Here is a 72089-nt window from a genome sequence, read left to right as displayed (position 1 = left end):
ATAATGAAAGAGAGAGTGATTGGAGCAGGGGAGCTGGACCCTGTGTCTCTCACCTTGTAGGTAGTAGTTTCTCTCTCATACACAAAATGAGAATGACTTCGTAGACCAGTGCTTAGGGAACCCATATGGGAGGTAGGAGATCCTGGATCCCATCCCCTGCTCTGGTCACTTTCATTTTTTAATCCACAGTGGCACAGCTTCAACAGGAGAGACTAAAGGAGGCCCACATCATAATATCCAACAGCTCAGTGGTCAGAACACCCTCCTGAGAGGTGGGAGACCCCAGTTCCAATTCTCTCTCCCTCTGTGGCAGGGAAGGAAGAAACTGAACCTGGCTCTCCCACATCCTAAGTAAGTGCTCTACTTACTGGGCTAAGGTTGTAAGGTGGCCCCCTCCTCCTTCTCCAGCCAGATTTTGAATGGGACTGGATATGATAGGCAGCCCCTGAGTGCACCTACTGGATCAGGACCCACACATGACTTAGGTAGGGCCAAGCACCTGCCTTACCTCAGGTTTTTGACTTGCTCTCTGGTTTTGGGGAGGCGATATGTGTCTAGGTGTGTAGAGGAAAGCAGCAATGCATATGCCGATAGGCACAAATATAGACATCAAAGGAACTTTTAGTCTGCAACCTTAGGAGTTCAGTGGGAGTTCAACCTGCAGAGTTCAGTGGGAGTTTTGTGGATTGCAGTAGAGCCAAAACTGGGACTTAGGCACCTAAAGCCAAGACTTCAGTGCCTAAGGACCTTAGTGGATCTGGGCCAGAGAGAGTGAGTTGCCCAAGATTAGAGGTGGCCAAACATTCATAATCAATTAAATTTAAAAAAAAAGTTAAGGGGCAAAATGTTACAAATCTGTTTTGACTAGCTCTACTGCCCAAGGACACACAAAGTCTGTGTCATAGCCAGGACCTCTTGAGTCCCCATCCACTGGCTTAACCTCAGAACCATCCTTCTGCCTTACGCCCATAAGTAAGTTAAACAGATGTGAAATTCACTCCTCTGCAGATGCTTAGCAGAATGCCCCAGCACCTCTATTAACCCTATGGGCTTAAGTGGCATATAGGTCTCTTTGCTGGCCCTTTGCATGGGGGTAGGAAGCAAATGACATGGTACCTGCTATGGATTTAGTTTTTCTTCATTTGAATCACTTTTCTGAGACCAGCCAATCCAAAGTCACATCACTTAGTTTCCATCTGTTACATTTTTGGTAAGAAAATATTGGTGTCGTCATGACTTTTCCCAACACCTAGTTAAGGACATGGTGAAGAACAGTTTTCCAGAGTTAAGGTGAAAAGGTTTTAAGGCATTTCACATGGCATGCATGGTATCTGTTGGCAACCTGCACCCAGAAGAGTTTATACACACACTGCAGGGGAAACAGGGTGTCTCTGTCCCCAGAGTCTTCCCAGAATGGTGGGGACCCTGCATCACCCTCTTTGAAAGGAACCAGGGAGGATATCCTGCTCCATTATATCTCCATCTCTCCCTCCTGACAACAAAATAAAAAGGGGTAGAGGCAGGCAGGTGACTACCACTCCACTCCCCAGTGGGAGTAGAGGAGGCAGCTGATTTCAACCCAGCCAGGCTGAGGCTGAGGGGTTTGAAGAGCAGGAGGGGGATCAGGGCTGTGGCAGGAAGTTGGGGCACAGGAGGGAGTACAGGGTTCAGGATCCGGGCAGCGCTTACGGCAGGTGTCTCTCAGAAGCAACAGCATGTCCCCACTCTGGCTGCTAAGCGGAGGTGTGGCCAGGTTGCTCTGCACGCTGCTCCAACTGCAAGCACCGCCTCCGCAGCTCCCATTGGCCACAGTTCCCAGCCAATGGGAACTGCAGAGCCGGTGCTTGGGCAGTGCATAGAGCCTCCTGGCTGCCCTAATACCTAGGAGTTGGAGGAGGGACATGCCACTGCTTCTGGCAGCCATGCAGAGCCTGCAGGGAGCCCGCAGGGAGCCTGCCTTAGCCTCACTCTGCTGCCGACCAGACTTTTAATGGCCCAGTCCATGGTGCTGACCAGGTCTTTTCAACCAGGCATTCCAGTCAAAACTGGATGCTTGGCAACCTTAGCCCCACTCGCACCAATCTGTCTGCCCAGGCTGGGAGGTTTGCTCTGAGTTGCAATATACTTGTGCTCTCAGGGGGTAGTACAGGTTGAAGCTCAAGTGCTGCTGACATTTGAGTTAGTAATGCTGTGGGGATGCAGCTATAGGCTACAGTTCAAACTAGGAAAACTCCTCATCTGCTAATCCAATCCAATCCAATCACTCTGTTGTTTTGCACTGTGGTCACTCTTACTTGTTCTAGGGTCACTTGAGTGGAGTAACTAAAATTAACAGTGTCAGTGAAAACCACCCCTTAGACTGCCACTGCTATTAGAAGCAGCAGTGGCCCAACTGTCTTCAATGTAAAAGGTAACTTCTGAAGACGTGAAAAAGGGAGAAAGTCCCATAAAAGCTCAAGTCGATACGCTTCAACCATTACTCTTTAACCGTGGACAGTCAATAAAGACAAAGCGTGAAGCCACTGTTACCAATCATACTGTGGATTATTTAAAAGAATTTAGGAGCCCAGATTTTCAAACTGGCCCAACTTTGTAACCCTGGTGAACGGTGTTTGTAATTTTATACCTGAAAAAAATTCATGACTAAACTTGGGCAGGCAACACTGTGCCCTCAAAGCTGGAGTTCTGGTTTGAAAAATCAGGCCTTAGAAATTTAATTTGCTTTTTTGCCATTTATCCCATTGGTTTACTTTGCTGGTAAATCCCTCATCATGGACAGGGAAAGTGGATGAGTTAGTTTTATCATCTATTTATGGTCAGTTTTAGTTTCTAGTCAGTTTCCCTTTGGGTGAAATTCATTCCTGTGCAGATGGCAGAACGAGGCCTGTGCACCAATTAACATGTATTTACGCCTTATTTTGATGAGTTAAGTGGTACACAGCGGTGCACAGGCTGCCTGCTGGCCATCGAGGGTGAATTTCACTCTAGATAGGAGATATAATCTAGAAAGAATAAAAAAAGCTTCATAAAGCAAAGTTACCTTTTTCCTTAACATATATGTGATGGGTTTATTTTTCCCATGTCATCTATGATCTTGAGCTATTTACTTATAAGATGTATAACTATTTATATATAAAGTTTTCCAATAAACATACATAAACGAACATCCAAAAATCATCAAGCCATGAAATCTGTTTCTGTCAATTGGCAGAAGGGTACACAGAGAGGGCTGACCTCCAACACTTGATGATCACATTATCCCTGGCTAAGAAAAACAATGAACCAACTTTATCTCTGACTGACACACACACACACACACACACACACACACACACACACACACACACACACAAATGGCATCACTATTCAAATGTGAGTAAATGTTTGTAGAACAATGTAGCAAAGCTGTCACTCCCTCCAAATGTCCACAAGGTGGTGCTATGTAATAAAATTTAGGAGCAGAGGCTCTTACACGGCTTGAGGATAGTCAGCAAACCGGATCCAGCCTTGCTTTTCAGTATCTATTGTATCCCTATGCCAAATAACTTAGTCGTACAAAAACTAATCCATCTTCTTTTTTCTTCTGCGAGTCACTCCTCCAGCAGCCTGTAGCAATTCTGTCCATCTTAGGACTCAGAGTTGGAAAAGACTGTAGTCCAGTCTCCTAGCCAATGAAAGATTGTTCCTTATTGAATGTCCCAAGCAATGGGGCTTCTACTACTTTCCTTATGATAGGATCCCACAGTTTAATAGATCTCAGTCTCAGCCTGGAGTCATCCAACACCAGGATATTGCTAAATTATATTTGTCAGAGATAACTTTTATCTCTGGGACTTATGAAATACTTCCAAAAAGCGACTTTGTTTACTTTGGAATGGACTAGATTGCATCAAATGGCAGGGATTTAATACAATGTTTTTCTGCCAATGATACCTCTCCTGCCGGCCCTCCCACCCCACCCCAACTTAATATGCAAGATGAACACTGGGCTCTTATCAATAGACTCAGGGATTAAGTCCATCTACACATTTCCAGCAAATGCACTTAATAAAGATTTGTTTGCCAGGGATGCGGCCTTTTTCCTTAGTTAAACAAATGAATCAGTTCTCTAGCAGAGGTGTAGTGATGCTGGGGAGATCTGGAGTGTCTCTCTGGCACCTGAAATACAGGGCAGTGGGTACTCCAGCACTTCAGAATTTCTCCCTCCCTGAGCTCACTGGCTCCCTCCATGGTTTGGGCTCCTCTCCAAAGCGTCCGTTGCTCAGTTGCCCTAGGAGATCCTGTGGGTGGGTGGGATCTGAGGAGCATAGGTGGTGGGTAAATAGGGCTAGAGGGGCTCAGCCCCTTCCCCAAATCTGAACCACCCTGCCACCCACATGCACAGCCCAGCTCGGCTGGCAAAGCCTCGCCTCTGGCCATGAAAGGCCCAGCCTCACACTGAGCTGCCTGACTGCCCAGCAGCAGGAAAGTCTATCTCTGAAAGCACATGTATACAGAGCAAAGAGGAGAGGGGAATTTTTGTGGGAGCCTCTACTTCAAATATTGTCTGGACATCACAGATTACGTTCCATTTTAATTTTCCCAGTAGAACCAAGACTATCAACTCACTTCGCAATATAACACTCCACTGGCCCAGTCGTGAACTCCTTGTGTCACTGCACCCCATATTCTTCACAGTAATATTATTAGGATCTGATTATGGCATAATTATGATGTATTTTATGCAAGATAAGTCATATGAGGTGTCATTGGAAAAGTTATGATTTACTGGATATGATTATCCTATTTGTATGCATGTATCATTTTTGTATTTGAAGTTAGGAATATTGACTATACATCTATATTACAAATGTGTTTACACCTGGGGAATGCCCACTAAGCAAAAGGCTCTCAGTCTAGATGGCTGGCTGGGAAGAGCTCATTTATGTTGAAGGGCCATTAGAGAAAACAATAGGCCTTAGAAGAACCTTATCTCCCACCTGGGGGCCTTCCTGAGGACACTGCAGACAGCCGACTGCTGTAACACTACAGGGACATGTGACCAGGTCACCTGGTGCTGGGCTCCATCTTAGGATATCAGTGTTTTCCACTGACTGGTGTGGGAACCAAGCTTTGAAACAAATGGTTCCCCTCATATGCAAAAGCTATTTAAGGCAGGGGAGTGACATCATCAATAATCTTCACTGACTCCCCACCCAAAGAGACTCCTGGAAACCCTGAGGAACAAAGGTTGAACTGGGGGAAGTGCTGGACCCAGGCTAAAGGGATATTTAGTCTGTGAATGGAACACCTGGGATTCCAAGCTGTAAACCAGTGCAGCTTGCCCTTTAAAAATCGGCAGCCCGCTTGTATTGTCAGTTTGGGTGAAGATTTGCTATTCATAGCCCATCTATGTAGTATATTAAGCTTACTTTGCCTGTTTTGTTTATTTGCTAGGTAATCTGCTTTGATCTGTTTGCTCTCACTTATAATCACTTAAAATCTATTTTGTGTAGTTAATACAATGATTTTATGTTTTAATCCAAACCAGTGTGCATTTGATTAAGAGATCTGGGGAAAATCTCAGCTTGGTTACCACAAGTGTGCATGGTCCTTTTCACATTGAGGGAGAGGCTGACTGGGTTAAACCCATATACTGGCCAGATTTGACCAGGTAGGATGGTACTGCTCTGGGGTCCTAGGCTGGGAGGCTGGTGGTTAGAGAGCCTGCATGTAACTGCAACTGGGTGTGTCCCTATCTGTGTGAATGCTGGTGAAAGTGCAAGCTTGGAGGGCTTTGCAACTTGGCACAGCAGCACAGTGTGAGAGGGAGCCCAGGCTGGTGGGTCAGAGGGCTCAGTGGTACCCCAGTTCCAGGTGGGAACCTGTCACACTCCTTACTCTGGCAAAGCCCTCACTGATGAGTTTTGCTAGAATTTGGTTGCGCTGATGGTTGTGGCCAGTCTCCAGAATCCTCCAATTCTCTTTAGGTTCTGTGCTCTATGGATCATGCTGCACAATGTCTACTAAATGCCAGATCATCTGTGAGACCAGTGACTCCTAAATCATGCAAATATCTCGTGTCAACAAGACATTAACAACATTAGGTAAGGATGCATGCTGTACTCATAAAAGAAAATGCTGCTCAGCAGAGCAAGGAGTCAAAGCCATCAGATAGAATTAAAGCTCTTTTATTAGTTTAAGTTGTTCTTCTCAGGCAACGCAATCTGGGGCACTCTTCATAGTTCTAATGAAATTCATAGAATAATCCAATTGGAACACTTAATGGCACCTGAGCCATTGGCAGTTCCTGACCTTGTGGCCTGGAGAAACACAGAGAAAAAATTGTGTTAACCTATCCTTTGGATACAATGGGCTCAATTTGCAAATGTCAGTGTCTAAATTGTATCTGTAAATCAGAAACTTGCCAACAGGCAATTGCATGCACAAAACAGCTAAATAAGCATGCAAATGGATACTTATAGCCCCATTTATTACTAATTACTATCTGTTGATGGAGTGCCAGCAATGTAGTAGGCAAGACAGACAAGAAGAAGAAAGTTCACTGCCTCAGGACTACAGCCTGCAGGCCTCATCCTGCAGGCTGTTCTGTGGAGGCAGAGCCCTGTGTCCATGTACAGCTCCAAGTGGCCTCATGCAGGCTGCACACAGGTTTGGGGGTCCATTTCTGCAGAACAGCTTGCAGGATCAGGGCCTAGCTGATCAACATTCCGATGAAGAGTAGGGACTGGGGTACAGCAGAGCGACAGAATGGTGGAGGCAGCCCTGGTCTTTTTGCTTCCACCTTTTTGTTGGGATTTTGTTTCGCATTCTTCGTCATCTCTTTTTATGAAGTCGTGTCTGAGAGAGATACACGGGGCTATCAACCCAATGGGAAAAGCCTCTTTAAGGAGGGACTCAGAGGAGGAGAGTGAGTGGAGGCTTGTCAAATGAGGGGAGTTCAGGCATAGCATGGCCAGGCAGAAAGAGCCAAGACCAGAGTGTTGACAAGGACAAAAGGGGGATCCATTTTCCTGGCTCAGCACTTTGATCTCCTTCCTTCCATCCCTCTCCGGGCTCCCCTTCTCCATAGCATCACTTTTAAGTCCCTTCCTGGCCTATCTCTATGCAACCTCTCCTATGCTATCAAGACATTATTATCAGGATACGTGCAATGAGCCCAGCCCTTTGATGGCGTTGTCATCAGCCAGGTGGTGAGCCAGTAGCTCGCCATCAAAATAAGTCAGTGGGCACTGGTCAAGGATGTGCAACAGTCTGAAGTTGACTGCAGCTGCACCATGGGTCATTAGAAAAACCCCATTTAAAGAGATTGGCTGCACAGCTGCCCTGTCCTGTTTGATACCGGTTCAGAGATGACCACAGGTGCCTTGGTCAATCAAAACCTGGTGGGCAGATGGTTGGTCAGTGACGAGCGAGTGATTAACGACTGCTTTCGCAGAGCACTCATTGTGCCAAGCAGATTCCACCGTTGTGTCCTGTGGTGGCATAAATGACCATAAAGAGTGTCTAAAAGGCAGGCAAGCTTCCGGGGATGGGGTGAGGGGGGTTGAAGAGGTCTGCATACAAAGGCAGGTCGCTATTCCCATGGATCATAGGCAACAGCATATGTTACCAAGTATTGGCAGCCATGGAAATGGAGTAGCCGATAAAGTCCCAGTAACAATAGGCATAACTTTGTTAAGCTCTACATCGACCAGCCTTGTGTGAGAGGACATGAATTCCTGTCTTTGCTCTGCAAATGATGCCAGGCTCCATTGCTCATTATTTAAATTTACCAATGAGCAGCTTCACTTTTTCTCATGCTGCCCCTTACGCATGTAAGAAGCATCTCATAAACATCCGCAAAGTCACCTCATTGGCCGCCTTCAAATCCCTCCTGAAAATACCTCTGCCACTGTGCCTACAAACATCAGTTAGACTGCTGGTGTGCTGAGACCACTGCCTGTCACACTGACCAATATTCTCACGGTTTCCTAGTACACCCTGTCGGTCAGTTGGTAGCCATCTGTCGTCTCTTGTTTTATACTTAGACTGTAAACTTTTTGGGTCAAAGACCTCTCTTTCTGTGTTTGTACAGCACCTAGCACAACGGGGACCTGGTCTGTAACTGGGGCTTCCAGTCCACAATGGGGATCCCAGCCACTACAGTAATACAAATAATAATGAAGGAGGGCAGTGAGACATGTGGCTTGGGTAGAGTGGAGAAGGAAAAGGAGTTTAAAAGCTCTTGAAGATTTGCTAGTATAATTTCAGTATTATTCTGTATGGAACAATTCTGCTTTGACCAAGGTGACTTACTAGATTCTCCCCCCCACTAGATCTATTTGGTGCGGAAACATCAACCAGGAAGGTTAAAGGGCTCAGTGCCTGAGATTTAAAGCATCCATTTGTTGGATATATAAATGAATGGGCTAAGCATTGGAGCATTTGTTGGGGGGCTATTATAGCTGTTGGCTAATAGGGTGGAATTTGATTTTTCACAGAAGTCTGTGCAGATGATTTTCTTGGAAGAGATTCTGAAGCGTCTGCCTGTCCAGCATATGGGACATGATGTCCCTGCAGTGTCTGATTAATCCCTTGCCAGGCAGCAGCATTGGGACTGAAAGTGGAAGCTTGTGGCTCTTCGATGAATGTTTTCAGTGCTAGCATGAAAGAGTCAGAATAAGAAGCAATGGCACATTCATATTAGAGACAGACTCAAACTGAAGCCCCCAGATGTGAATATCATTGAGCTTTGGAGTATTTGAAATCCAAACATGGATCCAGATCTAAAATTCAACAATGGTCGCTGTCATTAGGGTCAAATAAAAACTTCATAGCCAGAAACCATCAAGCTGAGTTGTTCAAATTTCAGGCCCAGACTTTCTGACCGAGGCACATCTGTATTAACAGCTGGGAATAATGTGATGAAACTGAGCAAAGGAAAACTTCCTCCCAGTGTTATCTGTGAAAACATGGAATAATCTCAAAAGGGAAATGATGGAAGCCAAACCACTTTAATTATATAAAACTTGTCTGGTCAAAGCACTGTGAGATAAACCACAGGTAAGAATCCAGCTTGTGTAGGGGCAGAAATGGGGCTGGGACTAGAAGATTAAGAAATATTCTCCATATCAAGTTTCTATGAATCTGTGAATAGCTCATTCTGAAGCAAGATGCTGACCCTTCCCATCTATTAACACTTCCTTTGCCCTCTCTCCATTCTCAGGCTATGAGAAAGGGGAGACTGCTGGGAAGTTGAAGGGATACAGTCTTTCATCTCTAGGTCAACACTGTTTGAGCTTGGCTCAGTTTGCCAGTGAAAAGCAACAGTTCCCACTTCCCATCTTGACAGATGGCCTCTGTGAAAATAATCTGTGGTCTCTCTCCAGTCATTAGTGGACAGGGGTCCACATTTTTAACAAAAAAAAAGCACACTGCCACCAGAATCAATATATATTGGCATTAATTAGCACCAGCAGTGAGGACAAGGACAGAACAGGCCATAAAAATGTATGGGCATTGAAGGGGCAGGGCAATGGGCCAACCTCCTATCCAATCAGAGTCCAGGGCCTGAAGGAGTTTGCTCTCATTGTGAAAAAAAGACTGGGGCAGTAGGGGGCACCTCAGTATCAGGGAACTCAACTAGTCTGTTAACACTGTGCAGGCAGAGGCTGGGGTGGCAGAGGTTCAGGACAGCCTATTCACTCTGTCCCAGAGAGATCTGAGACAGTGGGAGCCCCACTTCAACATCAGGGGTTCATTTCAAAGCCATCTGTTGCTCTGTGCCAGTGCCTGTTCTGCTGGAACAGTGTGCCTGGATCATTCCTGTTCAGATGCTAAGTAGAGAGCAGTGTCACCCTCGTGTCAATGAAACGGTTCATTTAATGAGCTGTATTAAAAATAGCCGGTCTCTCTGGAAACTGTGTCTGCACAGACACAGGAGGCCGTGAAAGGAGCAGCCATCCCCCTGCTGCCATGTAGCACTGTCTGGCTTTGTTTGGGCTGGGGTTCTCAGAATGGCCACAGAACCTTTCAGGCAATGGGAAAAGCACATTTTATTTTTCAAACCAAAACCATACAATGGCACTTATGGCTCAGACAAACCAGCTCTTCCACCTGAATACCGTGCTGTATCTAAAATGTTGCTTGGGCTCCAGAACCTCCTAAGAGGACAATAACTGACTTGCTAAGGCCATCCCAATCCCAATGATGTAACAAAGCAACAACAGCTAGCATTTGTGGTGGGTGTTCCCATCTGATGGCTGTTTGGAGATTTATGTGGAGTGAGTTGATGGTTCTCAGTCCAGTTGCTAGGGGACAATGTCCAGATTACATCTTTACATTGGCACCGTCACTGGCTGTTTTAGTATAAAGGACAAGGACTGAATAGGGATGGAGAATAACACTTTCTGTACCAGCCAACCCGCCATGTTCATGCAACAGCTCAGTGACACAACCAGGAACAAAATCCTTTTCTTTTGATCCTGCCCACTATGACACACTGCTTTCTGTTGCCAAATAACATGTAAGAAGTTACCATCACCTGGAAGCAAAAATAACTGAACCACTGGACAGTGACATATTCAAACACATTGAGGAAGTCAGACATATTATCTGGCAGAGGTCAGTAGTGCACATGCATACTGGCCAGCACATTACATTCACTGAGCCCTACTCATTGTTGCTGTAGAACTAATCAGACCAAATCCAGAAGGTATTCCAGATTTACTTCAGAATATCTGAGAGCAGAATTTGTCCCATAACTCTTAAAAAGGGATCTATTCAAGTAAAACGTCCTGTGTCATCATCAGGTCAATTAAAAAATGAACTGAATCTTAATAGCTTATGACATCTAAAGTCAAAGCATTTTTATCAGTCAGTTGCAAAGATTTGGGATCAGCCATTGGAACATAAAATGACCTCAGTAAAGCGTGGACTCACCTACATTTTGCAGACACATATCTACCTGGGGCAAACCACTACAGAAACAGATTTCTCAATCATTTATAGCTCAGTAGCACAGGCAAGCTGCATGCTGTTCCTCTCAGGACAGTCACTCCCTTTCAGGCTCACAGATTAGCTAGCAGTGACTTCCAGAATGCTAATATGCATTTGCTGAGAGATCATTTTCTGCAGCACATCACTGTTGATTGGTGTATAGCAGCCACACAGCCATTTGTCTATCAGGCCCATTTATCAGATGATGTAGTGCCAAATCCAAGAAGTGATAAAGATGTTTGTTTGGCAATCACAATTTTTTTGTTTGTTAAAATAATCCTTTTAAAGCAATTCTTTAAAATAGTTCGGGGCCAAAATATAAGTTTTGAGAAAAACATGGATTTAAATAAATCTCATGGTGACCCAAGACAAAATAGCTGTCTCTTCAGATAGAAGATTTCTTAGAGTACTAAAGATAATCAGATCTCACTTTTGAGGGTGCAGACTGATTTCCTTCCTGACAGGGGCGGCTCTAGACATTTCGCCGCCCCAAGCAGGGTGGCATGCCACGGGGGGCGCTCTGCCGGTCGCTGGTCCCGCGGCTCCGGTGGACCTCCAGCAGGCGTGCCTGCGGAGGGTCCGCTGGTCCTGCAGCTCCACCGAAGCTGCGCGGGACCAGCGGACCCTCTGCAGGCACGTCTGCGGGAGGTCCACCGGAGCTGCGGGACCAGCGGACCCTCCGCAGGGACGCCTGCGGAAAGTCCACCGGAGCCGCTTGCCGCCCTCCCGGCAACCGGCAGAGCACCCCCCGTGGCATGCCGCCCCAAGCACGCGCTTGGCGTGCTGGGGTCTGGAGCCACCCCTGCTTCCTGACCACTGCAGCAATTTTCCTCTTTATGTACAAATAGTACATGTGGACAGTGGTCTGATCTAGTATGTAAATCTTGTGTTCTTGCAGTATGAAGCACACGTTTTTTGGAAAAAATTAGTGCTCAGAATATTGCTGTATCCTTAGCTGTGCTGATGAAATGGGTCATAAATTTTAAGGCCAGAGGGACCATTATGATCCTATAGTCTGTCTTCCTACATGATACAAGCCATAGTCTCTCACCCAGTACTTTCTGCTTCAAACCCATCACTTCTGTTTGAGCCACGGCATCTTTAGGGTATGTCTACACTGCAATTAAAAACCCATGGTTGGCCATGCCAGCTGGCTCAGGCTTGCAGGGCTCAGGCTAAAGGGCTATTTAACTGCAGTGTAGATGTTTGGGCTTAGGCTGGACCTGGGCTCTAGGACCCTGTGAGAGGGGAGGGTCCCAGATCCCAGGCTCCAGCCAGAGTCTGAATGTCTACACTGCAACTGAACAACCCCTTATCCTGAGCCCTGCAAGCCCGAGTCAGCTGGCATGGCCAGCTGCAGGTGTTTTACTGAGATGTAGACACACCCCTTAAATATCAAGTGTCACTGTTTTGGGACAAAAGCTATGAAAAATACTTGATTGCCTCTTTAAAAGGAGACAACCTGGATCCCTCCTGATAAAACAATCCTGTTCTAACATCTTTCATTTTTAATACATTTCTCTGTGTTGTGAGAGTAGCAACTACGGACTCAAGTGTAACAGCAATGGTTCTCTACAGCCTGTTGTCTCTGTTTTGGTCTCAAAATGTGTGAAGGCACTGAGTAAAGCTCTGGGCCCTAAGGAATCATTGCAGTGATTGTGCCCTGTGCCAGCAGTGGTTACTGAGCTGCCCACCTCCATGAATAGCCAGCCACTCCACTCTGCTTCAGTTACACTAAGCAAATAAATGCTGGAGAACATACATCAACTGTACCAGGGCCAAGACTTTGTATTATGTGATGGCTGCTGCTATATACGTGCCAAGCACCAGAGCTGTTATAGTGATGCACATTAACCCTGCAAAACTACAGTGGATAGAAAGACAAATCTAAATGAATGGCTCACTCACTCACTGCTCTTACTCTACAGTGCACAATATGGGGGATGGTCCCAAGCTTCTACATTCAAATCCAGACCAGGATTTTGAACAACCCCAAATTTGTCTGGCTTTTGTTTACCTAATACAGAGAGCGATCCATATCTGGTTTGCATTCTGAAGCCCCATCCAAAGATCAGGGTGTTTGTATCTGGGATTTTGGGTTGGGCCTATCTCAGACTCTAGCACAAATTGAGGAGAATTTGGTTAGCCCTCTTCTGCAGATTAAAGCAGGATTCTTGTATCAATAGGATCCTGGCCCTATGAGTAGTCTATACTGCTCAGTGACTCAGAGGCAGCATAGCAGATAAGGGCAATTGCTTCTGGTCAGCTACCAGCTGAGTGGTTTCACTTGGGCTGCAAGGTCAAGTACTTGGGAATGGGAGAAAGACAGGTTTACTGATGGGGCAGAAAGGCTAGGAAAAGAGGTTGTCAAGGAACAGGAACATTGTTTTGGGCTGGGGGGTGTTGGTTGGTAGACTGACTTAATTCTGGTGGAGCTGGGCCCAAATTTAAGCTTAAACTATTCATAGTTCCTTTGCTGTAACCAAACAAAAAACATTTCAAAGGTGTTATGCCATGAAACCTTCTCTTTCTCAATAGCCCTTAAGAATAACTGCTTTCCTGTCTCTATACAATGTGCACTCTGCTCACCTAAAGCTTCCTACCTGAGCTCTGGAGGGATTATTAACTGACTGTACTTGGACTAGTCACTACAATTCATCTCTGACATTTCCAGAACAGACATACTAGTACTAACACTGGTACCTTCAAACTGAAGACACCTCAACTGCATGGTGGTCACATTTAGTCTCAGGTAGAGTGAGTCTAAATGGAGGCAATGAATGTATGGATAATACTGGCAAGGTCCTCCTCTAAAATGAAAGGGAGGAGTCTCCTGATCAGCTGAAGATGGAAGAAATCATTATTCACTAGAGTTTCACTCTTTGTATTGTGGAGGAATGCAAAGTCCATCATAACCCCGAGGAATGGACTACTTCACTGATCAGGAAGTCCTCACCTGATAATGGGCTTAGTGTAACAGGCAGCTCCTCAAAGTGTTTCCCTCTTCCATTCTGCCTTCCTTTAACATCCAACATCAGTTCAGACTGGAGTCTTTGGAGGTCCTCTGCATAGCTTTTGAGAGCTAAATAACTCATACAATGGGTGTAACTAGTGGCTGGAGACTAATCTGGTTGCACAATTGTTTGAGAACCAGACTCCTGTACAACCATGAAAAGTGTTTATTATCTGTTCTATAAGGCAGGGTAGAATCAAAAAACAAAACTACCTGGAGTTTTCTGGGACTGGAGGTCCCCACCCCCTTTGTTTAAATGACATTCACTCCCAATTTGTGCTCTTCCCTCTATCAGGCCTTAGTCAGGCTTCTCTTTTTCCCCTAGCTTACAGAATATTATGGTTTAATTGTTACTAGTCGTCCAACATGCTGGGCAGATGTGATGGAGGATGTCAATCTGTGTGTCGGCAAACAAGGCACTTTTACAACAAGTAGCCAGCTAAGGAGATCCACCAGTGTGTTTATTTTTCATGAGCCCCTGCTGAGCAATTTGTGCAGGCAACAACGGCCTGCTCTCCAGTTACCACGAGCAGCATGGACATTAATTACATACCTGTCTGCTGCAGCAATGTCACAAGCAAGATGTGAGGGAGGGCTTCTGGCATTATACTGTGCCTGAAGCTTTTATACTCCACCCCCAGCTCTTAACTGTAACCCACAAATTATCATATGCATCCATTGTGAAGGCATTATCAGCAGGGGCACTCTATCCTGACTGGATAAATTTTCAGTTAGGTCCAGATCCACCAAAGGGACTTAGCTGTTATGATGCTCAGCATTACAGCACCTAACTTTTAGGTGCCTAGAAAAAAAAATCACAGGAACAACACTGCTAGCCACAAAGCCTGCATTAGGCATCTAGGCTCCCTATACAATGAACGGGGAGAGATGGAGCTTTAGAATTCAATCCACAAATCCAGCATCAGAGCCACCTACATTAGCCAATGGGAGATGCTGGTGACATGGTTGTGCTACGTCCCACCCCTAAGTCCATGTTGCAGAGAGGCATCTATCTGCTCATGAGTCACAAGCCAAAGGAAGATAGGTGTTTGGCCTCCTAGGTTGCATGCAGGGGCCCAATCAGAAACTGCCAATGCCACACAAAATAGCTAGGAGGGGGAAAGAGGAGGAGGCCCACTTCCAAGGACACTTGAAAAGTGGGGGAAGGGCAGGGGCTCCCTCCCCCAGGCCCTACCCCTGTGTCCCACCCAAGGCCCTGTCCCCGGCCAAGCTGGAAGCCAGAGCTGCCTGTGTCCTCCCTCCCACCCAGGGCAGGTGGAGGGACCCAGGCTCTCCCACAGCTGCCCGCATGGCTCTCCCTGACCCGGCTTCAGCTGGGGGTGGGGCTTGGAGCTGCAGCCCGGCCATGGTAAGACCTGCGCAGGCAGCTGTGGGGAGTCATGGTGGACCCACCACCTGCCCACAGTTCTGGAGGCCCAAGCAGCCCCCGGCCCAAATCCCCAGCCCGTGGCCCCCTGCCCATGTGGTTCTTACCATTGCCGGACAGCGGGTCAGAGGCGCCCACCCCCAGCCAGAGCTGGGTCAGGGAGAGCTGCGCAGGCAACTGTGGGGAGCCAGTGCAGAGTCGCGGACCTTCCACCTCCACCTCCACCTAGCCAGAGAGCCCGGGGGCAGGGACGTGGGCCAGGGGCTACTCTCAGCCCCCGCAGCACTGCAGGCAGGTAGAGGGTCCACGCGGCTCCCTAGCCAGGCTCCAGTGCCATGCTGGCCTAGCTTGGGGCATGGGGCCTTTCAGGGGAAGAGAGAGAGAAGGTGGCAGGTCTGCCTGGGAAAAGTGGATGGGCTAGGCCCATTCACTTCCAAAAAGTGGGAGGGCAATGGCCCCTTGGTCCCCCCAGGTTCCGGCACCACTGTCCACTTCCTCATAACCTTTAGTCTACTGGCTCGAGTACTCACCCAGGATGTGGAAGACCCCTCAGTTCAAGTCCTTTCTCCTCTTCAGGAGAACTAAGATCTACCATCTCTCAGGTAAGTGCCTTAATCATTAAGCTATAGCATATTCTGAGGTAGGGCCATCCTGGTCTCTCCAATCAAAGTTGTTTCACTTTAAATAATTAAATATTAGTTGATTTAAATATTAAATTAATTAGTTTAATTAAATATTAGTTGATTTAAATATTAAATTAATTAGTTTAATTAAAAGAGAGTTGAACTCACTTTAGATACCTGTGTGAACCCCTTCTCCTCATCAAGCAGAAGGGGGCTTGAACCAGCAGTTTCCCACATCCTGGGTGAGCCTCCTAACCGCTGCATCTCAAACAGTCATTTACCCCATGCAAAATGAGTATGAAATGCTACTGGATCAGAGAGGTAGCATTTTACACTCATTTCACACCGTGATTGCACAAAGTGCAAAGCACTGGAGAATCAGGATATATAGTGAGGGTTCATCTTGCATAAAAACTCCCATACCTTGTTTGAGGTAGGGTGACCAGACAGCAAGTGTGAAAAATCAGGACGGGATGGAGGGTAATAGGAGCCTATACAAGAAAAAGCCCCAAATACCGGGACCGTCCCTACAAAATCGGGACATCTGGTCACCCTAGTTTGAGGGAACAAAGCCAATGGGCTATGATGCTATTTTATAGTGAAATCTGTACAAGAGATCTTTCTTATTAGGCAACCTCCTATCTTAGAAAAGTGTCCCAAATTACCTTCAAATGGACTAAGTACAGTTCTGCTTCATCTTTAGTAGGAGACCACCTTCATTAAGCAACCAAATATTGTCAATCCCTTGAGCAGTTGTGTAAGAAAAGTTTCTCTATATTTTATTGGCATACATATTTCCAAGGTGCATCCCTGCAGTACCTGGACCTGCTCTGTTAACAAACTAACTGAAGTTTGGAACACAAGACTGCTTGCACCTGAAGGTAGAATCATACATTATGCCAAAGAACCAAGAAAGAGATAGTACTAAGAAGTTGTGTAGGATTAGCCCAGGGCCACAAAATAGGCGGCTGGGGATGATTTATTCAAAAGTGTGATAATCAAGATGGAGAGAGTTATGCTACCCCAAAGAAAAATAGGAATAAGGGACCATAATTAAGGAAGCCCTATAACCTGAATTGATCTAGCAACACATACAGGCCATAACACAACTGCGTTTGCTGAATGTTTCCTCATGGGCATGTACAGTGAGTCACTGCACACAACTCCCTGCTGAGATCCACCCTAATAACTCGGCAGAGAGGCTGATGATAACTATTAGTAACAGGGATCTGTGTATGTGGGTTGCTTGTGGAGGATTGTATGGCAAGTTTCCATGACTTATGTATGCATCACTGTCCTAAAAGTTAGGTATGTAGGAAGTAATGTGATGCCTCATGTGTTATCAATAGGCTTTAATGGCACCCTCAAGTAACTGGGAGCTAATTAAAGACTCTGTGGAACTCACCTGCTTAATATATGGCCAGTCCCTACTTTCATTAACAGATGTGGTGCTGGATGGTGCACACTAGCACAGCTTTTTGATATGGTTTCAGAGAGGTTTGGGTTAGGAGGCATTTTTTAATCCATGCCATCTGTTGGTTCCAACACATCATGGTCTGTTCTGTTTGTTCCTTACTCTCCTGTTCTGCTGTGCACATCTGAGTTTAACCTACTTACTTGCTCTTTTAGGGGACAAGGGATTTGAATGAGATCAGTCAAACAAAATTCACTTGTTAGCCAACTCAGATATAAATCCAGGTTTCCTACAGCTGAAAAGCCAATGCATTTGCTCCCCTCACAGAACTCCCATTAAAATGGAATTAAATTACTATGGAGGAATTTCAATTTAAAGGCATATTCAATTCTTTGAGTACTTCACTGGGAAACATTCAATCCAAGCTCATCTACCTGTTAGTATAGTGATGCTATTTTAATTACATTGCTTCTTAAAGTTTGATTCAATCCTGGACATTAGCTTTGGCATTAACTTCTATACAAGTAGGATCTGACCTTATTTTGCTCTAAGTCCCCACTGTTGGTAAACCAACCACTATCGTTCAGTCAAGTTTCCAATGAATTAGGCTCCATTGCTCATCCCCTGTGAAGTACTGCGCAATTCTCCTTGCACTCCCAATTACTTCAGCGTGTTTTTTGTCATGTCAGGCTGATGTTCCAGAAGAGAGGCCTCCATGGAAATATCTCTGGGTAGTACCCAACACAAGTGCAAGATGTTCCCATGTCATTTCACTTCATGCTTGCCCATGTATGGTTATTTCCCCTGACCTTCGGAAATGGTTCCAATGGGTGAGTCAGTTCTTCATTTTAAGGCTAGGTTTGAGTGAGATTTGTTTCTTATCGGTTGTTGACTAAGATTTCTTTAGAGCCTTTCCAGGTACAGGTACAGGTGGGCTCTATCCTCATGGTGTTTGCTTTGAATTGCTGCTTGGTTAGTGGTCAAAGTTTGAATGGCACTTTGAACATGTAAGCACTACAGATGTGCTAAGTATTAGCACGATCTCTTCATGTGATGTGCAATGGCAGCTAATATCAACAGGTGGCTTGATCATTCTAATATACTGTGCCCCTATTGGCGCATGCAGGGCACAGTTCAAGCACCAGAGCTGTGCACTCAGGTTCCTCCAGTGCCATGCACTGGTAAATTATTCAGGGACTGGGGGAAAGGCTAGTGAAGTGGCTTGAGTAGCTTCTGCCAAGCCTGTGCACCCTATGCTGCTTCAGGAGGAGAGAATATGTGCAGTGGTGAATCCACTAGCTCTGACCTGCCACCAAAGACACAATGTGCAGAGGTGCCAGGAGGTCCACTCAGCACTGAGTTCTGTGATCTGCAGGAAGTGCATACCCCATCTAGGCAGGATCCCCACATCTGATCCCTCCACCTTGTGCAATGAAGTCACTCTGGTCCTGCTGCAGGTAGCCCCATCATGTGCAGGTTTAGCAGCTTCCTAATGATGCCTGTGTGCAATGCCTCTGAAATCGAGATTCTAATGATTAATGTTAACAAAATAACCTTTTCTTTGCATGTCTTTCATACCACATGTACTTCACAGTACATTGCTAATCTAACAATGCAGCGAGGTGGTTATAGTAAAAGAAGATCAAAAACTTATTTCTCCTCTAGAAAGGAATCTCTAATAAAGCAGACCTTGCTACCAAATAGCCTGATCCAGTTCAGCATCTAGCCACAAGCCGGCAACTACAGAAAAATATACACCTACTCTCTGCATGGGAAACCCCACTGCTGATCAGATAGGTCCTTCCCCACCAATCCCAGAAGGCACTGCTAGAGGTAAACTTTTCAAACACATATTGTGCCTGCTTAATATGGGTCTGATCTTGAGAGATGCTGAGCACCTGTATCTCTCATTGACTTGCTCTAGCCACTACAGTCAAGAATGGCTATCATGCTAATAAAGAATTAGAACTTTCTCCAATACTCTCAGTCAGAAGTGTATTCAAGGTACTCAGACTATGGAGTTATACTTTTCCATTAGATCAAATGCCTATAGATCTGTATTGGTATTTTCTTTTCTTGCAGCAATACACAATGTTGCAAAAGGGAGCATGGGGGGCACAGCATAACTTTGCCAGTATATTACTGTTTGTCTGTACAGATTGTAAATCCTTTGGTGTAGAGATCATCTCATATTCTGTGTGGCTTTGTCCAGACAAGGATTTAATGTGAAGGCTTAGATCCTGCTCACTCTAATTAACTCTCTTCAGACCACCCTAGATTTTAAGTGGACCAGTTTAGTACGGGCTAAAGTACAATTGCTTTGTTCTGACTAGAGGTTTGGAAGGTGTTAAATAGATCTAGCTAGGTAACTCCATCTAACATCACGTTTACATCCTAGTCTGGACAAGGTCTGTGTATAGAGTGCCTAGGCACAACAGGGCTCTGATTGTGACTTGGACCTATAGGCACTAACACAACACTATATTACTAATAAATAACTAGCAATTTTTTACGTCTGTTCACAACAACAGATGTCCAGGAAAGTGACTAACACTGATGTAATATCAGTAGTGACGGATTAGCTGTAGGGAAATATGATCAAAGGAATTCTTGTGCTGATTTTTTTTTTAATATTTATGTCCTCCTTCCTATCCCTACACCTCAGAGATAAAAAAATTTACCCTACTCCGGGATGGGGTAAATGGTGGCAGTGTAAATGCCAGTTACATAAGTTTCATTTATTACTGTATATTATATTTGTTAATTGATTTTATTCAACTGCCCCTGTGGATTTAAATTAGCAGTGACATTTAATCTTAGTCTATTATACCCTGTTTCTTTAAGTTGTTAAGTAAATGACAGTTAGCTCTAATTTAAGTATCTTGGGATGAATATTATTTATAATTGGTATGTCTGAGTTAGACCCATGCCGCACATTATTATTATTAGGTTTGTTCCCATCTTGGAGGTTCCTAAGGCACGCTATTGAGTGTGTACAGGGGCCAGCCAGGTGGAGGCACCACCAATTTTAACTTCCTTTAGGAGTAAAGGGACTGCAGCAGAGGGGTGGATAGAGGATTCCCACTTATCCAGCATCACCACTGGGATACTCAGGATCTCCTTTAATGTCAACAACATCGGGCGCCCAGGCACACAGGTGAGAATTGCCTGCTCCCGAGTAACCCAGGGAAGAAAGGGGGGTTACCTGAGCATCCTAGGCACAGAGCCACTGTGAAATAAGAGAAGTGAGTCAGCCCTAACATGAGCTCATGCTGTGCAAGCTCCTCACCACTACACCTCAATTTAAACCTGTAACGCTCCCTGCTATTCCGGTTCCAAGCTACCATGTGACTCAAACCTGGACTGCCACATCCATGCTAATCTAGTTCTGGGCCTGTCCTGAACATAGCCAGTCACACATGCTTAATGATGCTATGTCCTATTCTTTGTGCTACAGATACCTAAATACACTGGAGGTTAAACTGAACCCACCACATACATTTCCTTTGGCACATCTGCCAAATTTGAGCCTGGAGATCTCCATAAATGAAAGCAGCAAAGAGTCTTGTGGCACCTTATAGACTAACAGACGTTTTGGAGCATGAGCTTTCGTGGGTGAATACATCCGACGAAGTGGGTATTCACCCACGAAAGCTCACACTCCAAAACGTCTGTTAGTCTATAAGGTGCCACAAGACTCTTTGCTGCTTTTACAGATCCAGACTAACACAGCTACCCCTCTGACACTTGACATAAATGAAAGGTCCAGTATCAACCCTCTGACCCAGACATGTGATCCTAACTCTTCCACTGGCTCAGTGGTTGACTCATAAGCATAAGAGAGGCACTATGACTTGCCTAATTTCCTCATGAAGGTGGGGATAATGCTAACCCTGCTTTGTAAAGTGCTTTAAGATCTTCAAATGAAAAGTGCTATGTAAGTGCAAAGTACTATTATTATAACTCATTTCAGTTGGAGGAAGTTTGTCTGGTTTCAGCTTATCATACCCGGAAAAAATTCCTTCCAGATCCCTTGTGGTGATCAGCTTTTTGCAGTTTATTATCGCTATTACTTTGTCACATAGGCTGACAAATATTAGTGCTGCTCATACAGCCAGCCTCCGGCCTGCAAAAAGGTTTAAAATCACAGCAACCAAGTGCGTGTTAAACATTTTCTATCACTAGATGAAGACTTCTCACTGGATTTCTGCAGCCTCCATTTTGAAATTAATTACTATTTAAAGAAGATGGTCCCACTGGGATTTGATTGTGGCTGGTTAGCGATCAGAAGGGGGTGATGGGGGCTCGGGCTGCCAAGCTTTTTCATTCTATTGGTTGATTCTGATTATGGACACTAGCATTCCCGTGCCTTCCCTGCCATGACTATAATGCTTGAAAAAGTGCTGTGAGGACATTATTAATCAGACAAAGGTAAATTCACCTTAATGCAAATGTTCACTGTTCCCCAGCATGCATGCATGCCATTTTGTCTGCCAGGTGCAGGACTTCATACAGAGTACTACTGAATCTCCCCTTGTTGCCTTTATACTCTGTGTCCCTCACAGCAGGTAGCTCCACTCAGACCTTTCCATCTGGCCAGCGTGGCATAGCTCCTTCCCCTGTTCTAACCTTTGCTCTCCTGCAGGAGCCCACTCTGTGCACATCTATTCCTTGACTGAGCTCAGGTCACCCTTATAGTCCCCTGCAGGCTTGGTTCCTAGTCACATGTATCCACTACATGACCTCTGGACTGAAAGGTAAACTAGTCACAGGTGAGGCTGAAAACCCAGGACTCCCTTAAAGGGCCAGCTGACCCTGCACCTAGCTACAGAATGAACCAAGCAATCCTGTCTTTGCTGGGTAGGGTCACCTTTGACAAGCTTTAACTCAACACCCCTAGGGCCTGATTTTCAGTGGTACTAACTACCTAGCAATTAGCAACCAATATAATCTGGAGATGTAGGCACTTAGCACCTCTGAAAATTGGGCCCAGAGTGTGTCAGTTGGAACCCCACAAATTGGAGGCACCCAGAATTAGGTGAGACTTTTGAAAACGTTAGTTGGTGCTGCTCTCTGCCTCGGTTTCCCCCATCTGTAAAATGGGGATATACTTACCTTTCTTTATAAAATACATTGAGATTGGTGGATGATAAGATCTATAGACATGTTAAGTATTATTAATTAAATAATCATAATCAATATTTAATGAAACAAAATACTTTCCTTTCATTGTATTCCTCCGCTGAATGACAGTATTTCCAACATCAACACCATAAACACTGTTCAGTGGAAAACATTACATCGCCTCTATTTTCTGTCTTCCTCCCATCCTTATCAGAATTGTTATCCAGACAGTGTCATACAGCAATTTGTCCATCCCTTTTTATCCAGCACTTCAGACATTCCCTGATTCAAAACAATTTCTGAACAATGTATCTCTGTCACTATTGCTTCCCTCCTCTTTCTCTTGTCTTGGTTATAATGCAATCCATGAATAAGGGATTTTTTTGTCCCTACAACTTTTTGTATTCAAATGTTGATCCAATAGAAGATCACATAATCTTTCTTTACTTCTATCATAACTTACTTCACTTTTTCACGTAATCTAAAATACATTTTGGGTCAAAAGAAACAGTGGAGGCTTGATCAGTTTAGTTTGATCTGAAATTAAAATCTTGAGTTTTTCAATGTAAGGAAAAATTTGAAAAAAAAATAGTTTGGATCAGTCCAAAATGTTTTTTCCCCCTGATTTTTCAGTCCAACTGAAAAAAATCAGTTATTCACACAGTTTTAACTGTAAACTGTGTCTGGGTCCATACCAGTTTTTAATTACAGCTAGAGCATTCAGAGTTACAAAGGTGAAGTAGCGCCTGAGTTCTGATAGTGAATCAGTGGGTCAAATCCAGGTCTGGCTCAATTCTATGGAAGTTTGCCAGTTATTTCAATTGGACCAAAAAGTCCCTTGGCCTGCGCCACTTCCCGCAGCTCCCATTGGCCTGGAGCAGTGATCTGCCGCCAGTGAGAGCCGCGATTGGCCGGACCCGCCGACGGGGCAGGTAAACACACCAGCCAGGCCTGCCAGGGGTTTTCCCTACACAAGCGGCGACCCCCGTTTGAGAAACCCTGTTCTAGTTCCCTATGCACGAGACTAGGCAGCACAGAAGGGACCCCCTTCCAGCCAAATCCCTGAATCCAAATGAAGCAAATGACATTTGAAAAAACCACTTTTCTGCTATTTCTTTCTAAAGAAAATGGAGCATGTTTTCCACTGCATGCCAGAAGGTGAAGACTGGACATGTAGAAGTTACCTAATTAAAAGCACTAAATTTGGGAATAAAAAATGTTAGTCACGGGTTTTTTGATATACCCTGAAGTTTGTCAGAGATTTATTTGCAAAAACTTTCTAGTAAGGGCAAATCAACTGCCCTGATGAATACAACATTATATATTAGGGAATACATGATGCAGCTCTTCTGTTTTACATTTTCTTAATCAGTATTTCTAAGCTGATTTTATATTTTAAATGTACTCTTATGCCTTCATAAAGTAATCATTCCAGATTACTACATATTTAACTCACTGAAACAAAGACATTATTTTAAATTAATCAGTCACAGAGGTTTAGTGTGTTCATAACAATGTTCATTGCTTTTAGAAAAAGGGAACATTAATTTACTTTGTGTGATTCCATAACAATAGACATGTTTATGAAATTTCACCAACTTTAAAAAATATGTTTCCAAAGATGTTAGGCATAACAAAGGATTTTATGTCTTACTAAGGTACTGATTTTGCTAGAGGGTTCTCTTAAAACTAGTTAATCAAATAGGCAGAAGTAAAGAAAGGGAAACTCATTTGTCCAGCTGTCTCAGGGGTTCTCAAACTGGGGGTCAGGACCCATCGGGGGTCACGAGATTATTACATGGGGGGGTCGTGAGCTGTCAGTGTCCACCCCAAACCCCACTTTGTCTCCAGCATTTATAATGGTGTTAAATATATTAAAAAGTGTTTTTAATTTATAAGGGGAGTCACACTCAGAGGCTTCCTATGTAAAAGGGGTCACCAGTACAAAAGTTTGAGAACTACTGAGCTATCTGTCAGGAAAGGGGTGTTGCCCCTTTAAGGGCTTTCTTCAACAGGGGGTGAAGGGAGAAAGGGATGGACAGAAAGGACAGGAAGACTTGGGAAGGAAGTTTTTTGTACTATAGTAATTAAAATTCAAATGTGTATTTTAGATAACGGTGGTCTTTTGAAGGATTTTTTTTTAAAAAACCTATATGTCTGAAGATCCAAGCATTTAAGGCTAAAGATGAATTCTCAGATTGTGCATCTAAAAATCTACGTAAGGATTTTTTTTAGAGATGTGATTTTTATCATCTTCAGCAATGAAATATTTTTAAAGCAAATTTTAAACTAAGGTCCTGTAGATGAACATGTTCTGAGTAAATATTACAGTAATGCACAACTGTTTTTGTCAGTAAATTCAGAAACTGACAGTATATAAATGGGGGTTGGCAAATGCCTGTTAAATGGCTTTATTACCACTTGAATTACCACTAGATTTAATGTTGTGCTCATAGTCTGGCAGGCTGGAAGGCTTTTTCACTTTTAAGTACTAGATCCCCTATGGAGGAAGTCACACCAGGCTGCAGCAGCTAGCTGTGGGAGCCTTGCAGGAAGGGTCAGAAGAGGGATAGGAAGAGCTGGGAGGGTGGACACTAAGACCCAGGAGTGCCCCAAATTTTCAGGTGCCCTATGCAGCCTTGTACGCTGCATATGCCTAAGGACGGCCCTGGCGGTGAGGGCATGGGGGGTGGAGTGGAGTGGGGGTGGGGCAGGAATGGAACGGGGGCAGTAAGGGGTGGCGTGGAGGCAGGGGTGGCTCCAGGCACCAGCACACCAAGCGCGTGCCTGGGGCGGCCTGCTGGTTGCCATAAGGGCAGCAGTCAGGCTGCCTTCAGCGGCATGCCTGCGGGAGGTCTGCCGGTCCCGCGGTTTCGGCAGTGGGTATGCCGAAGGCATAGGACCGGCGGACCTCCCACAGGCATGCCGCTGAATCCGCGTTACCAGCAGACGTCCTGCAGGCGCGCCGCTGAAAGCTGCCTGACTGCCATGCTTGGGTGGCAAAATACATAGAGCTGCCCCTGGGTGGAGGTTTGGGGGAAGGGGTGGAGTGGGGGCAGGAAGAGGCGGGGTGAGGGCTTAGGGGAAGGGGTGGAGTGGGGACGGGGATGGGGCCTGGGGTAGAGGGTGGTCAAGCACCGCTTGGGAACTATCAAAGTCAGCACCTCTGCACTGCAGCACACAGCTTCATTCTAATAAATGCTCCCTTCTTCCACCCTCCCCATATCCACCCTTCTTTCTAAGCTCCTTTCCAAGGCAATGTAAAAACCCCAGCCCCTGATGCCATCTGTCAAGCTACGCTAATCTGTCCTCTGCTCGTCTCATGATCACTTTGGCTCATCTCTGATTGATGCAGCTATCTTTTATGTTACTGGACACAAGGAATTTACTTGCAGTACCATTCGTGGGTTGATACTTTGATTTTCATAAAATAATGTAATAATTATAAATATTACATTGTTCTCAGAGATGCTTTTCATCTGCAGGTGTCAACGAATTTTACTGAGCATTAATTAATTAAACCCTATAACAGAACTGTGAGGCAGGCTAGCTTTAGTAATCCCATTTTACAGATGGGTAAATGAGGCACAGCAATGTCAAATGACTTGCCCAAGGACATACAGTGAGTCAGTAGCAGAGCTGAGACTAGATTCCCGGAGTCTTGGAATGAAAATTTAGTCATCAGCTTTAAAACACTAGATCACACAAAAAGAACAGGAGTACTTGTGGCACTTTAGAGACTAACAAATTTATTTGAGCATAAGCTTTCGTGGGCTACAGCCTCTCACTTTGCCATGCCAGCTCTTCTTTTGTCTTTGTTTACATTGATTTCCATGGCAGCTTTCCAAGACTGTGCAGCATCAGCTAGGGCTTTTTTTTTTTTTGTCAGAGAAAGGAGAGACTTTTTTTATGATTAAGTCATTGGACTTAATATAGCTCCAAACTCCATCCCTGTGAGAATCTGGAACAAAATCGCAGATACGAAGCTCACATCTATTCTGTTAATTAACAAGGGAGCTTAGACCAGTTATTTTCTCCAGCTGCAGGAGGTAAAGGGGACCCCTTGCAGCCTCTTAATAAAGGGACACTGAAAGGGAGAAAATGTTATAACTGTATCAGCATTTTTGTTGTCCGCATGCCACTAGCTGGACAATTTTGACAGCTTGATCCACTCCCTTGCCCTGCTTATATAATCTAAATAGTGCAAAGAACAGATAGGTAAACAGAGAGCTGCATGTGCTCAACACCCTTCTGCATCAGGGTGAAGTTGTCCAGACTCTAAAGGTTTGAATAAACACAGGGGTGAAAGTAAGGCGGCACGGGCCGGTACGGCATACTGGTAAAAAGTGGCTGTTGGAACTGGCCCATACCCAGCTGACTTTAAAGTGCTTTCATGTCACTGCCCCTTTTGTGCCCCTCGTCAGTGGCCCTGTCAGGTCCCTACCAGCAGGGCTACTGACGGGGGTGGGGGGCACAAAAGGGACAGCGATGTTAAAGTGCTGCCGCGGTAAAGGACCCTGCTTAAAGTGCTGCCATGGCAGTGCTTTAACATCATTGCCTGCGGCCCGGGGCAAAGGAGCAGCTGCCCCAGGGCTGGTGATTTAAAAGGGCTCAGGGCTCTGGCCACTGCTGCCGCTACTGCAGCCCTGAGCCCTTTAAACAGCTGCTTGAGCCCTGGGCAGCATGGGCCAGGCGGTGCGGATGGGCTGGCTTGGGGATGCTGACCCCGAACCCCGCCCCTTCTGCCCGAGGCACTGGCCCCCGTACCAGTAAATCCTGTGTTTTACTTTCACCCCTGAATAAACATATGCATTTATGACTGGCTGTCCAAATCAAACTGTAACCCTGAACATGTTGATGTTCTCTCTTCACTGGTTGTTTACCCTTCCATCTACAAACATATGCAGCGTGTATACTCACTGCAGAGTCATTTCTAGCGGTAAAAGGTAAAGACCATGCAAGAAAAGGCAATCTGAAAATCAGCTGATCCCATAATTCCACACTGAACAGTCACAATTATTTAAATTCCTTTTATATGAAATGAAGGAAGAATCCTGCGGAGTCATTTCTTCTTTCCACTGCTCCAGCTATCCCTGAGAGCTGATGACACAACATGGGCAGACCTAATAAGTTACATGCACAGAAGCTATATGTTTAATGCCTACTGTTGTTGAGCCAAATATAATCAACATACACAGCAGAGCACAGTGCAAAACCAATGAATGTAAATTACAAGATTTAAAATTATCTTTCCCCCTTGAGTATCTTGGGAATGTTGGAGACCTAGGCCTTATCCACACAAAAAGTTGGACTGCTTTATTTATACCGGTGTAGTTAAAGTGACACATGCCCTAGTATGGAAGCAGTTATACCATATAAGAGAGCTTGTATTGCTAAAACTTCTTCCCATGTGGGAAGGGGAATAAACTATACTTGTATAATTCACCTTTATAACAGTGTCCACAGTAGAGACTGTACTAGTATAACAATTTCAGTTAAAAAAAAAATCACACCCCTAGCCAAAATAGTTATACCTGAACAAAATCTTTGCGTAGATAAGGCCTTAGAACTGGCAGAGAAATAATGGATGCTGCAGTAGTGTGGCTAAATTCATAGCAAAGCTGGGGAGGGAAAGGACTTGGAACAACTTCTGTATGATGTCTGTGAGAAATACAGTGTTGTAACTGAGGCAGCATGGTCTAGTGCAGTGGTTTTCAAACTTTTTTTCCTGGGGACCCAGTTGAAGAAAATTGTTGATGCCCGCAACCCAACGGAGCTGGGGGTGAGGGGTTTGGGGTTTGAGAGGGGCTCAGGGTAGAGGGTTGGGGTGAAGGGGTGAGGGCTGCAGAGTGGGACTGGGAAGGAGGAGTTCAGGGTGGCTCTGGGCTGGGGTATGGGGTTGGGGTGCAGGAGGGGGTCAGGGCTCTGGGCTGAGAGTGCAAGGTCTGGGGTGCAGGAGGGGCTCCAGGTTTGTGGGGGCTCAGGGCTGGGGCAGGGACTTGGGATGCAGGAGGGGGTCAGGGCTCTGAGCTTGGGTGCAGGCTCTGGGGTGGGGCCAAGGATGAGGGGTTTTGGGTGCAGCAAGGGGTTCTGGGTTTAGGAGGGGCTCAGGGCTGGGGCAGGGGGTTGGAGCACAGAGTTGGGGTGCAGACTTACCTCTGGCAGCTCCAGGTCAGTGGCGCAGCCGAGCTGCAGAGGCAGGCTTCTGAATACTGACCTCCCTTCTGTACCATGGGCAGAGCCAGGGAGGGGAATGAGTGATGCTGTAGAATGGAACACTATGGGAGATTCTGTTCCCTAAATCTGGAACAGTCCATAAGCAGTTCTCTGGAGGCTGCCCTAATTTATTCCAGAAGCCAAATGATCCCTCAGAGCAGCCCAGGATTCTGAGAGTGGGAAGATGGCTACCTGGCTAAAAAACATCTTTGCCCCACTCCTCACATGGGTTAGACCTCAATCTGTATTTTCTAAAACATTATTACAAAGCTCTGTCATTGTTTCAGTCTCTCCATATGCAGTGAATGAGGCTGGTGTCCCCATCTCTCTGCTGTTGATCTGCAAGTCCCTGCACAGCCAGGAGTGCAGGTTTATAGTGCTCCAGCAGAATTGTGAGCAGAGGCTATGCCAGGTCATAAGTACATCACTAAGCTTTCTCCTCCACAGCAAACTGTAGTAAATCTCAAGCCCCTCACTCACCCACTCCCATATGTGCAAGCATGCTGGGTAAAATGGGGCAGGGTGTCTGGAGAGAATGAGAGTAGACATGGACTTAAGCATCATCTTTGTCTATACTGAGGCACTGTATAGGCTGTCCTCCTAGGCCTCATTTCTGCTACTCAGCAGGAGTAACCTGTGATCAATGCTCTCATTAATGTGGACTGGATTGCCATGCATGCCTTGTGTTGCATAGATGTTTAATTTATGTGCAACACTCTTCATCTGTGCCTGGTAGGATGACGTGCTCTGAGGATCAGCCATTTAGCAGACAGGACATCCTGTTGGGAAGCACCCAGGAAATGCATCCCCCAATACAACGCATATCCCTTATAATAAGATGGGAGAACTAGAGTGCCTTGAATTAAATGAGGATATTGATATAATAGGCATCACAGAAATGTGGTGGAATGAGGATAATCAATGGGACACAGTAATACCAGGGTACAAAATATATCACAAGGACAGAACAGGTCATGCTGATGAGGGAGTGGCACTATATGTGAAAGAAAGCATAGAATCAAATTAAATAAAAATCTTAAATGAACCAAACTGTACCATAGAATCTCTATGGATAGTAATTCCATGCTCTAATAATAAGAATATAGCAGTAGGGATATATTACCAATCACCTGACCAGGATGGTGATAGTGACTGTGAAATTCTCAGGAAGATTAGAGAGGCTATTAAAATAAAAAAACTCAGTAATAACGTGGGATTCAACTACCCCTATATTGACTGGGTACATGTCACTTCAGGATGAGATGCAGAAATCAAGTTTCTTGACACCTTAAATGACTGCTTCTTGGAGCAGCTAGTTCTGGAACCCAAAAGAGGAGAGGCAATTCCTGATTTAGTCCTAAGTGGAGCACAGGATCTGGTCCAAGAGGTGAATATAGCCTGACCGCGTGGTAATGGTGACCATAATATAATTAAATTTAACATCCCTGTGGTGGGGAAACCACCACAGCAGCCCAACACTGTAGCATTTAATTTCAGAAAGGGGGACCACACAAAAATAAGGAAGTTAGTTAAACAGAAATTAAAAGGTACAAAAGTGAATCCCCGCAAGCTGCATGGAAACTTTTTAAAGACATCATATTAGAGGCTCAACTTAAATGTATATCCCAAATTAAAAAACATAGTAAGAGAACTAAAAAAGTGCCACTGTGGCTAAACAACAAAGTAAAAGAAGCAGTGAGAGGCAAAAAGGCATCTTTTAAAAAGTGGAAGTTAAATCCTAGTGAGGAAAATAGACAGGAGCATAAACTCTGGCAAATGAAGTGTAAAAATATAATTAGGAAGGCCAAAAAGAATTTGAAGAACAGCTAGCCAAAGAGTAAAAAAGTAATAGCAAAAACAATTTTAAGTACACCAAAAGCAGAAAGCCTGCTAAACAACCAGTGGAACCACTGGACAATTGAGATGCTGAAGGAGCACTCAAGGACGATAAGGCCATTGCAGAGAAACTGAATGAATTCTTTGCATCAGTCTTCACGGCTGAGGATGTGAGGGAGATTCCCAAACCTGAGCCATTCTTTTTAGGTGACAAATCTAAGAAACTATCCCAGATTGAGGTGTCATTAGAGGAGGTTTTGGAACAAATTGATAAACTAAACAGTAATAAGGACCAGTATCAGGACCAGATGGTATTCTCCCAAGAGTTATGAAGGAATTCAAATGTGAAATTGCAGAACTACTAACTGTAGTCTATATCCTAGCATTTAAATAAACTTCTGTATCAAATGACTGGAGGATAGTTAATATGATGCCAATTTGACGCCAAGGGCTCCAGACGTGACCCCAGCAATTACAGGCCGGTAAGCCTGACTTCAGTACCGGGCAAACTGGTTGAAATTATAGTAAAAAACAAAACTGTCAAACACATAGCTGAACATAATTTGTTGGGGAAGAGTCAACATGGTTTTTGTAAAGGGAAATCATGTCTCACCAATCTACTAGAATTCTTCGAGGGGGTCAACAAGCATGTGGACAAGGGGGATCCGGTGGATATAGTGTACTTAGATTTTCAGAAAGCCTTTGACAAGGTCCATCACCAAAGGCTCTTAAGCAAAGTATGCTGTCATGGGATAAGAGGGAAGGTCCTCTCATGTATTGGTACCTAGTTAAAAGATAGGAAACAAAGGATAGGAATAAATAGTCAGTTTTCAGAATGGAGAGAGGTGTAAATAGTGGTGTCCCCCAGGGGTCTGTACTGGGACCAGTCCTATTCAACATACTTATAAATGATCTGGAAAAAGGGGTAAACAGTGAGGTGGCAAAATTTGCAGATGATACAAAACTACTCCAGATAGTTAAGTCCCAGACTGCAAAGAGCTACAAAAGGATCTCAAAACTGGGTGACTGGGCAACAAAATGGCAAATGAAATTCAATGTTGATAAATGCAAAGTAATGCACATTGGAAAACATAATCCCAACTATACATATAAAATGATGGGGTTTAAATTAGCTGTTACCACTCAAGAAAGAGATCTTGGAGTCATTGTGATAGTTCTCTGAAAACATCCACTCAATGTGCAGCGGCAGTGAACAAAGCTAACAGAATGTTGGGAATCATTAAGAAAATGATAGATAATAAGACAGAAAATATCATATTGCCGCTATATAAATCCATGGTATGCCCACATCTTGAATACTGCATGCAGATGTGGTTGCCTCATTTCAAAAGATATATTGGAATTGGAAAAGGTTCAGAAAAGGGCAACAAAAATTATTAGAGTTATGGAATGGCTTCCATATGAAGAGAAATTAATAAGACTGGGACTTTTCAGCTTGGAAAAGAGACTACTAAGGGGGGATATGATAGAGGTCTATAAAATCGTGACTGGTGTGAAGAAAGGAAGTATTATTTACTCTTTCTCATAACACAAGAACTAGGGGTCACCAAATGAAATTAATAGGCGGCAGGTTTAAAACAAACAAAGGAAGTATTTTTTCACACAACACACAGTTAGTCTGTGGAACTCTTTGCCAGAGGATGTTGTGAAGGCCAGGACTATAACAGGGTTCAAAAAAGAACTAAATAAATTTATGGAGGATAGGTCCATCAAAGGCTATTAGCCAGGATGGGCAGAGATGGTGTCCCTAGCCTCTGTTTGCCGGAAGATGGGAATGGGCAACAGGGGATGGATCACTTGATTGCTGACTAGGTTTAAAATGGCTGGAGACCAGTCGAAAGATTCATCTCCCTACCCACCTCTATCATCGATCGGGGTTTAAGATTGCCCAAAATAAAAACTAACAAGGAAGTGCAGGACTAAAACTATATTGACTGTGACCAAAAGGGTTTTACTCTCTCCCCAAGATGGGTCCCAGGTAAGGGGTATGGAGGACTTAAAAGGTCTCTACCATATCTTCCAGCTTGTCTGGAGCCTCCTGACCTCAGGGCACGAATCAGGTCTGGAACCGACCAGCTGACTCGGCAGGGTGAGAAGTGGACCTAAGGCAACAGGTAGGTGGTAACTCTGTGGTTTTTCTTCCTTCTTCCCTGTGGTGTCATGGGTGCAAGTAAGATCTGGATGAAAGGGTGACAGCTAGCAGCTCACCCTTCCATGCACGTGTGTTAAACCTTCCCACAATCCTAAAGCATGGTGCTCTGGCATATACACCTGAGTACAGCACTCTGCCACTCAGATGGGCAGCCCTCTCCCTCAGACGTGCTAGCCCTTATATGCCCTACTGTTACTGGGCAGATCATAGTCACATGGATATTCGGTTTCCTGCCTTTTGGCAAAAAGGGTGGGAAACTGTCCCTAAGGAGGGGGAAGAAAGGCACCCAAGATGGATTCGCTGTTGTTGTTGTTGTTAGGAATTCAAGATGGCGTGTGGGTATTAACAACCAGAACAGAAATACAGAAATTCTCCACCTACATGATGAGTATCTGTTCTGTTTATTCCCTCTGGGACACCTGGCATTGGCCACTGTCAGAAGATGGGATACTGGGCTAGATGGACCTTTGGTCTGACCCACTATGGCCATTCATGTTCTTATCCCTTGGGAAACTAAACTAAATTTCATTATTTATAATTCAGTAATTCAACTACTGCTAAATTTACCATTTAAAAAAAATTACATCATCTTTGAAAATAACTGACACTTCACACCTAAACTGTACATCCTTCCTGAGCAGAACATAACTTAATGAAACACTAGTCTTCAGCCAAATCTCTGCACTTACTTAATTCTGGGAACTGTCTTTCTCACACAAATATACAGTAGGTTATTTGTAGTTCTTTCATGTTTTGATAGTTATTTGGAAGATTAATACATTTATATCAATGTCTCCACCCTAGTTAGAACTCTTTGTTAGTTTGGTTTAAAAGTAATATGTGGTTTTATAACACTGATATGAGCCATGTTCGTGCCAAATGAATTGATGTACCTTTCACTCGGCAATGTTACCAACTTTGATTCATTTATTTTAAATGCTGTTCTCAACACATTTTCTCCTTGACTTCTTTGCAGAAATAAGAAGCTCTTGTACGGATGATGTAACTGCTGATTTGTGTCAGCAAGTTCCAGTATTATAGCTAAATAAATGCAAAATGATTTTAATAATTTTTCATTTGTCTTTCTACGCGGCTTTCCATTGGAGGATTTCAAAGTGCTTTACAAACATTAATGAATTAATTAAGAGTCAACCCCTCCCCCATCCCACAATGAGCTAAGAAAGTATTATCATCTTCACTTTACAGAAAGGGGTCTAAGATACAGATAGTTTAAGTCACTTCCTGAAGGTCACACGAGAAACCAAAGCTAGGAGTTGAACCCAGATTGCCTGACTCCTAGTTCTAGATCCTCCAAAATATGTAGGCAACTAAATATCTTGGAGGATCTGGGCCCAAGCACTTTAACTGCTGCCAGGTGACCATGCTGCCCTCGCAACCCCAATCAAGACAAATTATTTCTATTTGTTCCAAAGATTAGATCCAAAATGTTTTAATTTTGAAAACAAGAGTTTACCCTAAATAACTCTGAAATAGCATTTGTATTATAGTAGAGACCCATGCATCTAAAGAGAATGAATTGGGTGGTGGAGGTATGCAATTTATTTGGGCGATCAAAGGATTTTTAGGGTGACTGATACCATTGGAGAAAGAGGGGACCACCCCTATTTTCACATGTCCAGGGTTTTCAGATAAAAGTAATATCAGATCTCAAGGCTTAGATGATGAGGATATTGGCCACACCGGCCTCACTGCGCCATCTCCCCCCCCCTCCCCCCGGGCACCGGCAACAGCTGCAGGCAGCGGGCGCCCCGCCTCCAACGGGCCCCCCCTGCGCGCGGCCTCACGGGGCCTTGTGAGCGGCCCGGGCCAGCAGGGGGCGTGGCCTAGGCAGAGGGGAACGGTCACAGCGACAGTGGGCGTGTCTCTGGCGGTGACGGACAGGGCGGGGGCGGGGCCTTTGGGGGCGGAGTCAGACGGCCCGAGACCGAGCTGTGGAGCTCAGCTGAGGGGAGACTCCAGCCGCCGACCCGCTCCGGCCGCCGCCTGCCAGGTAACGGCCCCACGGGCGGGGGACGAGGCTGGACAGCGCGGGGGCGACTGCGGGGCCCGTCCAGCCCCTCGAGAGCGCTGTGGGCTCCGGGGTGAGGTGGCCCCGGGCCCTGACTCGCTCGGTCCGGGTGTGGGGTGCGGGGCCCCGCTTCCCTTCCCCCAACGGCGCTCGCCGTCAGGCGGCGCAGGGCCCCCCCCCCCCGCCCTTCCCTAGCAACCTCCGTATCCCCGGAGGCGGCACCGCCACAACCTCCGCCCCGCACCGCCACAGCCGCAAGACCCCCCCTCTTCCCCCCGCCGAGCACCGCAGCAACCCGCCGCCCAACAGTTCCCGGCCCCTGTACATCCCCTCCCCCTCCCCAGCACAACAATCACCCCGACACCACAAAGCGCCACACAACTTCCTCCCCTGCCCCCAACCGGCGCCGCCGCACCCCGCCCAACAACAGTGCCCTTCTCCAGGCTGCACCAGCCATAACAGCTAAATAACTATCCCCCGTTCCCGGCAGAGCAGTGCGGTGTCCTACAGCGCAATACACCCCGCACAAACACAGGCTGGCTGTGGCTATCAGGGGAAGCTGGCTTGCGCCACAGGGGTAGTTTCATTTCCTGTTGTGAATGTGGTTTAACTTTATTACTAGTCTACCCCACACAGACACATATATACAAACAGACAAACTACCTGGCCACCAGGAATCACTCCTAACCTCCTGTCCCCCGCAAGATAAATAGTACCTGGAGAAACATTCCTTGGATTCATCATTCCCTAGCCCCAAATTTAAGAGGTACAGAGATAACTCTTTGGGACCAGTTACCCCTTTGTTCCTCCAGCTCAGCATTAATACATTTCCTCCCCAGTGTCAATAGTTTCAGCTACATAGTCTCTTGGGTTAATAATCTTTCCATCCAGCAGCAGTTGCCTCTGTTCCTGACCAGTCCTCCCATAAGGTAAATATAGGGAGCACCAGACCTGGGATCTGTACAAACACAATAATACTGCTGAGTGTCTAAATGATGGGTAGGGAGAAAAAGGATTGCCTGTGGGGTTGCTACTGAGGGTTTTTTTTTCCTGCTGGCTCCCCCTTGGTAGTATGGTACCTGTGACTCAGGCCCACAGGACTTTTGTGTTTCATGTCAGCTGTTTCCTCTTATTTGTTGTCAAATTGTCTGTGCTTCTGGTGGAGCCTCATTCTCAAACCAGACATAGGCTGAGCCTTTACTGATTGGCTCCCAGCAGCTCACATGACCAGTATCAGCTGTTGGACTGCTCTCTTCCACCCCCCTTTTGGTTTTCTTTGTGTACAGTTTAGGTTTAAATAATAGAGGCTGCACTGTATGTTCTGGGGCTTGTGGCTATGAGCAAAGGCAGTAGCGCATGCTCTTGCAATCTGCAGTGGGTGCTCCGTGAGAAAGATTCTAGTGCTGCAGTAGTGATGCTGTTGCTCTAGCCAGAGCATAGCTCACTGCCAAATATAGCAGCAGTCTGAGTGACTAAAAACATTTATCAGAGGGGAGCAGGCTCTGTATCCCTTTTTTTTGTCTTCTAGAGTCAATGAACAGTCCACATTCATTAAACTGTATATGAAACAGGAAGAACTGAAACAGAATAATCTTAACTTTTGAAAATTATTGTGGCAACAGCAAACCTCGCGTATATAACATGCCTTATTTCAAAACTCCCTTCCAAGTGTGTATTTTTTAGCATTGGGAAAAATTCTGAGGTAGTTTACATCCACAGTTTAGGTTTCCTTTTTTTAAAAAAAAGTTAATAGAAATAATTTTATGATTTAAAAAATTGTAAAACTTTATTGTGGTTCTGTGTGCAAATACATGTAACCACTAAGGAGATTACATAGATTCCTGGAGCTCTGTCTGTTGCTCTTTTGGGTAATGTTGATCGCTAATTTGGCTCCTGAACCACTGAGGTCTGAGTATCACTATATTACAATGCAGCAAAGAGTCCTGTATCCCACGAAGTGGGTATTCACCCACGAAAGCTCATGCTCCAATACGTCTGTTAGTCTATAAGGTGCCACAGGACTCTTTGCTGCTTTTAGAGATCCAGACTAACATGGCTACCCCTCTGATATATTACAATGGTGAGAGCTATACAAGTACCTAAACAGGAAGTGTTTCAGACTGCAGCTGTACATCAATATTGTGCAGTCAAGGTTCCTGGAGCCTTCAGGTTCCCAGCAATTTACTCTCCATCTTGATGCAAATAATCCATTCCATATTCTAGATGGTGTCAGCCCTGGGCCACACTGCAGAACGTAGCTGGTTACAGTTTACTGTCCCCCAAAGACTATGACCCAGAACATAACTGATATTTTAAGAAGTTCTCTCTTTCTAGAGAGCCCACAAACAGAAATGATTTAATTAAGGCAGAGAAATGTGTAGAGCTGAGCTAATACCCAAGTCATTTTAGATAAACTTAGCCCTTTTTCAGAAACAAAGTGATAGTTTAAATTATTTAAGGAAAAATACATGTGGGGGGTTTAAACTATCTACCGTCTTTGCAAGCCAAAGGTGGGACCCTGACAGTAGCACTGACTAAAAACAATACTGAAATTGTTCTGTTTTTCACTGTCTAAAACGAGTGAAGTGAAAATACCAAAAGGCAGAAGAGTTGAAAAATAAATTACTTCTAACATTCTTTGATCTGATGAGTTATGTATTGGGATCACAATTAAGGAAACTTAGTTAAGAAGATTGTCAAACAATAATCCCTTTTATGCAGACACTAAATATGGCAAACGGGGGAAAAAAGTATTTTTATAGCATTCATGAGGGCTTATCATGCCTGTTATCACTTCTATAGCTTCAGGTAATACTCCCAACTGTTTAACCATTAACATAGTCATTTTCTTTGGTTAGTGACCCCATGTATTGTCTAATGTGGATATAAACTTGCTGATTTCCTTTCTCCTCTTCTCTCCTCCCATGTCCCTTGCCCTCCTACCATTTGACCCTGTATAGCCCGCTTATGATAAGACATTCAGCATGCAGGAAGTAATGGAAGTATTTTATGATCAACAATCATGTTGAAGTGAAGTGCTGTCTTGCAAGCAAACCTATTTCCTGACCTTTCAAACTTCAGATGTGTGGCTATGTGAGGCTTCATACAATCCAAAAAGACCCCAATCCTGCAAATGGCTCTGCATGGATAGACCCAGTTGTCTGCACAGAGCCCTGTTGAAGTCAAAACAGCTCTGTGTGGGTCTAGCACAGGGGTCTCAAACTCAAATGACCACGAGGGCCACATGAGGGCCTGAGGGCCGCATTACTGACACCCTCCCCCCTGCTGCCCCTGGTCCTGCCCCCACTCCACCCCTTCCATGAGGCCCCACCTCTTCCCACCCCTTCCCTGCTCCCATTCCAACCTCTTTTCTGAAGTCCGCACCCCAACTCCACTCCCTCCCTGCCCCCAGAGGGTATATGAGGGGTGTGGCGGGGGCTCAGGGCAGGGAGTTGAGGTGCAGCAGGGGGCTCAGGGTGCAGAAAGGGTGTGGGATGCAGCAGGGGGCTCGGGTGCAGGAGGGGTGTGGGATGTGGTGGGGGCTCAGGGCAGGGAGTTGGGGTGCAGAAGGGATATGGGATATAGCAGGGGGCTTAAGGCACGGGGTTGGGGTATGGGGTGCAGCAGGGGGCTCAGGGCAGGGAGTTGGGGAGTGGGGCGAAGAGGGCTTCGGGGTCTGGGGTGGCAGTGGTGCACACCGGGCCCAGGACAGGCTCCCGGCCCCGCTCCGCTCTGCTCCACTCCAGGAAGTAGCTAGAACCGCGTCCCTGTGTCCTCCCTCCCCCAGGAGCCACAGGGCTCCGCATGCTACTTGCTGCTCCTCCAGGTACCTCCCCTGAAGCTCCCATTGGCTGCAGTTCCCCGTTCCCAGCCAATGGGAGCTGCGGGGGGGGGGGGACGGACTGGCCGGTCCCTAGAACCAGGGTAACACACAGACCTCTCCCTCTGTTTCTCTCTTCCCCCTCCCCCCTCGCCGGCTGCAGGGACGGGATGCCAGCTGCTTCAGGGAGCGGCGAGGGGCTCGAGGGGGGCAATCCCGCGGGTGTAGTTTGCCCACCCCTGGCCTGGAAGTGGGCTGTGGGGGCGGTCTGCAGGAAATAGCCCCGTGGGCCGTGTGTTTGAGACCCCGGTCTATCATTTACCTACACAGCCATTTTCAGGATTAGGGCCTTAATGATGTGTAGCTTTATGTTTCTGCTCCTGTTCCCCCACCCCTCCATTTTATAAAAAAACATTATTTGTTTAAAAGCATCTTTTCTATTTATGCCTTTCTGAAGCCTCATTCCATCTGTCATGTGAGATGTTGAATCAGCCTTAAGTAAACCCTGTGTCCTTATTTGACAGCTGACTCTTTTATATTAAGTATTTGGTTTCTTCAGTGCTAGAATGATCTTGGTCATCTGATTATTAAGAATTTCACTGCAGTCATATTAAAAAACAGTCTTATCTTAACAAATTTTGGATTTGCATCTCTTTAGTCTGACATGGATTTTCAAGAAACTAAAATATTTATTCCAAGTGTTTTAATTCTGGAAGAGATTTTAATTGAGGCGAAGAGGGAATCAAAAGTAATGTCTGTATATAAACACAAAATGTATGATGTCTAAATTAGTATGAGAAAACCAATATAGTTTTGAGTAATATATGGCATGCTTGTTTCTTTTTTTTAAAATGATCTATTTTAAAACAGTATTGTGCTAGAATTTGAAAAATACTTTTGTTGCATCTTCCATACACAGAGCAAAATGCAATATCAAGATTAGGTTAAGGAAACAACAAAGAAATAAAAACATGCAAAGTGTGAATGACAGACATGTACAAGATATTGCCCTGTAGTTTGTCTTCTAGTAGTAATTATTAGAAATTAAAATGTCACTTTTAAGCATTAGTCATCTTTTCTAATGTTGTGTGTCTACAGAAATATCCTTTGTAAACTTGTCACCCATTACTTCCCCTTTTTTTAGTTTTCAAAGTATTTAAACATATTATAAACTACAAATTTAATTCCCCATAGATTAACTTTTTCATAAATGGGCTTCAGCCATTGTGTGGGATGCGATGTAGGGTGTGCCTGAAAGCTCCATCAAGCAGGTAGGATAGCAAGACCAGAAATGTTACTAGTAGTCTCAGACAAACTTGCCAAATATTGTACTTCCCTTTTCAGTCTTTATTGGGAACCACCACAATTTTACAGCAATATTTTTAAAGTTAGACAAGTTTTCTCTCTAAAATAATCAATTTGTGTGATTGGGGGAGGGGGTTTGTTTGGTTTTTTTTCCTTGCATTGGGGACCTAGTTAGCATGGTGGTATTTAAAAATGACTTATTAGGTATATAGATGAAATATTACACTATGAAGTTTTGATGACATGACTCCCTTAAATTTTAGGGCTTTTATCTACCCTAAAATCTTCCAGTGTATAAGCGAATTTTTAGTGGCGATACACTGTAGAAAGTCCCCTTCCTGCCAGTAGACATCATTTCTGCATGTTTATATGTGAATACAGTTGTTCATCTTTTTACCATTTTAACTGAAGGCTTATTTTGAACATGTCTAATAAAACATTGGTGTTTTCAGAGTGAAGATTAGTACTGTTTGGACACTGAAGTTGATTAAATATCATTCAGATGTCTATTTTTATTTAAAATGTGTAATACTTTGTGGAAGTTGCTGAGGGGCTGATTCTGGAGACTAAAATTCACTATTCTTTTCCCTTAAAATATTTTCAAACTGAATACAAAATAATAATGTATGTGCACTTAATTTTTGCTCATCAAAGGCACTTGAAAAATCAGGGAGGAAAGGTGATCTTGTGGTTAAATGTGTTGACACTTAGGTAATTTCTGGCTATGGACTTCCTGTGTCACATTGGGAAAGTCACTTCATCTCTGTGTCTCCTTTACACATCTGTAAAATGGAAGAAATATCTCTACCCTGCCGGGATATAGTGAGGGCACATACGTTAATGTCTGTGATGCTGTGCTGATGTGGGGGGCGATTGAGAACATGGTAATACAAATAATAATACAGGTCAGCTGAGCTGTCTTCCAAGTTCTTTGATACAGGCTGTCTTGTTTGTTTGCAACATCAAACACTATATTGACTCACTAGGGCCATGTCTACACATGCTAGTAGATCGTCACTGCTGCAATTGATGCAGCGGGTGTTGATTTAGCGCAGGGATCGGCAGCCTTTGGCATGCAACCCGCCAAGGGTAAGCCCCCTGCCAGAGGTTGCCGATCCCTGATTTAGCGGGTCTGGTCATGGCATCTACCTTAAAATTCCTGGCTCAGCTTTCTAGAGGACATGCATAATATCTAATAAGTGTGTTATAATGTATTATACCTGTTCACTTTTGTTCCATTGCCTGCTTCAGCTTGCTCTGTCCAGCATAAGGATGCATGCATCATGAGGGGCAGGGTTTATACCCTGCTAGCTGTAGCCAATTATTTTAGTTTATTATCCATTTATTGTGTGATATGATTAATCAATATGTCATAAGAATATAAGAACAGCCATACTGGGTCAGACCAAAGGTCCATCTAGCCCAGTATCCTGTCATCTGATAGTGGCCAATGCCAGGTGCCCCAGAGGGAATAAACAGAACAGGTAATCATCGAGTGAGCCATCCCCTGGTGTCCCTAGCTTCTGTTTGCCAGAAGCTGGGAATGGGCAACATCACTGCCCATCCTGGCTAATAGCCATTGCTAGACCTATCCTCCATGAACTTACCTAGGTTGTTTTTTTTTTGTTTTTTTTGTTTTTTTGTTTTTTGTTTTTTTGGAACCCTGTTATAGTCTTGGCCTTCAGAACGTCCTCTGGCAAGGAGTTCCGCATGTCAGAGAAAAACAGAGTTCTCACTCTCTGGCTGTGTGCAGCAAAGTCGGATACTTTATTATCTCTAGCAATTGCATGGAGGGAGAGAGCTAAAGAGGTCTCTCTCTGACAAACAATTGCAGCAAGCATTTATACTTTTTGTTACAAACAATAATGTGTAAGAGCTGCATTTTGTTTAAACATTGGTCATCCTGATATCTTATTTTTCTCACCAATTTAAACTATAGTCTACATTCCATACTTATCTGACTCAAGGTTGCAACAACTTCTCACACAGTTCTTTCCCACTCGCCTCACACAATCCTTGCTTCTACAAATCTCGCGTTATTAGGGTTACAGCTTAGCCTGACAGTTGCTCACAGAGGGGACTGTTTGCATTGAAATTCCCTTCAGATCCCTGTCAGTTCTTTCGCTACTTCCACATCCCCCGCTTTTGTGCTTCTAGCACAGCTAACATCTTTAAACCTCTATTTGCATCAAGCCTTGGATTTCAGATTCTACATCAAATGCTTCAACCTTAGGGGTTTTGATTGGATGCAATGACAATGCATGATTAGCATGGACATGAGAGGTATTACTATTATCACATCCTTTACAACAACAACATAATCCTAAACTAAATAACAATACAAACAGTAACGTTCCCATGGTAATAATATGATGGGGTTGTTGTACAATTTTAGTCACAAAGTACAATACATCATACTTAGTACATAAAGTAGACCCTCTATAAGCTGTATGAAAGGCATTCTTTTCAACTTGATATATATTTTGAAGCATATGAATTTGCCCTTGTAATTCAGAGATTCTTTGAATCTCTGGTAACAGTGAAAGCAAATTTTGAAACCGATCAGGTACTAAGCTAGTCCAATTAAAGAGTATTTGAAACCTAAGGGCTACTCATAAAGCTTTATCTGCAGGCCAGTAAACAATATGACTGCCTGCAGCAGTAGTGAGATTAAAATGTATATCACGCAACGTGGTGGCGTCAACATACACACTTTTTCAAACTAATAATAGCTGTAAGTGTCCTGTCAGGGTAGTTCCTTGTCCCCTATCCTCCCAGCAAACGTCATGAACAGTGACAACTTCTCCTGGCTTCAGTTTACATATACACTGAAGCTGTGGAGGTTCTAACAGCTAAAATGTCCATTGACTCCTTAACCCCATCCAAATGTCAGTGCTCCTGGGATAACACCAGACTAGAAATTGATTAGGCATACCAGGTAGTCTAATTTCCCAAATGTCTTGGTGAGTTACCCAATCTCACATGCATCCTCCCCACGGACCTGGTAGGATTTAGTATGTGGGAGCCCACACCCCTCCAACCTGTCCGTATGCTTGGAAGGAGCACTGTGAACGTCCGCATCTCCACGCAGAGAATCTCCAAGTATGTCTCCAGGAGTGTCATCTGATCTGTGGCCATGAAGTGTCTGTAAGGGCAGTGGGCCATGCCTGGTGCTCTAGATCACTCCGAATGGCTATTAGCTGGTCATTCTTGAATTTCTGAACATGCCAATCCCACTGCAATACCTTCCCAGCCTCAGTGATATTCAGTATCATCTCTGCCAATAGCTTCTGGGTCAGTTCAGTACAAGTAAAATTTTCAGTGGCAGAACACGGTTTCTGAGTAGGAGTCTGATTATTTACTAATTGGGTAGCCAAAACAATAAGGACCCCTTTCCCCTGACATACTACAGACCCCTGTAATGTCTGTTATATCAATCTCATTATACAACCTTAATTTCAAATTCTTGAAGCTCAATTGTAATGATGTCATATACGTCTGTCTCCGCTGACTAGTCTTTTTCCACTCAATTGTTCGCTTATATGGAATATTCTGAACCTTAAAAATATTTTTTTCCAAACGATATTTAAATAAATCACTAAAGTGTGAAGGCCTTGGCCATTGGGTTTTATCAGATATATGGCATTGTCTGTATTTTGATGTGTTATAGGGGTAATAGTGTAATGGAGGAAATGGCGGGGTAGTGGCAACAAGGTGCCTTTGGTATTTGTCATTTAAAATCCAGTTAGGGAGGGCAATACATGCTGAAGGTACTCATCCAAAAACACAGGGCACAGCCTGTAGAATAAACCCCAAAATCCAATCAATACCACATTCCCAAGCATCGGTCCCACAAGTTTCTTCCTGCTAGTGTATAGTTCTTTGTTCTTCACCAGGGTCAGTTCTTAATGTCTTTTGTAGTTAGGAATTCCTGGACTTTGGCAATTTCAGCGGAACGAGTATTTTCTTCTTTCCTGATGTAGTCGTGGCTCAGCATCATACAGGGGAGAGGTTACTAGCACATCACCCTGTAATACTTTGGTTTCTGTAGCAAATACTGAATGCAGGTTAGCTCTATCAGTGCACCAGGGAGAGGTTACCAGCACATCACCTTGTCCTTTTCTCCTGCTGTCCAGAAGGAGGAAAGAAATACCAAAAGAAGAAACAGGCTGATCAATGATAGGAGTGGAATTATCTCGAGGCAGAGGGGCTTTCTTGCAGTGAGAAGCATGGGTCCAGGTAGTCAGTCCTTGACACTTTACAGCGGTGCTGGTAGTTAGCAGGACTTGGTAAGGGCCTTTCCAGTGTGGAGCCAGAGCAGTCTTTCATTGCGGGACCTTATGTAGACTCAGTCTCCTGGTTTCAATAAATGGCAGAGCTGCTAGGGTCTTTAGGTAACGCTTCTTTTACCTGTGAGAAAAGAAACCTGACATTTAATTAATGCCTGGCAGTGTTTGCAGTCTTTACAGCTGCTTGGGCACATTCAAGCCCCTCTCTAGGATACAGAGGTGAAATGATCTGGACTTGAATCAAGAGTGGATACATCTTTTGAGCCTCTCCATGTGGCTCAGTGAGTTTCTCCCCCACCTAAGGGAATGTGGCTCCTGTGGTATGCACCACTTCTCCTCACGGGAATGACAGTGAGTGCTGGAGGGCCATGGGAAGGTAAATGACTTTACTTGTGAATATGAAGATAGAAGGTCTGGTACTGCTGCATCTCCTCTAATTAGCAATCTTTTTCGGTTTTCTCTCTTAGATTTCAGAGTGGTTGGAAATGGTGCTGAGACAGTATCCAGACTGCTGGAACAATATCTGGTAAAGTGAGTTTCTATGTTCAGGTGTCTACTGTCAAAATAGACATCAGCGGTTGGTGTATTTTCTCTGTGCAACTAAAAATTTCTCAATTGTTACCATGCTTTTAAAAGGTTAATAAAGTTTTATTTTGCATTATCTCTTTCTGTCATCTATTGCTTGTGGGGTGGAATGGGTAGAGCAAACATCAGTGAAGTACCCCCTTAGGTACTCTCGAGTAGTATGCGTCCAGTAGGTGAATAGCTTGATGAGTGACAGTTATTTGCCCTGAGCTGACACTTGCAATTCACTTCATAACAGTTGCTGTCAACTGTTACTTTGACCAAGAGCTTAAAAGTTTCTTATTCTGTTACTGACTCTGAATCACCTGATTCGGAATATTGATATTCACTTGAATATTGGGCAACTGATTTAATGTTTGTTCTGTTAAAATCTGTAAACTTTTCCATAAGGACATTGCATATCTTGCACACATTTATTAGAGGGTGAGGAACAACTGGAGGCTGCGTAGCTGCTTTGAGGAAGGGCTGGGGTACAAGAAGTCTCTACCTATTTCTCAGACTCCTTTGGAGTCCTTCCCTGTAAATGTGTCTGATACCTGTCTCTGGTGCTAGCTTCCTCAAGAACAGCATGGAACTGGCATAATGCTTGATAGCTCTGCTGCCGCCTCCAGGGTTATGAATATCAGCAGAGAACTTGAACTACTATGAGAAGTCCATTGCAGCTGGACTGGTTCTTCTTTCATTGGAACCTTGTCCTTTGTAACTGGAGGTCTAAACTTTTTTCAACGAAGACATTAGTTTCTGCAGAATTAAGGCCTTAGTCTCTAATATTCACTGGAGAGAGACTTCACACTCTAACTGTGAGCATGAGACAATGAATAAATATACACCCCATACCTCTTACATGGGATGTGAAATCTGAAAAAAAATAAAATTAGACCACTTATGTTGGATGATATTGTACCTTGCATTTAGGTGACACTGGATGCTAGTCAGGAAGGCCCAAAGACAGCTTTTTGCCTCTGCTGTATGGTTTCAAGACATACTTGACGATACTCCAAACACATTCCTTTGCAGGGCTCAGCATCAGTATGTATGAAAGGGCAGCCAGCCTTTGTCCACAGCAAAATATCCCCTCAACTTGTGTGTTCTGCAGGTAAGTTAGTGCTAAACTGGTGCTTACCTGAAAAATTTCAAGGAAGCATCTCAAGTGCAAATTCAGAGTTTTCCTAGGGTTTTCCTGCTCCTTGTTAGCAATACAGCTTGTCCAGGATGTTCAAGATCAAATAATCTTTTTAAGGCCTTTCTTTTAGCATTCATTTGGTAATTCTGTATTTCACCTTAATTTCTAGATTTATATATAATAACCTAAAGAACTGTGCATGAGGTAAACTTCAGAGCAGTTCAACTAGGCTCTCATTTACTTACTGAAATAATTGGATTTTTATCGAGTAGTTATAAAATCCAGAGCCCAAATAAGTATTCCAGATCTTTATACTTGCAATAAGGCTAAAATTTATAATGGGGAAGGTAAGTGTGTGGATTTTTAAAATGTTAGTCAGAAACTTTAGTAAGGAATACATTAATTGCTAGTCATAGATTTTTAGAGACCCTTATGGTTATCTAGTCTGACCTCTTGCATAACAGGCCATAAAACTTCACCCAGTAATTTTAGCATGAAGTCCAAAACTTTTGTTTGAGTTATAGCATATCTTCAAGAAAGACATCCTGTCTTGACTGAAACTTAGTGATGGAGAATCACATCTCTAGGTAAATTGTTCTTTTGGTTTAATTACCTTTGCTGAGTGCCTTATTTCTAGTCTGAATTTGCCTAACTTTAGCTTCCAACTGTTGTATATCATTATGCCTTTTTTCTATTAGATTAAAAAGTAGTTTGTCAGAAATCTCTTCCCCCATGTAGGTACTTGAACAACATGAATAAGTCACTTCTGAACCTTCTTTTGGGTAAACTTAAATAGGTTAAGTTTCTAACTATAAAGCATGTTTTCTAGAGCTCAAACCATTCTTGTAATTCTTTTCTGAGCCCTTTCCAATTATTCAACATTCTTAGATACTAGAACAGGGTGTCTTTCTCACTAATGCTGTGTGTAGAGGTAATATGAACTCCCTACACTAGCTGATATTTTCTGCTTGTATTTCCAGGGATTACATTCACCCTATTAGCTAAGAATTGCACTGGAGTTTCCTGTTTAGTTGGTTGTCTCTGCCAAGTCCTTTTCAGTGTCTGTTTTCAGGAGGCAATCTCTCATATATCTAGAGATAGAAATATCTATCTATCTATAAAAATATAATTTTTGTTTGTTTGTTGGTAGAGGTATGATCTTGCATTGTGCTGTTAAAACAGATGTTCAGATGAGCCCTCCTTTCCAAGTGATCCAGCTTAGTCTGTATAACTGACCTATCCCAATTATTTAAAACTCCACTAATTTTGCCATCTGCAAATTTTACCAGCAATTATTCTATATTTTCTTTCAGATCATTGATAAAGATACTGAATAGAATAGAACTGAGATACATGTGGCGCCCCAGTAGAAACAACACCGTTAAATGATGATTCCCCAGTTAATTTTTTTGTGATCTATCAGCTAACCAATTTTTAATCCATTTAATATGTGTGACATTGATGTTGTTGTCACGGAGTCCCTTGGCGATGCTCTGGAACTGCTCCCCGCAAAGCCAGTAAGGACTTTGGGGAGCGTCCTCTCCCTTGGAGCAGACTGTTTTCAGGGCAAGAAGCTCACAAGTCTTCACCTCCTGGGTCTCTCCTTGGAGCATTCAGCATCCTCTGCCCCTCCGTGCGCTTCCCACAGTGAGCCTGCCCCGGCGGGGTCCTGGGGAAGCCACAGGGTCCTACACCCCCACTTTGCAGTCAGACGTGACTCTCAGCTAGCCAGTAAAACAGAGGTTTATTCGATGACAGGAACACAGTCTAAAACAGAGCTTGTAAGTACAGCGAACGGACCCCTTGGCCGGGTCCATTCTGGGGGGCAGTGAGCCAGACCCCCACGTCTGCACTTCCACTCCTCGCCCCCAGCCAGCTCCAGACTGAAAACCCCTCCAGCCCCTCCTCCTCTGCTTAGTTCCTTTCCAGGGCCAGGAGGTCACCTGACCTTTTTGTCTCCAACACCTTCAGTTGGCTCCTTGCAGGGGAGGGGCCCAGGCCATCAGTTGGTAGGAGACAGTGTCAGGCATTTAGGTGCACTGGCCCTTTGCTCTGCTAGAGACTTAAGAACTGCATAGGGACACTGAGGCACCAACACAGTATTCAGAGATAACATTAAGAACATTCCTAGTTTACCACAGTTGTATAGCGCTTTTATTTATTTATTTATTTATTTTTACTACAGTGCCATGAGGGACTAAGTCTAATACTTTACCAAAGTCTAAGTTGGTTATGTCCACAGTTTATTATCATCCATACTTGTGATCTCATCAAATATATCAATTTTTTTTACAAAACTTGTTTTCCATAAAGCCATGTTGATTGGTATTTGTTATGCTACCATCCTTGAATTCTTTACTGATTGCATCCCGTATCCACCTTTCCATGCTTTTGACCAGGATCAATGTCAGGTTAACTGGCCTGTAGTTTCCCAGGATATCCCATTTGCCCTTTTAAAAATATTAGCACAGCATTAGCTTTTTTTCAAGACCTCTGGAACTTCCTCAGTATTGCAGGATATGTTAATGATCAACATTAATGGTTCAGAGAGCTCATTGGCCAATTCTTTTAATACTCTTGGATGCAAGTTATCCATTTTTGCAGACTTAAAAATGTTTAACATTAATAGTTGCTCTTTTACATGTTCTTTAGTTACCATTAGAATACAGCATTTCATTATCATTGTAAATTATGAATACACCATCCAGCTTCTTTCCAAATACAGAAGAAAAATATTTATTGAATACTTCTGCCTTTTCATGATGACTTTATCATTTTTGTTCAGTGTCAGGCCTATACCATTGCTGGGATTTCATTTGTTCCTGGTTATATTTAAATAATTCCTTCTTGTTGTCATTTTAAGCTTACTGGCTGTGGATTTTTTCACAGCTTCCTTTAGTTTGCTTTATCAATTGTTTTTCATTTCCTGCATACTGGCTTGTACTCTTCGCTATCAGCTTCACCATTTCTCCATTTGTTACAAAAATTTTAAACTCTTTTTTATTGCTGCTTTTACTTCCCTTCTTTTACCAAGTAAGATAAAACCATGCTAGAAAGGGATATCTTGCCACTTAAAATTCAACTGTAATGCTGAAATTGTTTTATCAAGTAGAGAGACCTGCTTTATTTAATGTTTAAAAGAAGCACAGTACATGCTGACTGAAAAGAAGATGCAGACTCTAGCACTGCTACTTTGAAGTTGTATATACTTACACGTTTCTCAAAAACCTTATTCACTGTTTAATTCAAACATTTTAATACACAAAACCTGTGGTAAAATACTTCTGTTCAATAATAGGCTGCTTATTTCATTACCAAACAAACCACGTTACCATACAATACAAAAATACAAGAAAATCATTGCCATCTACTTTAAAAGTATGTTTTAGGTGAGAATGGTTGTGAGATTTCTGTGTTAATTAGTTTTTCATGCCTGTGAAGGAACTTGTTTCCATTTAGGAGAGAGAACCTCTAAAAACAGAAATCTGAAGTGGGAAAATATTTATCTTAAGATTCACCATATCAGATCAGACCAAGTGTCCAAGTTGTGTGTCCTGTCTCTGGTTGTCCGATATCTGATCTTCACAAGAAAACCAAACACCCTTCCTCACATACATAATGCACCAAACTCATTGTGTGATGCAGTAGTAGGGGAAGAGAAGGAAGATATTCTCTTCTGATTCCTCTTGGTAACTGGTTCTTGACCTGAAACATAAAGAAAGCAGTACTTTAACTAAGCTTGTATAAACAAAAGTTGTTTGGTTGTAAAGCTTCTTTGAGAGAGAGAGAAATGGAAATAAGATAAATGATTCAGTAACAGTCCACTTTAAAAGATATTCCTCTGTTTGATAGTGTTATCCTTCATTACCTCCTTTTGCTGTTTGGGTATCTTCTGTGCATACTTAATGGCTAATTTTCAATATGTTGGCAACTTCAACACAACTAACTTACTTTAGTTCCTTTTTGCAGGTTAGGAGAATTGCTCAGTTACTTTGTTGATGGTGCCTAGAAATACCCAGGGTAGACATATAAACATTTTAAGCTATCCATTTTTTAAAATAGAAAATGTTTATATACAAGCTGTCTACTTCTAAAGCCTCTGGAAGGTGGGTTGGTTGTTACGTGAAATAGCATCTGAAGCTTAACTACACGATTATGTATGTGAAGCTATAGTGTTGCCAGGTTCTGCAACAGGCAGCAAAGTATTGAGGCTCAATCTGCTTTATTAGAGGAACTGAAGCATCCTGGATGATTTTTAGCATTGTGTATAATAGTGAAGCATTACTACATGATTGCATGTGACACATTGTGACACGCTTGGGACATGACAAAATAAGTATTAAAGTGACTCAGAAAAATTAATCTGTAACCATCCTGCTGATTCACAGTATTACCACAGAGGTAATACTAAGTGACTTATCCAAGTGTTGACTAAGATGGATGAGTTTTATTGGAATGGCATGTCAGGGCTTCAGTAGAGAGAATAAATTCTTAGATGGGGAGGGAGCATAGGGTTTTGAATAAAAGAGCCACAATCATTACAGCCTGAGGCTGTGGTTCGCAGATGTGAGTTACTGTTCTTTGCAGGCTCACTCACTTGGGTGAGTACATCTGATTGTACTTCTATTCTCTCCTGGTTCAGAGCACTCCAATATGTCCTTCTGTGCTCCTCTCCTGCCCTTGTCCTACTAACATATGGCAACAAAAGGAGGAAATGGCCACAGGCAATTGTGTGTAGAGGGGCTATGCTGTGGAATAGCTGTTTTGCAGAAGACTGCCACTGTGGAAATGTACAGTCCTGGAAAAGTACTCAATACTGTAACAGACAAGTGTTGGAGGGCATGTTGTGATGACTCTTATTTGTATTACAGTAGGGTCCGTAGCCCTACTGTGATCATATCAGGGCTTCACTGTATAAGGTGCTGTATAAACACCCAGTAGAAGGACAGTCTCTACCCTGAGGTAGTTCCTTTTTTCTCTTGCACTGTCTGAATGGTGCTTCACAGCTTTGTTTGGCCTTGACTGCCCAGGACCCTGATCCTGCAAATAGTTATGATTTAGTTAACCTTACAATTGTGAGTAGTACTGTTGAAATCAATAGAAAGAGAGACTAGTCCAGTGCTTAGTGCTTGATCTATGTGACCTTGGGCAAGTCACACATGTCTACACAGCAATAAAACACCCACAGCTGGTCTAGGTTAGCTGACTCAGGCTGCGGAGCTATAACATTGCAATGTAGATGTTTGGGCTTGGGTAATCCTTCTAAGTAAAGTTTATTCAAGATGTGAGGAAAGTGACATGGAGTCTGTTAATGAAGAAAGCTCTATGCTGTTTCTTCACCCACTTGGTAGCTTAATAGCTTTGTTTACCTAATAAGTAAAAATGGACCTTTGGTTTTTTTGCATGAAGACCGGGCTAGTCAGAGAATCAAACACACGTTCCTTTGTCTAAGGCAGACCTGTTCACCAGCTCCCTGGTTTAAACACACTTTAGTCATAATCCTAGCATATATCCATAACACTTAATACACACTGTGTATATGCATCTTCTAAGAATATTAATGATCCAGTGAGTTATTAGTTTTCAAATGATACCTACAAAGCATATTTTGTGCGAAGAGTATTACAGTAGTGTGTAGGGTGTGAATACAGGGGTTCTTATGGTCACAGTAGGCATTCACTGTTTTGCTATAGAATTGATCATATACTCCCACATTTGATCTGACTTGTCTAGAGACTAGTCCATTTCAAAAGACAATAGTTGCAGCAGTATTAGATATAGGATTCCTAAAAGCAAAACAGCGTTGTTGTAAAATTAACTAGAGCTCCATCCAGCTCATATTGAAGACAATGGAGGTTTTGGTAGTGATTTCAGTGGAAGTTAGATTGGGCCCTTACATACATTATTACCAAGAGTACTTTACCATCTCACAAATGCAGTATTAGCTGATCTGGATTTGCAGACTGGAAACAAAGTTAAAAATCTATGAAAATGCACAGATCCCATTTTCAAAAGCAGTTTCTTGACTTGCATGCAACAGACTTAAGCAGACATTTAAACAAACAGGGCTCATATGCTTTGTACTACAAGGGCATTTTAGAGAAGAGGTTCTCAAACAGTGGCATCTGAAGCATTGATAGGCTGCGCAGTGCTGTCATATGGTGCTAATTCTTTACTTCTGCTGCTAAATTGCATTAAAATACAGCTAAAAATGCATTTCTTTCCTAATATTACTGTTCTATATAAATAATTGCTGTAGATGATCATAGCATATATCCATGGGCTGACCACTTCTTTCTATATTAATGCCAATCATGTACTGAATGGGAGGTGAGGTGTCTGAGACAATCTTACATTACCTTTCATGCTATGAAAATGTTTGAAAACCCATGACTTTTTTCCCAGTTTTGTTCGCTAACTGCACACCCTATTTTCTTAATATAATAAACATGTGTGGTTGGATAGTCAGGGAAATTTTCTATTTAATGCTACCTTTCCCTGTCAATTCCTTAAAAATAAGGAAGAAAGCATATTTGCTTTTAAAACATAACTGCATCATTGATCAAAATGCAACAAAACTGTGTCAGCAGTTGTATAATAACAAATCAGTATACAAGTGCAGTGATGGGCATTTTTTCTTTTTCAGTAAACAGATTTGTTGCAGGTTTCCAAGGAGATTTATAAAAGCTAATGAGAAAATAACTTCAGTATTATAACTATCTCAACTTTATTTAATTGTATTACCATAGCACCTAGGAGCGCTAGTTGTGGACCAGGACCCCATTGTACTAGGTGCTGTACAAACACAGAACAAAAAAAAGTCCCTGCCTCAAATATGAGACGAGACAACAGATGGATACAGACAGACCTATGGAGGAGTACAGAGAAACAGTGAGATAATATTGGTCAGCATGATAGTGGTCTATATAAGAGGCCAATACCCTTTGATATGCTATTTACATTAAGATATCCCATATTTATACAATTAATTTACATGTACGAGAAGAGAACCTTAAAATCAAATAAATGCTTTATCTATACTTGAGGTACTGATCATTTTTCTTCGGACTTGAAACAAATACATTCTTGCGTCTTTCTAAGGTTCAGGTAAACATCTTTAATTTTTGATAGGTCATGGTACCTCTCAGTGAATAGAATGAAAACCTTTACTTTAAGTTTTTACATCATATTATTGGAGTGTCTTACAAGTTTAAACATTTTTCCCAATTATCTTGGGTATCTGAAGTTGCTCTGCCATGTAACATTTCCTTACTAAATGAATAAAATAAATACACACTAAGTTAAATGAAGTTTTTAACTTCAAAATAACATGCAATGAGATTTATGGTCCTTCTAATGAGCTCAAAGAGTTTTACTATTGTAGGCCAGCTGCTGCAAAAAATGTGTCCTCCCATGCTCATGATCAAGGCCTTGAATTTGATTTTTTTCCATGGGTAGCAAATGTAAAGAGCTGAGTATGATCTGCTGTCCAGTACTGTGTATTGCTGAGTTGCTGCTGTGTTCTCAACTGACTGAAGCTGTTGACCCTGACAAAGCTCCACTCCATAGGTATGATAAATTGCAGTAATCAGGAGATAACGAATGCATGTATCACTGTGGCCAAATCAGTCTGATAGACAAGGGTGCAGTCTTCAGGCTACCCATAGGTGCAAGATGGCTCTTTTAGCAATTTGGTTATTTGAAGTATCAAGGAGTCCAGAAGGACCCCAAGACTTAGCTCTCCCATCATTAAGACAGTTGATTCTTTTGCTAGAGGAGGATGGTATGGATGTGGCAAATCCTTTCGAGCATCTCCCTCTCCCTACCAGCATAACCTCAATCTTGCTTGGCTTCAGCCTACTATGTTAAACACTATGTTATGCACACATTCTTGTATTGACACCATCTTGGTCCTCCTTGAAGTGTTTCAGGCAATTGACTGGGTAGGATTTTCATACCCAGTGCATAGACAATTCAGTTATATGAGTTGAATTGGCCATGTATCAAGTCTGATCAAACTCAGAAATGCTTTTTTTATAATGGAAGTGTCAAATACCTGTACTAACATGATAGTGAGCTGTGACAACACAAGTGTCACTGTAATGACTGTGCTGGTCACCTTTTTAAAAACAAACTCTTATTTTTGTTCTACCAAAAATCTGAAGGAAATGAGATTTAAAAATCAGGTTTTAAAATTAAGGGTTAAGGATTCAGCTTGAGCCACATACAAGCAAGGAAATGTCAAACTGAGGTTGCTCTGCGTTTCTGTGCTTCTCCCCTCCCCCTTCAACATTGTGCAGCTTATACCCTCACACAATATTTGATTTAAGTCAAAAGGAGAGATTTAATTAAAAGCTGCCCACCATTTGGAAACTTTACAGAGTTCTGATCTGCCAGCTGTATATTTACTGATTTCTTCATAATGCATTCCTGATGGGACAAAGAAGAAAATTTAGGAGAGAGCCTCCTGATTTTGGTTAGGTTCTTAGTCTCTATTTCCATCAGGGTTAAGGAATAAAGGATCAACACAAACTATACGTTCAGTATTTAATAGATCATAAAGAGTTTATATATTTGTCAGCTGAATTGCCCTGCAATGTGTTCTGGCCATATGTCAGAGGAAGTCTTATGTGAATTTGCTGTATGGATGAAATATCTCTGTTTGCTTTCAGGTCTTGAGTCTAATTTTAAGAACTTATAAAAATGGGCAGAATTTTCCTGGACCATATTGGTGGCACTCGTCTGTTCTCCTGTGCAAACTGTGATACAATCCTGACCAACCGCTCTGAGCTCATATCAACTCGCTTTACAGGGGCCACAGGAAGAGCCTTCCTTTTTAATAAGGTTAGTAAGAAATTAGATGACACGAGAGAGAGCTTCTTGCTTTTGAAAATCAAGTTTGTGGGAGGGCTGAGAATCCATCATCACACTAACTGTTAAATCTTCTTGGATTCAGTTGACATCCTGCTGTTGTGATTTTTGTTTAAAGGGTGTTGTGTTTTTTTTCTTTCTAACTTGCTCTTTAGGTCATTGAAATTTCACCATAAACTGCCTAAACTATTGGAGTTAATGCTTAAAAGGCTACAGGGAGGATTGTGAATTTAGTATCTTGCCAAAGTGCATGCAGTTAAACTTGAAGTATTCTGAATTCTATAATGTAAAGTTCAGGTTCATTGTAATAATACTTTTATGCAGGGTTCCAAAGAGATTTACATTCATTTTTTGTCTAATCTATTCCAGATTTTTATACCATGCCTACTGCTATAATATCTTTAAACTTCACAACACCATTGCAAGTGTATAGATAAATACTGTGCCCATTTTACAGGCAGGTATAGTGATGTACAAGCTGGTATCTGGACTGAGATCGCAGAGTTGGGAATGAGAATAGAATATGGCTCCCAGTTGGGGTGGGGTGGTGGTGCTGGTAAATATTTATGTAGAGACCAGGTTTTTTAGGCTGACTGGTTTAATAACACAGATTTTCTGTGCTTTCTCAACAAATACTGCCAGGTAATCAGGGGTGTATTTTCTTGAAATTGACCATCAGCAACCAGACGTTGGTAACACTTTTTTTGTTAGCATAGTCCTCCCAGGTACAGGGAAGAAGTGTCTTCAGTTAGTTATGCATGGTTTCAGAAAGCGCTGCTGTGGTGTGTGCTGAGTTCTGTCAGTAGCACATATGTGCAAGTCTTCTTCCGTATACTGCAGGGGTTGTCAGACTTTTGTACTGGTGACCCCTTTCACACAGCAAGCCTCTCAGCGCGACCCCCCCTTATACATTAAAAACAGTTCTTTATATATTTAATACCATTATAAATGCTGGATACAAAGTGAGGTTTGGGGTGGATGCTGGGACAGCCCAGGACCCCCCATGTAATAACCTCGTGGGGTCCCGACCCTCAGTTTGAGAACCCCTGGTATACTGCAAGTGTGTAAGGAAAGACAGCAGTACATCTGTCTTCATACTAGTCCAAAAAGTGTTGGATCTGTGGGTCCAAATTGTGTTTGTGAGAAACAGTGAGTTTTGGCTAAGGCTTTATGATTGTTGATCTCTGCAACCCCAACTTGCATCATTGTAAAGTATCAGATTATTTAAATGGAATCTCCATTACAATTGTCATAGACATTGTTACTTTTCAGCAAGTTATTTACACTAGTTCCACATGTTTAGTTACCTAAACAAGGTACAGGTGGATTTTTTTAACTGCTAAGATTAAGGAAAGGAAGGCATGCATTTGTACCGGCCCTAAAAGGCATACACTTGTCAACTCACTCAGTGCACCTTTCTCAAGAGGTGAGATTTTTCAAAAGTACCAAAGGGATTTAAGAGCACGTCCCATTGACTTTTGTTGAAAGTCAGTGGGACTTATGCCTCTAAATCTCATCTTAATTTTTTTTCCTGAAAACAGTTTTTTAACTCTAATATTCCAGTGACTAAATTGACTGATCCATTCCTGCGATCACACCAATTGCTAATAATGGGTTTGTTATCAAGAAATTACTTGTGACATCAAGGGGTTACTAAACCAGGGGTAGGCAACCTATGGCATGCGTGCCAAAGGCGGCACATGAGCTGATTTTCAGTGGCACTCACACTGCCTGGGTCCTGGCCACCAGTCTGGGGGGCTCTGCATTTTAATTTAATTTTAAATGAAGCTTCTTAAACATTTTAAAAACGTTATTTAATTTACATACAACAATAGTTCAGTTATATATATTAGACTTGTAGAAAGAGACCTTCTAAAAACATTATAATGTATTACTGGCATGCGAAACCTTAAATTAGAGTGAATAAATGAAGACTCGGCACACCGCTTCTGAAAGGTTGCCGACCCCTGTACTAAACTGTCGCATTGTGAGTAGCTTTATCTAATTGCTATGCCTTAGTTGGGTAAACTAAATAATACTTTGCTCTTAGGCTTTTTGTAGCAGGCTCTCGCTGTGCTTCACAAACAGTGTAGGCTCAGAACACTCTTGTGAGGTAGATCTCTGAAAGCTCTTTCCTCACGGGCAGCAGAACTTTGGTAGTTTCACCTGTTAAGTTTCTGTGCCCAATATGCACAGTGCCACAGGCTCTTCACTTAGACATTTTGTACTTTGACAGAGGTGCCTTGGATTTCCTAGTAACCGGAAAATGGCTTTCAGAGCCTTGCCTTCAGTAGGCTTAACCCTTCTTCTCCTCATCCCCTTTATATTTTTCTCAGGTGGTAAATCTGCAATATAGTGAAGTTCAAGATCGGGTCATGCTCACTGGCCGCCACATGGTTCGAGACGTGAGCTGCAAGAACTGCAACAGCAAACTGGGTTGGATCTATGAATTTGCCACTGAAGACAGCCAGCGCTACAAGGAAGGCCGTGTTATCCTGGAAAGAGCTTTGGTCCGAGAGAGTGAGGGATTTGAAGAGCATGTTCCGTCCGATAATTCCTGAAGAGATGTCAGCCTCTTTTCTGGTGTTCTTCAGTGAAACTCAAAAAATAAAAAATAAAATAAAAAAACAAAAAAATTCTACTTGTATACACTGTCACCTTAGCATCAGAGTTGGATTCATTGAACTATGGACTGGGAAAGATTGTGAGAGAATTTCAGATGGAAACTTCCTTTCTTTATTCATTTAATTTTTACTTTTCTCCCAACAGCTGTTTGTAGAGAATGTTGAACAGATGCTGTAATTTTTTTTCTCCTTTGCATTTACATCTCTTAGATCTGAGATTGTATCTACAGCTAACAGTGGGCTGAAAGGAAAATAATCTGGATATATCTTTTGTTAGAGAAATCATTGATTTTTAGTTCATATAAAATGATATATCAATAGAAAATTATTTTAAGTCGAAAGGTGTGTTTTAATTTACTTTCCAATTTTTGATCTAAGTTTTTAACTTTTTTTTACCCAGTCCTTTCACCAGATATACTAGTTTAAGAAAAGAGATCTGAATTTGTGACGAGTGCAAAAGGTTCAGTGTTGGTACGGCTTGTGCTGGCCATTGTGCCATATTCTTGTTGAGGTTGATCGGTAGCACAGAGCCCATTCTTTCTTGTCATTTTTGACCCAAAGATGTCACCAGTCCTCGTTTATTTGTATAGTCCCTTTCACCATAAAATTGCGATTGGAAGCTATTTTTGAAATGGGGCAAAACTGCTTGGCTTTTTTTCTTTTAACTGATGTAACTTATAAGCATAGTAATAATCTAAAGTAATAATTGTCTGTTTAGTCTTGTGTTGCTTAAAAATCAGAAGCTGTTTGTAATGATGGGGTTTACTGAGTAACTACTATTGCAGTAGTGAATGTGTTTTTTTTTCTTTTCATCTCTTTACTAACCTCATTAAGTAGACAAAGCTATTGCAAATCTTAATTCTTGTTCAAATGGCTTTCTTTTTTAACCTGAGACTTTGTGTTTAAAACACAGCTACAGGGGAGAAGGAGGAGAATGCTAGCATGTGCATTCATGCATACAGCATACAACCTGCAACTTTTTTAAACAGCTTGTTTTCAAATGCTGCTTCTGGTATTGAAACTCTTATCTGTCTCCAAAATGTTGTTGCATCTTTCTATTGTGGTGTTACACCTTTTGTCTTTCTGACCAGCAGAACAGGCTTGCCTGGTTGTAATTACTGGCTTGATTCCTGCTTCCTTCCTGTAGAAGTCAACTATTTTAAGATATTGAAATATTACTTACCTCTTGGCAAAAGTGTTCTCCATTATCTTTCTTAAGGGTGGCCAAACATTGTGACTTGGAACCACACTGACAACTTGCTAAGAGCCCAATGGCTCCACCTAATTTGAATGTTAGTTATGTACTGTTCTTTATCAGAAATAAATATGCATAGATATAGTTTCTGCCTGAACTTAGATTTTTGTTAACGAGCAACTAATATTTGTTTAACTCCACTAACAAGCAATGTCAACAAAACAAGGCATCCATAGGCCCTATCTCTGTATCTGAAACAGCAGACAGGAGGGTGGGGGAGGGGTCATATTCCAGAGGGTTCCTTTGGCCACTGCTTTGGCCACCCCGTGACTTAAATCTGTCACCTATTGACTTAAAAGTAGCTTTACTATAGAACTATGTCGCTTAGCGGGAACCCAATGTAGATTCACATACCAGAACTATTTTGAATCAAGGTACATAAACAGTAGTGTAACTTGTGCCTCAAGTGAGTCAGCTCTTCATGAGCCTGAAAATCACCATTGGAGTGATTCTCTGCAGTACTCTTCGTGTCCTTTTGGTGTTATAGTACAATAAAATGTGTGTTGTCCTGAATTGTATCTCACCAGTCTCTTGGGTTTTTTTTACCTTTGATTATTTGCAAAATTCAGTGCAGCATAGGATCAGTCAATTGAGCACATGACTGCGGTTCCACAATATGAGATAACAAGAAATGGTTCAACATCTCAATAAGAGCACAGCCAAGGACTGCTCATGGTTTAGCACAGTGGTTCTCAATGTACATGCTGCTTGCAGCCCAGTCAGCACACATGTATGGCCCATGTGACATCTTCAGGGCTGTAACTAGGATGGAGTGGGAGGGGCACCGGCCCAGGATGCGGGGGGGGGGGGGGGCATGGGGGCCGTACAGGATCAGGACTAGCCCATGGCATCAGGCCCAGCAGCAGCAGTGCCCCCCAGCAGGATTGGGCCCAGCAGCATCAGGAGGCGGGCAGGGTGCTTAGCGCCCCACCGTGCAGGATTGCGGGTCCAGTGACCCCAGCTGGAGCAGGCTCCTTGGCAGGGCATGCTGTATCGCTGAGCTTCCTGCAGCCGAGGTAGGAGACCAATGAGCATGGGGAGGCGGTGCAGGCAGTGCATGGGGGACAGACACTACGTGGGGGAACTGGTAGCTGGGGGCAGTTCTTAGATGGGTTGAATCCTGTGGGGGGAGTCCTTGGGGGTGCTGGGTGAAGCTGCTGAGGGGTAGTACCTAGATGGGGGACTGGGTGCATGGGGGGCAGTCCTGAGTTGGGAATGCATGCTGCACTGGGCAGGGCTGCCCATCTTCCCAGGCAGCCATGCTCTCCAGGTACTCAGCCCAGTTGCAGCGCAGTGAGGGTGGCAATTCACCATGCCGTGCCACCCTGACAAATTATTTTTTACAATGTTTTGACTTATTTTGCTAGTTTAAAATGCTTTTGGTAGACATTTGCCTGTGTTGAAGTGAAAAGTACTATATTCATTTGAATCATATTGCTGTCATATAACAAATACTAAACCTTGCTCTTTTTGTAGATATGCAGGTAGTATATATGTATTGTGTGGATGCAGCCCACATAATACTTAAGAGAGCTGCCTATGTGGTCCACAGTGGTAAATAGGTTGAGAACCACAGGTTAGATGGTATAGAGCACGGCTTCATAAATAACAGGTTCAAGACCACTTTTAGACTGAGTTCAAAGGTGATATTTTTATTTAAAAAATTAAAGTGGCAATAGAATAAGCAGGAAATAATTATTCTTGAATGTGAAGGCTACCATATAATTCCCCTTATATCTTCCTGGTTACAAGTTTCCACAGGAACAGTTCTGGTCTCAATTCCTACCCTCTCCGGTATTGGCTTAAATGGTTTCATACCCACGGCTGCATGTATTTGGAACTTCAGGAATATTTTTGTTTGTATGTATGTGAGCTGTTTGTGCAGAGTGATGCATACTTGTGATACTTGAGCATGATACTTGATTTATTTTAGCTGCTGAAGAACACGCAATGGGGTGGGCAGAAAGGAGAACAATTATTGGGTACAGTATACAATCAGGGCCTAATCCCATTTACATTGGCAGAGAATCAGGCCATGAGACTCTTAAAGTGCATTTCTTTGGGTGCTACGGTATGAAAGCACACTATTGGGTGAACTCCTTAAGAACCCACTAGTCTCAAGCAAGACTGTTTATAGTTTTAGATTAAAACTGAATCCCATGTATTTTGGTTTGCTCTGTCCCCCTCAATATAATCTCTGTGGCTGAGTGAGTGGGAGGAATTGGCTCTCTCACTTTTGGTTTTTCCTCCTCTGTGATGGTGACACTTGGTGTGTGTAAGTGCAGGTCTACTGCTAACCTAACTTGCCTGTAGGGGACAATATATGATTAGCATTTTGTCCCTGTGCCAGTAGATTGAATGGAAAATCTCACTTCTACAACTCATTAGTGATTAACAAAGACAATAATTTGCCACTTGATTTTAAATGTTAATGACCAACAAAATATTTTGTATTGTTCTTTGAATCCCAAGCTAAAACTTTATTATGTATCTTCATTAGAATTGCGAAGATTCATCTTTAGAGCACCAAGGTGCATGAGGTAATACCTTTTTTCTGGACCAACTTCTGTTGGTGAGAGAGACAAGCTTACACGGAGATCTTCAGGTCTGGGACTACAACAACAACTAAGCTTCATCTTTGTCAAAACATGACTGTCTTGTCTGGGAGGGTTAGAAAACAGCATGCTATAGATCTGTGGATGGAAAATCATGGCATTTTAATTCAATAAAGTTTTCAGTGGGTGATCAAAAAAATAAGAAATTTACAGCTCACCAAGAATTACTTACAAGCCAATGTTTTTTGTTCCTCTATCTAAGCATTGAAAATTAACATAGGAGACAGAAAGGAAAGAGGTTCATATGCACCTGACTCCTTTAAGGGAAATAATTGGAGCAGGTGCTTTACACTGTATCCATAATCCCACATAACAGCCTTTCTGTCCTATGACAGAACTCCCAGTAAGTCTAAGATACAGTTCCAGATTTGCAGGTAGTTAAGAGTAAGTCAGACTACAATGTGCCTTTAAAACAGAGCATGTACTGGGAATAGCTTTTGCTTCTCTCTTTGAATTGCAGGAGGGAAAAAAATTGAATGTTAACTCTGTTTAAACTTGCTGATTTAGGGGAAGCTATGAAAAGTAAGTTGCCCTGAGTGACATGGAAACAGGATTGGGCAGAGAAATAGTGGCTGTTAGTTCAGAAGCTTCTGCCTAGTCTATACCAGCCTTCACACTGTGGAGTGCAAAAATCAGTATGCTCACTTTTTTTCATATAATTCGTACTCAAAAGCTCTGTTAATGAAGCTTCCCTCAGATGGCTAAATTACAGTTCAAACTGGTTGGCTCTTAACTTTCTAGGCCAGTGGAATTTTGAATGTGTTGTAGAGAGTGGATGCATATTTGTTACCTCCAGGCATGGATGATTGCAATGTTCTATACAGTAGGTAGGGTTGACACCAAAGAGGTATTCACTACTAACAGAGAAACTTGAGACCGCCTCAACCTGATGGTTCCTATGCTGCACTGGCTCCCAATCCAATGTAGGGTCCATTTAAGGCCACTAATGTACTGGGTCTCTTTTCTGTTGGGTGATTTACCACAACTGCTGTGATTCTCAGGGATACCAGGAAATGAGTGTGTTTGCTACTCTGAAACTCTCAGCAGCTGGCCTGTGCCTTTTGGCTCTCAAACACAGTGTGCTGCTTCAGTCCTGAATGAGAAAGCAACTACAAAGAGGAACAGCTTTCAACAGCTTCCACCCCACCATCAACCTCAGCCTGGACCAATCTACATGGGAGGTCCACTTTCTAGACACCACGGTGCAAATAAGTGATGGTCACATTAACAACACCCTATACCGAAAACCTACCGACCGCTATGCCTACCTTCATGCCTCCAGCTTCCATCCCGGGCACACCACAAGATCCATTGTCTACAGCCAAGCACTGAGGTACAACCGCATCTGCTCTAACCCCTCAGACGGAGACCAACACCTACAAAATCTCCACCAAGCATTCTCAAAACTACAGTACCCGCACGAGGAAATAAGGAAACAGATCAACAGAGCCAGACATGTACCCAGAAGCCTCCTACTGCAAGACAAACCCAAGAAAGAAACCAACAGGACTCCACTGGCCATCACATACAGTCCCCAGCTAAAACCCCTCCAACGCATCATCAGGGATCTACAACCCATCCTGGACAATGATCCCACACTTTCACAGGCCTTGGGTGGCAGGCCAGTCCTCGCCCACAGACAACCTGCCAACCTGAAGCATATTCTCACCAGTAACTGCACATCGCACCATAGTAACTCTAGCTCAGGAACCAATCCATGCAACAAACCTCGATGCCAACTCTGCCCACATATCTACACCAGTGACACCATCACAGGACCTAACCAGATCAGCCACATCATCACCAGTTCATTCACTTGCACGGCCACCAATGTAATATATGCCATCATATGCCAGCAATCCCCCTCTGCTATGTACATCGGCCAAACTGGACAGTCTCTAAGGAAAAGGATAAATGGACACAAATCAGACATTAGGAATGGCAATATACAAAAACCTGTAGGAGAACACTTCAACCTCCCTGGCCACACAATAGCAGATCTTAAGGTGGCCATCCTGCAGCAAAAAAACTTCAGGACCAGACTTCAAAGAGAAACTGCTGAGCTTCAGTTCATCTGCAAATTTGACACCATCAGCTCAGGATTAAACAAAGACTGTGAATGGCTTGCCAACTACAGGACCAGTTTCTCCTCCCTTGGTTTTCACACCTCTACTGCTAGAACAGGGCCTCATCCTCCCTGATTGAACTAACCTCATTATCTCTAGCTTGCTTCTTGCTTGCATATATATACCTGCCCCTGGAAATTTCCACTACTTGCATCCGAAGAAGTGGGTATTCACCCATGAAAGCTCATGCTGCAAAACGTCTGTTAGTCTATAAGGTGCCACAGGATTCTTTGCTGCTTTTACAAAGAGGAAGTGATTAGCTCTTGTCTTCTTCAAGTAGGCTCCCCAGGGGTGCTCCACTCTAGGTGTGCTTGAGCCACCTGTGCCTTTGATTGGATATTGCTCATAGCAGTGTCCATTTAGCTTGTGCATGCATGTTACTCAGTCATGTGCCCCATGCCATTGTTATGTAGCACTGCATGGGTAGTTCTTTTCAGGTGCCTCAGCCTGAAGTGGACCTCTGGCACTTGTCCATGTTTTACCTCAACTGTGCCCTAGTCTTTATTCTGTAGTTCTTAGCATTAGACAGTAATTAGTAAGTAATAGCAGTCTTTAGATTCCTACTTTTGGGGGGAAAATAAAATTGTGTGATAGTTCTAGTCCACTGGGAGGTTATCTATAGCTATCTTATGCTTGGTTCTCCTGGTTTCAAAGACTGTCTGTTGTGCTGGGAGGCAATCCTGGTGAGCAATGGATACTGCTGGTGCAGCCATTGCTTCAGGGAGTCTCACGTTGCCCCGAAGTTAACTTCTGTCTGGTGGTGAAATCTAGAACCAAAAAACAGGGTCCATTCATGATAGAGAGTTCACTGCACCCAGCTTCTGACCCAGCCCAGGGGACCTACCCCAGTACACTGGTCTCTGAGTAAGTCTGCTGCTTCCACTGTCTCCAAGATGCACTCTTCGAAGGCCCAAGAGGAAGAGCCAAGATTCCTTTCATAAAACTTCCAAAGATGGCCCCTCGAGCGCTCGAGAGAGAGAATCTATCTTAAAAAAAATAAAAATAAAAATTGCGGTCTCAAGTAACCCAAGCAACTTCAGCACCTTCTCTTCTCCAATCCAGTACCCATGAGAGCACCACTAAACCGAAAGACTGCGAAGTCTGAGGCCTGGGGGATCATTGATAACATTGGTGGACCAAAGAGACAAGAAGAGCTCTTCCTCTGTTCACTTGGTACTGAAGAAGCCCACTCAGGCTCCAACCGCACTTCCCTCAGAATGGCCAAGAATCACGATACTATCAGCTCTCTCAACCACTATCACTTTGGTGCATGGCATGGACTTGGTACTGACAGCATGGTCAGTACTGCAAGAGTTTTGTTTTCCCTGAGACCTGACTGTATCTGAGATGTCCGGCTCACCACTGCTCGGCTCCAACGTATTTTCAGTACTGGAAACATTAAGATCTCTGGAAACTTGCCCAGGACCGACAACTTCACCTCCATTTTCTTCTGGTGCTTCACCATTTCACATTGAATTGGAGGAAGAGGATTCTGATAAAAACCTTGCCTCGGTCTTCCAAATATTAGTACAGGGTTCTCCCCTTTATCCTATAAACTAGAAGCCCTTTTCAGGAGTCTCTGAAGGACAAAGCTGGAGTCATCGTAATACTTCTGACCTGGCCCAGATAAACATGGTTTCCTTAGCTGATACAGCTGGCTGTTTACTCACTGATCACTCTCCAGGCCATTCTACATCTACTCTCCCAGGAAGGCAGGAAGATTCTTCACCCCAATCTCAGTTCTTTATCTCAAATCGTGGCTGGTCGATGGCTCATGGGATGAGAAACAACCTGCTCAGAAGAGTAAAAAGAATATTGTTACACAGCAGAAAATGTTCTATTCTTCTTGGAGTGATTGCTCATGTCAATTCCAATCAGATGTGTGTGTGCGGCATGCATGGCAGTGGGAAAATTTTTCCCTTTGTAGTATCCGTTGGGTTGGCCTGGGCGCCCCCTGGGGTCACACCTTCATGGCACTCAATATAGGGCCCTGCTGACCTGCCACTCCCTTGGTTCCTTCTTTCCACCAGTGACGATTAGCCAGAACGCCTTTGGCTCTTGCCTTGGCAAGCATGTTTTGGCAGTGTCTTATCTATGTGTATATAGTTGTTAAATAGTTAGTTGTAGTTGTAGTAGTTATTTAGTGGTAGATTAGTTCTATAAGTTTTCTTTGGGGTTTCCCCCCACACACTCCCTGCAATGCTCTCCCAACAGCAGGGCATGCCGCGATCCCCTGGGCTTAAAGCCTGCAAGGACTGTGGCAAGTGTATGCCCAGGAGCGAAACTGCACACTTTGTGTCTGAAGTGTTTGGGGGAGAGCCACCTGAAGGAGTGCTGCAGGATCTGCAGGGGATCTTGCTGGAGAACCCTTAAAGACCAGGAGCAGCTCCTTAAAATCCTCCTGATGGAGGCCACAAGCTGTCTGCAATTGGACCCTGGCTCGACAGAGCCGACTCTGAGCACTTCCTCCTTGGTGTGAAGTGCACCGGTGGCACATGAGCCGGTGCCGAGAAGGACTCCTCTACAGACCCTCAGCATCACCACAGCTCTGCCAACAAGATGCAGGCCACAGGGGAGGCACCAGTCTCAATCCCCGGTGCCCCAAAAGAAAAGGAGGCTGGAGAGGGGCCACTCTCCCCAGGCCAATCCTAAAGAGCCTGTTGCCGTGAGACCCGAGTTGGGCCATGCCTCTGCCCCACTGCCTACCAGGGTCATGTCAACTCCTGCCCCCTTGGAGGCTCAGTGGAGTCCGGACCCCCACCGCTCTCCGGCCCGACAGAGCCGAGAGCTGCAGCTACCCTCTATGCCAGAGGCATTTGACGCTGCTCAGGACTTGCTGGAGCTCACACTGCCATCTTCCTCCCCGAGGCATGACAAGTCTCCGGTGCTGATTCGTCCACTGGTACCATCAAGGGGCAAGCCAGCAATGATGGTGCGGCACTCCTCATCACCTGCGCATCATTCCCCAGCACGGGCTGTCCACATGGGGGAGATGCACTGGTCCCCCGCCCACAGCACTGATCACCAGCACCTATGAGCACCCCTCCTCCATGGTCATCCTATTCGGAGTCATCAGAGGAGGACTTGTATTCTCCAGCAGCAGCAGGAAGTCCAGGTCCCTGTGACTGCCAGCCCTACCCCACGCCGTGGCTGGGTCAGTGGCAGGCCCAGACCCAGTGGCCCTTCTGGACGCCCTGGTCATTTCACCAGACCCAGGGACAGAGCCAGGGGTTGCACTCCAGATCAGCGTCGGTGGCCTCGGTGTCCTTTGTGCAACCACAGACAGCGGCAGCCCCAAGAGTATCGGCGTTAGCAACGACCCAGTCTGCAGTTGGGGCTCCAACACCTGTGGCATCGGCACCCTCAGCGCCGATGCTTTCGGCGCCGATGTCCGTGATATTCTTGGCACTGATATCCGCGATATCCACAGTACCGGCGGCTCCGGCTCCACGTGCAGTGTCTGCAACATTCCTCCCAGTGCTCACAACACAAGGGCATCGGGCACCACGAGACCGCCTTGGACCAAGGGCAGTGAGCAGAGCCTACTACCTGCGGGGTTCTCATCTTTGTCCTCCCCAGACAAGGCAGTGGCGGGCACATCAATGGCCCCAATCTTGGAAGATAGCAGGGTCTTGCAGCAATTGCTGCAACAGGTGGCACAGAACCTGGGCATCCAGGCGAAGGAAGTGGCGGAGGATGCCGACCCCATGGTGGACATCCTCACCCGTTCCAGGGGCCTGCCTGCAATGCTTTGCCACCGATCAAGACTATCAACGATACCACCAAGACATCATGGCAGATCCCGGCCTCCTTTCCCCTCACGGCAAAGAGGAACGAGAGGTGGTACTTCGTACCTTCCAAGGGGTACGAACATTTGTATACCTACCTCCCCGCCAGACTCCTTAGTCGTGGATGCAGCCAACAAGCGCCAGGGCTACCAGGGGCCCTCCCCGAAAAACCGAGGCTTCGTCAACAGCATTCCTGGCACATCTTCCAACCCAGGAAATATGCAGAGCAGCAACATAGTCCTCCATTCATACTTTCACATCACATTATGCAATTACCCAGCAGGCCAGAGATGATGCAGCCTTTGGTAGAGCGGCGCTCCAGACAGCGAACACTTAAGTTCTGACCCCGCCTCCAAAGCTTAGGTTTGGGAATCACCTGATTGGAATTGAAATGAGCAATCACTTGAAGAAAAAATGGTTACTAACCTTGTAACTGTTGTTCTTCAAGATGTGTTGCTCATGTGCATTCCAATACCCACCCTCCTTACCCCTCTGTCGGAGTAGCCGGCAAGAAGGAACTGAGGGGGTGTCGGGTCAGCAGGACCGTATATTGAACACCATGAAGGCACAACCCCAGGGGGTGCCCAGACCGACCAGATGGGTAGCTGCTAGGGGAAAACTTTTCTGGTTGCCGTGCACACAGTGTGTGCACACACCTGATTGGAATGGACATAAGCAACACATCTTGAAGAACAACAGTTACAAGAAGGTTAGTAATCATTTTTTCACTATACGTACTCTCAAAAATGGACAAGATTTGTCTGTTGGTGTGATCTCAAACATACTCTACTGACAACCTCATCGCTGTCAGATATACTGGACTGTATTCTATCACTCTAAAGCTCAGGGCTGTTGTTGAACTCCATTAGAGTCCATGTAGCAGCCATCATGGCTTTCCATGCTCCAATAGTTTTATTCCGTTTTTGCTCACCCAACAACAACGAGGTTCTTCAAGGGGGCTTGGAAATCTCTTTCTGCCAATCAAGTGTCATATGCCAATTGTGGACCTCAATCTGGTTGTTAAATGCCTTACAAGACCACAATTTGCTCCCTTTATCAATGAAAACAGCATTCCTGATAGCCATCACATCAGTGTGACGGGTTGGGGAAATAGGGGCCCTTATGGCATATCCCCCCTTTTGCAGTATTTTTTAAGGATAAAGTCACATTATGATCACGCCCCAAATTTCTAACAAATTTCTATATTAACCAACCCATTCACCTACCGATTTTCCGTCCTAAATCTCACCTCTGTAGACAAGAGGCACTGTTACACACCCTTGACATCAGGAGATCCCTGGTTTTCTATCTTGATAGGACTAAACCCTTCAGAAAGATTCCCAAACTGTTTCTCTTGCTCGCAAATAGAACAAAAAGTTCTGCAATCTCTAAACAAAGACTTTCCAAGTTGCTGTCCGACTGCCTTAGTTTTTGCTACGAATCTTGTAATCAGAGGGGACACATTGGTGGAGCGGGCAAGGTTGGCCCTCCTCCCAGATTTGCTGCTTGGCTTGTACTGAGCATGCTCAGTAACACTGCTGAAGCCTCTGCCCTCAGTCCACCCTCCCCCCGCCCGTCCACTGTCCAGGTTGCCTCTGCTTGTAACATTCAAGCACCTTTGGATTTATGAACTCATTCTGCGAGGTCCATTTCCATCTCTACAGTCTTTCTCAGAAGTGTTCCCAGCATTGAAATATGTACAGCTGCAACCTGGGCTTCTGTACACACATTTGAACACTACGCAGTAACTCAGACTCTTCTTCCAATACTGTGTTCAACTTGGCTGTACTTTCTTCCACAGTGGACTTAACTCCAAAGCCCCCTCCACCTTAGAAGGAACTGATCAATAGTCACCTAGAGTGGAGCACTCATGGGGACACTACTCGAAGAAGGGGTTACTCACCCTGTGTGGTAACTATGGTTCTTTGATGAATCCCCATCAATGCTCCACTAACCACTCTCCTTCCCCTCTCCTTCGGATGTCTCTGCTATAGGGCTTTGCTGTAGAGAAGGAAATGAGGGCAGTTCACCCGTGCAGTGCTATATAGCAACGCTATGGGGCACAAGACTGAGTAGCATGCATGGGCAGAACAGACACTGCTATGAGAAATCTCTGATCAAAAGCACAAGTCGCACAAGCGCACCTAGAATGATGCACCCATGGGGGGAGGGTACATCTCAAGGAACCATAGTTACTGCACAGCGTGAGTAACCATTTCTGTGCTTCTTTGTCTCAGCTTTCTTGGTGACACTGCCCTAGTAAGGAGTTTTGTAATCCTGATACCTGTTCAATGGGAATTGGGCTAAGACCATTAACTTTTCTCCTAGAAACAAGCCAGCAGCCTGGAGCTAGTTTTCCCGTTTGTGCCCATTTTGTATCAGTAGTGCCCTAGCTTATACGGGTATTGTGATGGTTTGGGGCATCTGTGTACAACTGATGAATTCTGATTAATGAACTTTATGTATAACTGTATTCCTCAGTGTACTGAATCAGGCTGGCCCCAGAACAATTAAAAGCATAGTTAACATTGAATGACTCTGCCATGGCAGAACAATGTATATGCTAAAGAGACTGGCCAAGCTAACGGAAGCTGGCTCTGCCCAGGTTGCCCGTGTAGTAGCATAAACTGCTCCCTGGCAGAATTTCCTAATGTGACAGTTGCAGTTTGTGCTGCTACACTTGCAGAGAGTTGGGGTTGGAGAAGCATGGGAAATTCCCCAGCAGAAAAGGGGAACAAAGAGAGGTCTTAGGCCTGGTCTACACTAGGAGTTTGTCGAATTTAGTAGCGTTAATTCGATTTAACCGTGCAACCATCCACACCAGGAAGCTAATTAGTTCGACCTAGAGGGCTCTTTACCGAATTCGAACTACTCCACCCCGACGAGGGGAGTAGCGCTAAATTCGACATGGCTATGTCGAGTTAGCCTATATGTGGACGGAAATCGACCTTAGTAGCTCCGGGAGCTATCCCACAGTGCACCACTGTGTTGACACTCTGGACAGCAGTCCGAGCTCAGATGTTCTGATCAGCCATACAGGAAAAGCCCCGGGAAAATTTGAATTCCTTTTCCTGTCTGGCCATTTTGAATCTCAATTCCTGGTTGGACATCGGGGCGAGCTCAGCAGCACTGGCAGCGATGCAGAGCTCTCCAGCAGAGGAGTCCATGCAATCTCAGAGTAGAAAGAGGGCCCCAGCATGGCCTGACCGGGAAGTCTTGGATCTGATCGCTGTGTGGGGCGATGAGTCTGTGCTTTCGGAGCTGCGCTCCAAAAAACGGAATGCAAAGACCTACGAGAAGGTCTCCAAAACCATGGCACTCAGAGGATACAGCCGGGATGCAACGCAGTGCCGCGTGAAAATCAAGGACCTGAGACAAGGCTACCAAAAAATCAAAGCGGCAAACGGACGCTCCGGAGCCCAGCCCCAGACATGCCGCTTCTATGAGGCACTGCATGCCATTCTCGGTGGGTCTGCCACCACTGCCCCACCAGTGACCGTGGACTCTGAGGATGGGATAGTGTCGACGGGCAGTTTCTCAGCGATGTTCGCGGATGGGGAAGATGAGGAAGGGTTTCTGGAGGACGAGGCAGGCGACAGCACTTACAATACTGCTTTCCCCGACAGCCAGGATCTCTTCATCAGCCTCACAGAGATCCCCTACCAACCCTCCCCGGCCGTTAACCCGGACTCTGAATCAGGGGAAGGATCAGTCGGTAAGTGCTATAAACATGTAAACATTTATTTTTTTTAAAAATGGGAATAAAAACTATATGAAAAGAAGGTCAATACATATAGGGATAGAACAGAAATCCTCTTGGGACAGTTCCACGAAGCTCTTGTAGAGGTACTCGAAAAGCCTCCGCAGGAGGTTCCTGGGGAGAGGTGCCTTATTGGGTGCTCCGTGGAAGCACACTCTTCCGCGCCAGGCCATCCTGAGGTACAGTGGGAGCATTGCCTCGACCAGCATGGCAGCATAGGGCCCCGGTCTGTGCAGGGATTCATGCAGCATGCGCTCTCTCTCTCTCTCTCTCCTAGTGACCCGCCTCAGGGTGATCTCGCTCGGCGACTGCTGCATCTAATTAGGGGAATTATTGTAATGTTACTATTGTGAATGCTTGACTTTTCCTTTGCATAACAATGACCGTCGTTTAACAGCCACGTGGTGGAGGCTGCAGAGGGAAAGCATACAGGGATCTTTCCCGGGGACAGCGGCGAGGGGCTGGAACAGGGTCAGACTTTATGCTTTCCAGATTGCCTGCAGCAGGAGGGCACTGCTATCCATTAACTGTTAAGCAGCCTAAAGTTTACGGCTTACCAGGCCTGGCTGCTACACGGATTCTGCTGTCCTGCCTCGCTTGTCCGATCTCCAGTGCAAGACCCCAGGCAATGAAAGCGAATGCCGAAAATTCGAACTTGTCCTGAGAGCACATGAGATAGGTGCCCTGCATGGTCTTGTTCACAGAAACTGAGTAGACTGTGTTCAGTGTTCGCAAACATGTATCTTTGCAAGGAAATCACTTCCTTTTTCCCATCACACAGCTGCGGCTCTTTCCCGAACTGCCCCGGCATCCCCCTCACAGAGGCTGGCGCAGATTAGGCGGCGAAAGAAAAAGACTCGGGACGAGATGTTCGCTGAACTGATGGCCTGCTCCAGAGCCGAGGCGGCCCAGCAGAGCCAGTGGAGGGAGACCCTCTCTCAGCAGCAGTGCTCACACAGCGAACGGGAGGACAGGTGGCGGCAGGAAGACCAGCAGGCGACTCAAACGCTGCTTGGACTAATGAGGGAGCAAACGGATACGCGCCGGCGCCTTGTGGATGTTCTGCAGGACCGCAGGCAGGAGCAGAGAGCCCCCCTGAACTGTATCTGCAACCGCCCTCCCCCGCCACAAAG

At 44.2% G+C, this 72089-nt stretch overlaps 1 protein-coding gene and 1 long non-coding RNA gene across 7 annotated transcripts; both read left to right on the top strand.

Annotated features, from left to right (window-relative positions):
• The first annotated feature begins 5200 nt into the window (after positions 1 to 5200).
• On the top strand, positions 5201 to 8916 carry LOC120402446. The gene is made up of 3 exons (XR_005597239.1): positions 5201 to 5436; positions 5970 to 6086; positions 8484 to 8916. It is a non-coding gene; the product is annotated as an uncharacterized LOC120402446 (long non-coding RNA).
• Positions 8917 to 34620: 25704 nt separating this feature from the next.
• YPEL5 (yippee like 5) lies at positions 34621 to 59185 on the top strand. 6 transcript variants are annotated; one of them, XM_039530587.1, is made up of 4 exons: positions 34624 to 34777; positions 53376 to 53486; positions 54590 to 54761; positions 57125 to 59185. In XM_039530587.1, exons 3-4 carry the CDS (start codon positions 54621 to 54623, stop codon positions 57347 to 57349), a joined length of 366 nt encoding a protein of 121 aa, XP_039386521.1. In that variant the 5' UTR covers positions 34624 to 34777; positions 53376 to 53486; positions 54590 to 54620; the 3' UTR covers positions 57350 to 59185. The 6 variants fall into 6 exon arrangements, with proteins under 6 accessions (XP_039386520.1, XP_039386521.1, XP_039386524.1 ...); XM_039530590.1 differs by lacking the exon at positions 53376 to 53486 and adding an exon at positions 39810 to 39886 and having other exon boundaries at positions 34706 to 34777; XM_039530591.1 differs by lacking the exons at positions 34624 to 34777; positions 57125 to 59185 and adding exons at positions 43804 to 44585; positions 44677 to 44740 and having other exon boundaries at positions 54590 to 54627.
• Positions 59186 to 72089: the final 12904 nt, after the last annotated feature.

The sequence above is a fragment of the Mauremys reevesii genome, linkage group 3, assembly GCF_016161935.1.
Source record: "Mauremys reevesii isolate NIE-2019 linkage group 3, ASM1616193v1, whole genome shotgun sequence".
Classification (NCBI taxonomy): Eukaryota; Metazoa; Chordata; order Testudines; family Geoemydidae; genus Mauremys; species Mauremys reevesii.
This window is presented reverse-complemented; position numbering and strand designations above follow the sequence as displayed.

Coding starts and splice junctions, on each gene's coding strand:
- YPEL5 (XM_039530586.1), top strand. CDS start 54,621: ATGGGCAGAATTTTCCTGGACCATATTGGTGGCACTCGTCTGTTCTCC. Junction 54,762..57,124: donor GAGCCTTCCTTTTTAATAAG/GTTAGTAAGAAA, acceptor TATTTTTCTCAG/GTGGTAAATCTGCAATATAG.